Below are 72089 nucleotides of genomic sequence, written 5' to 3'. Positions count from 1 at the left end.
TAAATCAACCATCGCCTCATCGTCGACATTGGATAACAAATGGTCTAGCATCGCTTGGAAACTGTTATGTACATACTGTATGATATCGGTTCCTACGGGCGGTGCGTTGAATTGAATTTCGAGCATTCTGCCCTCAATGTTAAATCGTCTATAATGACGAGTGATTTCATTGCGAACAGTAAAACCCGATTCGGCCATGGTTAATAAAAGGAGATAACAAACAAACAGGTACGATAAAATATGTAATGGGAAAAAAGGAATTGAGCAGCTTGATTTACTACAAAAGAAAAGAAGAAAGAAAAATCTTAATCACCTGATAAACAGGAAATCATAACATTCATGATAAATTCTTAACTAAGTAATTCATGTAAAGGTCCTGAGTTTGATTCCCTGGCGATGACGTTCAGAATCTCATTATGAAAGCACACGTACTAGAAATCAAAGTTGTTTTTTTTAATAATTATGTTACTGAAATGAGTGTTTTATTGCTGTCAAACTCGAGACCATTGCATCAGCATGTAACTGACCTACCATTCTATAGTGATAAAAAGAATGCATGAATGAATGAATGTTTCAACAGTACTGAGATGTGATAAAGCACGCGTAAGCATTTTTTTCTACTCACAACGACCTTTAAATGATGCGTTTGCAAGTTGAAGAGATTCACCGAACATTAACGTAACACATACGTAATTGTCAAACAAAATCTGTATAGCGTAAATCTTTTAACCAAATATTCATGCACTCTTTTTTATTTAAGCGGTTAGCGTACATGCTTCGGATGTGGAAGGTCCTGGTTCAATCCTCGGTGGGGTTTGCTTTTCACATCGGATCGCTGTCAAGCTTTCTGAAATTTAATATTCTCACGCGTTATCATACATTCTTTTCAAAACTAAGCTAAATGGTTGACGTACACACCTCTGGCCTTGGTTCAATCCCGGGTGATTGCTCGAATACCACGTTAAGCTGAAGGGGACGCTAATGCTTTCAAAGGGAATCGAACCATATTATTCTCAGGCATAGTTTCTGAAATTTTGTAATGCATTCTTTTCAAACTAAGCGCACACATCTTTGACCATGGTTCAATTCCCGACGGGAGTTTACATTCAACATTAAGCTGAAGGGACGCTAAACCATATCATTTATCGTGCTTACTTCTAATGTGTGGAAATTCCTGATTCGTACTCCCACTTTCCCATTCCACTAATTCCTTCATAGCCTAAATATTTCGTACTAAAAGTAAAACACTGTATTCGTGATCCGCCCACAAATATAAAATAAAAATGATTTTGGAATCTTGTGTGAAAAAATAAAATCTCACTGAACTTACCTCAAATTCAATGAACAAAAAGTCGGTGCAGTAAAGCTTCTTAATGAAGACGGTTTTAAAAAACAAACCTTCTCACTCGATAGTTGAGAGCGGTGTAGGATTTGAAAAATGAAATTTAGATTTTTATTTAGGTCGCTGCGAAAACGATGTCATCATCAACCAATCAGAAACGAGGAAATTTATAAAATGACATCACAACGAACCAATCAAAACGCTCGCTGCTTTTGTCATGAATCACGAACCAAAACGATGTGTAACAATCGATCGTGACGTCATTCACGTTTCTCAATAGTTACAACATCTAGTATCGCAATTCCGATGCCAATTCCCTTCTGCCAGGATCATGTCACTACTTGTCGTAACTGTGACGACATTTCATTTTCCTCATATTCCATACGAGAATGTCAATGTTTGCTTTTTTTCATGAATCATGCTGACACGTTCGTAGTAAAACAAAAGTAATGCGATCCGCTGACGTTTGCATTTTCAATCATATGTACTTCTATGTCTACACACAAAGAAGTCTATCAGCATTTTATTTTAATCCACGAACGAAAGCGTTACACTGTCAGATTTATTTTCTTAAAGTATATGTGTATCCTTTTCAAGAACCATGGTTCGAAACCCACCAAGCACGATTAAAACCGAATTCATTCATAGCTAAACGGTTAGCATACACATCTTTGGTTTGAAAGACCTGAGTTCGATTCCTGGAGAAACATTTCTTAGGATTTTTCTAAAACTTGGTTTAAGTTTCTAGTTCGAAAATTTTAAAAGTTTAGTTCGATAAAAAGTTTGATTTGAAAATTTTTAGATGTGATTTACATCTTTAGTTCGAAACTTTTGTTTTAAAAAATGTTTTAGTTCGACAAAATTTTGTTTCAATTTTTTTTAGTTCGAAATCTTTTTTGGGTTCGAAAATTTTTTGTTTGAAACTTTTTTGTTTCAAAATTTTTAGTTCGAAAATTTTTTGTTTGAAAATTTTTGTTTAAATTTTTTTTAGTTCGAAAAAATTTTAGTTTAAAATTTCTTGGACTCTGCGGAACCGTTTCGAAAAGAATCGGAGCAGTTTAGGTAAGAAAAATCTGGCAACACTGTTTCCATTAATGAAGCGCTTACTGAGCGTTTAAAAAATCGCTTAAACTCACAACAATGTGTTATAAGAAATCTACAAGCGACACCCCTCTTTCACCATTGTTACTTCCAGAGACATAGGCTACTAATTCAAGGACAGGATCTCCATCAAGGTAAAAAAAAGCTGGTAATCATCTTATCTGTCAAAGAGAACGATAATATTTAATGTAAACTTCAGTACAATATCATGATACCAAAAAAGGGTTATTTAAGGAGGAGGTTGAACCCTTCATGGGAACTTTACGCATAACCATAAAAAGGGAACTAAATTCTAAAATACAGGTCTAGGGTGATCACCGACATATCGCTCTATATTTCACTCATGGGCTGTGGGGGGGGCTAAGATCATGTGACTTCTATCAACCAATCAAAATTGATGTACCAAAACATTCATCTTACCCATAAAAGGAAACAAATGAGTGAGGGGTATTCCCATGTAATCTGTTCACCGTGTGACGGGTCTAAAATCATGTGACCTCTATCAACCAATCAGAATCGAGATACCAAAGTATACATCAGAAAGGACACCCTAATTTCAAAAATCCTAGGACCTAAAATCACGTGATCTCTATCATCCAATCAGAATCAGGTATCAAAGGACTCATCTTACCCGTAAAAGGAAACGAATTAGTGATGGATTTCCCCGCAAGGGTAAAACATGACGTCATACCATGTAACCTGTTCACCGTGTAGCGGGTCTAAGATCATGTAACCTCTATCAGCCAATCAGTATCGTAGTACCAAAGTACTCATCAAAGAGGATACCCAAATTTCAAAATCCCAGGGTCTAAGATCATGTGACCGCTATCAACCAATCAAATTCAAGGTACCAAACCACTCATCTTACCCATAAAAAGGAAACGAATTTTAAAAAATCCCTGAGCCTAAGATCACGTGACCTCTATCAGCCAATCAGCATCGTGGTACCAAAGGATTCATCTTACCCGTAAAAGGGAACGAATTTCAAATATCGCAGGGTCTAAAATCACGTGACAGCTATCAACCAATCAGAATCACACATCTTACCCGTAAAAGGGAACAAATTTCAAAAATCCCGGTCATAAAAGAGAATGAGGGATTTCCCCGCAGGGTGACGCATGACGTCATACCACGTGACCTGAAAATTTGAATTTCCCGCGTGGGCGGGGCCTAACGTCACGTGACCTCTCTCAGCCAATCAGAATCGAGAAAATTTTTGCCGACTCGGCTGCATATAACGGGGCCCCTACTACTGCCGCAATTATAACAGCTGTTAATGCCGTACAATTACTGGAAAACAAAATTCTACTTAAAATAAAACTTAATATTTATTATTATTTCGCAACTGCAAATCTGGCTTATTGTAAACCTGATATATCATATCTCAGAAGATATGTTCCATAGATGATAAGTCTATTGCTATTACTAGTTCTTTTTAAATAATTTCTTATAATTCAAAATATACAGTATTGAAGATTTCTTATGAAACAACTTCTAAAATGCAAGGAAATTATTTAGGTAAACACGAAAATAAAATTTTTATAACTAGGTTACTCTTTATTCGCAGCAAATTATATAAATGCAATGAATTTGAAAAATGCAATGAACATCTTTTGACAATTGATATGGATTAATTTACATTTTTGTTAATAGTTGTCGTTATAAACGGTTTTCAATAATTATATAATTATTAAATTTTAAATAAAACAAATTTTACACTTTCATACAATGTTGTGATTAGGTGATTAGATGCGTAGTTTATGAAATATTCAATCGTTATATCTGTACATGCATTCTTAATATAGAGGGTGTTGCAAAGTGTAGATACACCTCTATAGAAGTCGAACGCTGTGAGGAATCATAACGTCGCTTAGTAGGGGTGTCTATAGATGAAGACGCAACTTATACGAGCTATGGCGATACCGGCGGACATTTTGAAATCCACCAGCTTGGATTTGGGTTACGTTTTCCAAATACCAAGGGGTCATGTCGCATATCATTTTACACTGTCTTTACTGAGGAATACACTTGTTCAATCAGTTTTGCGATATCTTTATTTGTATAGGAGTTATGACCTGTTACAGTTTCTGACACTTCTCGGCATTACGGCATAAGCTCAATATGACCTCTATTGTACTGGATACACAATCGGAGTCTTTTATCCCAGTCCTGTTGCACACGTCGCAGGGTCTGTTGGTTAACAGAAACACATGCCTCCTCAATACACCGGCAGAGACGAACTATATTGTTGATCTTTACCTCATACACAATTCATTTCAAATGACCCCACAGATAAAATTCAAGAGATAAGAGATCAGGGTACCGTGGTGGCCATTCCATAGGACCCCTACTACCTATTCAGTGACCTGAAAACTGTTCGTCCAGAAACTGTCTGACCTTAGTAGCATAGCGGGAAGGTACACCGTCCTGTTGGAAGAAAGTTGGGAAATTTCTCTGCGTATACAACGACGTTGGAACCACATAATCATTGAGCATCTTAAGATACTTCTCTACATTCAAAGTTCCTTCAATAAACACCGCATCCACGATTTTTGTGTCCTAAATCTCATACCAAACCATATATTTTCCACCACCAGCATCTTTATAGGGATCCAACCACAAGGGGTTTGCATCTGATCAGTAACTGTGATTCTATTTTCATCTCACCTTGCACATAAAGTTAGCTTCGTAACTGAACAACACCTGTCGTATGAAGTTTGGATTACTGTCGCACTGATCCAGAGCTCATTCTGCAAACTGTAAACGCCGATTAGGGTCATCCTCCGAGAGATTATGTCCTATAACTTTTAAACTGTCATGTGATAAATGTCACTTCTTTCAGGATGACGAGCATTGAAGTCAGCAGCAACTATTCTGGTACTTCGTACACCAGTCATTAACACAATTGCTATGCGTTCCTCTCGTGTAAGTCTCATTGTGGATCACGTGCAACGATAAAGAAAATTGATCACCTCCCTGCAATTTTAAACATAAACAGGTCAAAAGTCCTACATAAATAAAGATATCGCAAAACGAATTACACAGGTGTATTTCTCAGAAAAAGGCAGTGTAAAATGATATGCGACATGACCCCCTTCCCACTTGAAAAACGTAACATGAAGGATAAGAAACGAAAAATAAGAAAATAAAGTAGTACTTATGTTAGATAAATTAGTAGTCATACACTATTTCTACACGTGTTGATATAATTCAAAGAATGTAAAAATAATTTCTACCGCCTTTTCTTCTTTGGAAACTAGAAGGTAAAGAAGAATTGTAATCAAAATCGGGACCATAGGTGAAAACGATGACGTAGCCTTAACTTAAAGAACGTTTGTTTTGTGATATGTTTCTCATTGTGGAACGTCAATATAACTTGTTTTGGGGTTAAACGAGGAAATCTTAAGTACTTCATTGTGACATTTACATAAGCAACGTCTCCATATATAGGGATAAATCGTTCAGACTTTTTAATTTGACCAACAGAGTGCTCCTGTAAGCGTGTATGTTCGACGATAACCGTTTGGGATCAGAGGAAATGCGTTCGCCATATAATTTTATAATAAAATTACAGGCATCTCTTTACTTTAATTCATAGTTCTCCCATATTCACTTTCTAATATTCGGCGACAGTTGCCGTCAAAATTCGTACAATTATACGCATAATAATAATAATAATAATAATAATAATAATAATAATAATAATAATAATAATAATAATAATAATAATAATAATAATAATAATAGTGAAGAAGAACTAGTTCCACGTGAACAAATATATATGATAGGGCCCCCTTGGGTACGGCCACAGCCACATGGACCCTTATAATTTGTTTTATCGAATGCCTGGCTACGCTCTTCTAAAACGCCGTGAACCAATAACAATAGGACTTCATTTTGACCGGCGAAATTTAAAGGCCTATTTTAAAAAGAATGAATCCCAATGGGCAGAACTGCCATAACGTCATATTTATTAGGTATATTGAATACAGCTGTGTGAAGTTACTCAACACTGATTACTAGGCCCTGAAGAGTAGCCAGGACCCTTTCCAAATTTCCTAAGATAGAAGTTCCTTGAGATGATAATCGATTAATGGTATCTTTTGCCTGTTTTGATCAGTGGTCGCTCTTCAAATTTTGGGCCCCCAGCAAAAGATTTCTAGCCCTCTTGACAGGAACGTAATTTCAGGAAATTGAACGAAAAGCAATGAAAGGGAGTCTATAGGTGTTACACGTCCGCGGGATTAAAAGGAACAGAGACTGTGGTCGGGGTATAAACCCCCACAAACTGTCACGATCTACTACTGTCACGATGTCAGTATCGTACATTTGGCAAGAAGTTCCTTTAAAGCTCATTCTGCTTACTAGGGACTTATGGGGCAGAATTCTAAAGTAGGGCCCCAGAATCCTTACTCTGTAAGATCCGTATTTGAAGCCCTATAATCTTGCACTTGAATTGGACTTCTCAGTTTTCATGTGTTGCATACTTGGAAGAAGGAAAAATAATTAAAATTGAACCCTTCTAGTAGGTTTTGTCACTTATTTCAATGTCAATTAAACTATTTGAATACTAATGCAGTAAGCAAACGATGTTATAAGTTAGTTGATTGTGTTAAATACTTTTCTGTGTCGTCCTTTATATCAATCCCGATACGTGCGACCGAATATTAAAATCAGAAGTCAAAGAATTTAGATTTTTGTCCATGTGTACTAGCAATGAAGTCATGTGAGTTAATTACTTCTTTTACATTGTATGTAGTTATATTATTTCTTTGTAATTGCTATAATTATGAAATTGCATACGTAGTGTAGTGTGTACTATATTTAGGGCATTTATGATATTTAGGGTGTATACCACATTTAGTATATACTATATTTTGTTGCAATAAAATAATATTGTTAATTGCGTACTTTAAACCCTATGAATCTTCAGAATTCTGTCCCATGAGTCCCTAGTATGCAGAATGAAGTTTGAAGGACCTTTCTGCCAAATGTGCGATACTCTAGTAAATCTGACAGTTTCTGGGGAATTAGACCCCCGACCACAGCCTCTGTTCCTTTTAGCCCTGCAGATGGGTAACACCTCTAGACACCCATTTATTGCTTCCCCGCAATTTTCTGAAATTACATTCCTGTCAAGAAGACTAGAAATCTTTTGCTGGGCCAATATCTGAAGAGCCGTCACTGATCAAAACAGGCAAATAATGCCATTAATCGATTATTATCTCTAGAAACTTCTATCCTACGAAATTTAGGAAGAGTCCCAGTTATTTTTCAGGACCTAGTAATCAGGTGTTGGGTAGCTACATACAGTTGTATTCAATGTGCCTAATAAATATGACGTTATAGCAGTTCTACCCTTTGGGATTCATTCTTTTTAAAATAGGCCTTTAAACTGGCCGTACTCAAGGGGGCCCTATCATATACTTCTGTTCGCATGGAATTAGTTCTACTTCAGTGTTAAAGTATGCGACAATACTACTACTACTACCAATAATAATGATAATAATAATAATAATAATAATAATAATAATAATTATTATTATTATTATTATTATTATTATTATTATTATTATTATTATTATTATTATTATTACTATTATTATTATTATTGACTCACGGGGCCCAGTCGGGAATCCCCGCCTTCCTGCCCAGGCCAGTCTGCCCTTGGTCCCGAGGACTTCATTTTGGCCGCGCTCCTTTGATTCGTCACCAAGAATCCCGAAGGGACCAATACAAACTATCGCCAATCACGTGCATACGGTTATTATGTGTCCGAGAAGTCCTTCCCTGATTACAGAAATTGATAACTCAGGCTAGAAATAAGATAGAAATATGAAACTGGTGTTGAATTGTTTACAAACTATAAAAGTTTTGGTCACATCAGTACACTTCAACATGAGCACCCTTGGTAGCACGTAGCACATTTAGGCGATATTCAATTTCCATCCACACATTAGCCAACATCACTGGAGGGATCGATGCAACGACTGTGGTTATTCGTTGCTGCAGGGTTTCAAGATCTGGTACACGTGTTCGGTAGACCTCATCCTTGACATAACCCCATAAAAAGAAGTCTAATGGGGTTATGTCAGGAGAGCGTGGAGGCCAAGCTGTTGGTCCATCACGACCAATCCATCGCCCAGGAAATGTCCTATCGAGATAGGCACGGACGTCCAAACCCCAATGAGGTGGTGCACCGTCTTGCTAAAAAACGACATCGGGACGATACTGAAGCAGCTGAGGAACAGCATACAGCTGCAACATATCCAGGTACACTGCAGATGTGATGGTATCCTCAGCGAAGAAGAATGGCCCGATAATTCGATCTTGGTCGACCAGACCTCGGAAGGTCAGCAACCGACCCTGTGTTCTTGAACTTCTCATACCAGGCTTTAATGCTCTTGACATCAGGTGGAGTCCTCCCAAATGTTGTCTGGAACTGACTCTGCACCGTGGTTGGTGATCGTGTCTCATGGTACCACAGGACACACTGTGCCTTCTCCTGGTTGGTTGGCATGGCTTCTTGGGCTTCTTACTTACGTACTACAAACCTAAAACAAACAAAATTGAGACTTGGCAAAACAGAACAAACCTAACACAGACAAAAACTTTTATAGTTTGTAAACAATTCAACACCAGTTTCATATTTCTATCTTATTTCTAGCCTGAGTTATCAATTTCTGTAATCAGGGAAGGACTTCTCGCACACTTTGCCAGACGAATTGTTTCTAAAGTGATCTCCAAGGAGAAAAGGACCCCTGCCTCTACATCATGAAGTGAAAAATATTGAGATGAGTGGGTATAATTGTATTAATTTCAATGGCAACTGTCGCCGAATACTGGCGGCGAAGTCGGAAAAAGACGCGCCTTCGGATTGTAAGGTTGGTGATTCACTCCCGCGTCGGGGTCCTTTTTAAAAGTGTCTTCATAGACCCACTGTAATGTAAACAAATCACGGATATACGCGATTTAACATATTTTGGGGAGTAAATTTGTGGATCATTGGCGTTTCGTCGTGTCTCTGCCGCTGATTGAACGCTGGTGGTATAATTTTCAAAACGGAAGGGGGGGCCAGAGCGGATCGTCGCTGAGAGGTCGCTAGTTGCCCATTGCTGGTCCACGGACGCTTTCAGCAATGGATAGCTTATGTTTCAGCTTGTTTACATCATGTTTTTCTGCATTTCACAAACAAAACTTCCATTCAAAATAACGTAATAAACAGAAGCAAATATATAAAAAGTACGTTTGAGTGTTCGGGCCACACATTACTTCTTTGAGGAACAACTTTTAGAGAGTTTTGTTTCCCCAATATCGAGTAATCTAGATAAAACATTGATCTCGACAATCTGCAATGCATATTACTGGCTCGTGAAAGAATATAATTATAAATAAATACTCCAAAATATATTTTTAAACTGTAGTTTCACATAACATTAGTCTCGATGCTCAAGCAGGACGTTCAATTTCCTCATATCTAAATACTGCAACAAAATCCTGTAATACTACTTCTATCACTGATTTTCAACAATTTACTTTGACAATTTAGATTTGAATTTTCTTGACTATCATTTCTACATAACACTCTCTATTTTAATGTGACCAAAACCAGAGTTTTAGAACATTGAAATTGTAAAAGTGTGCAATTTGCTTAAGACACTTCACACCAAGTTTTACCCCTCTTAATTGATAACGATGTCCTAGAGTAGTAAGATAAGCGTTAGTTTCTCATTCCGGTGGTCCTCGGTTGGATTCCCGTAGGGTAATTAAAGGAAATGTTTATCGTTTGTAATCTTGATACTCCCAATGCAAGCTAACAGAAAATATTCCATTTCTCTCGCTCTTATTGTTGATACGACTTTCTTCAGTGCACTCGCCATAAAACAGTGGCCTACGAAATACGTCTACAAGATGACGTCAGCCGTATTAACCTTCATTCGTACTATCTATGACTGTAATGTGTTTAGAGAACAATTGATGAATACGTAAGGCATATCTTAGCATAGGTCAAAAATACGATTAATCAAATACGGCATATCGTTAATATAGGTAAAAAATACGACCGATCAAAAACAAAGATTATTATTTAACTACTTCTTCTTTTACTACTACTACTGCTGCTAGAAATATTAATGTTTTAAGCAATTCACCGTTTTAGATACATTCCATATCAACAAAAAGCTTCAAATTGAATAATCTGAGAGTTCATGCAATATAAAATATGTAGACAAGTCTCAATTTTCCAATAATAATAATAATAATAATAAAGTAATAACAATTAAAATAGCAATTACGTAAACAATACCTTCCAATTAAGAAGAAAGTAATTGCCACGATGGGATTCGAACTCGTGTCTCTGCCATACGAGTTTCATAATTTGCCAATCTACCACAAATTTCTAATACAAAGATAAGAAAATAAAGTACTAATTAAGGAAGATAAAAATAGAACATTTTTTACACGTGTTGATGCAATTCAAAGAATGCGAAAATAATGTCAGCCGGCTTTTCTTCTTTGCAAATCAGAAGTTACGGTGAGTAAGAATAGTAGTAATGTAAGTCGGGACCAGTTAAAAACGATGAGGTAGCCTCAACGTGAAGAACATTTCGTGATATTTTCCTCATTGACGAAGTTCTATATAACTTGTTTTTGAGTTAAAGAAGGAAATCTCGAGTAAGTCATTGTGACACTCATAAGGAACGTCTCCTTATACGAGCATTAGTATTTTGTAGATTAGTCTTACAAGCAACGATTTTAGATAGCTAATATTTTAGAGGAAAGATGAAGTGACACGCTAGATAAGTGGTTAGTGCATTGAACTTCTATTCGGCGGACCCGGGTTCAAATCCCGGCCAGTTCAAACATTTTCAAATGTTTCAATTTCAATACATACTCAGTGCGACAAACAAGACTTTCTCTCCTCCAGAAAAAAAAAATATGTTGGAATGAGGAGAATTGGAGAACGTCTGTCAATGGAGGCAATCATTCACAAACTTATTTCCAGCAGTTGTTCTACATTTGATATTTTCAACTACTTTCAAGCATTTACTGATTCATGCGTGGTCAGTATTTTCACTTCTCTAAACAGACACTATATAAAGAAATAATACATTACATACACAGGAATATTGAGATTAATGTATGGTGTTCTTTGGAAACACGATCCGAACCATAGAGCTTCATCTTAGAATGGAGAACTGTTTCGTTAGTCACCTACTTTATAATTTTACCTGCATAAACACCTGGATCAGGGCTACCAACTGCTGTCAGTGCAGAGAAAAGTTTAGTGTAAATTGGGTTGCATCTATCTAGGCGTTGTAACAACTGCAAATCACCTCGACTTCAAGTAATGGAATTAGAGCACTCTAGGAGGTGATACTTTGCGGTTTTGTATACAAAACAAATCAAGAATACGGTAATAGTATTGCATGTTTTCTACACAAATTATAACATTCATAACTACTTTACTTTAATATTGATCCATACATGATTAGAAATTAATTTGTACTGTTCATATTCTATAATTCACATTTCAGTACTTACAATTGAACACGTATATTATCAGAACACAATCTAACTAACTTTTGGGGCCACTAAGCATGCATGTATACCAGAAATCAGAACAGGAAGGTAATCAAATGTAATTAAAATTTATTTATGGGAATTGTTTTTGTAAGCACCAGCAAAAGACAATTTTAAATAAAATAAGTATACGTTAAACTATACTTGTTTCATTGATATTTATTTGCTGTAAAGATATGCAATAATACCAATAATACATACGCTTATTATGGAATTAGAGTTCATTAAATTGAAAAGCAAAATTTCATTTTTCATTCATCAAGATTCTTTCAATCTGTACAAAATATTAATAATTTCGGTATCTAGTAAAAGATACCGAATTTGGGAAATGCTTGGAATTACAGTCATTTTACTCTGTGAAATAAAGGACTTGAACAAAACCAGCCCCGAATCACATTCGTTGCCTTTTCCATGCTTTCAAAATTGAATTTGTGCCTAGTAAACACAATTTGAACAGTAATATTAAAACTTCCAAAACGTCATTTCTAGTTTTATGTTAATTAAAAAACTTTCAACACAAATAATGTTTCGGTTGTAATCCTGTGAAGAATATGAGATGAAAATAAATGTTAGGAAGATAAAAGCCATGGTGATCGGAACGAAGCGGTAAGTGTCAAATATAGAAACAGGATGGGAGAAAATAGAACAAGTGGCTAGTTTTTAATACCTAGGTAGTATAATTAATGATGATATGAAGTGTGAAACTTGAAATAGAAATAAGAATATGAATGGCTAAAGAAGCCTATACGAGGAAGAAAGTTGAACCTTGAATAAAGAGTTGAGGAAAAGACTCATGGAATGCTTCGTGTGGAGTATTGTGCTGTATGGGTTCAGAAACATAGACATTACGCAAAAATGATGAAAAACGACGAATGGAAGCTTTCATAATGGGGATGTGGAGAAGAATGGATTAAAGTTGCTACGTCGAGCGGAAAACGAATGAGAAGATAAAGACGTCAATGAAAGACCGTGGAGCAAGGAAGCTTCTCAGTTCCAGTAAGTAACCTGCCAATAATGGCAGAATATCTCTGATGATGATGATGATGATGTAATGCTCAAGATTTATTAATTAGTAAACAGATCAAATGAGTTAAGTCACTGTCTACTATAAATTAAGTCACTATCTGTTAACTTATCAATTGTTTTATTAGTGTATTTCTTCCAGTTGAATACTCCCTTTTGAAATTTACAGATTACTTTTAGGTAAATAAAGTATCGTACTTCTAGCAAAAGCATAATAATAATAATAATAATAATAATAATAATAATAATAATAATAATAATAATAATAATAAGCGCAGAAATTAAGTATGACTTAATTTCCTTTTTAAACCTTTGGGCATCAACGCTTAGTTTCAAGGGCACACAATCAGGGGTTCACAGGCCTGTTCTATGGCAACGTTACATTAAAATACATTGTAATGTAAACATATACAACATTATGAAAATCATCCGCCTATTTTTAATAGATATAATCATTGAATTTTCTGAATAATAATTTTGAAAATATTTATTCCAATTAAAATTTTGAATATTTAAAATACGATAATATTAAAATAATCACATAATCTAGAAGAACTGTCCTAAATATATGCGTTTCAATGGGTTAAAAAACACTTGATTATTAATATTACTGCGCCCACATATAAGGTAGTTGAATCACGACATGACTGACTAATTGACGTAAACAAAAGATTAGAAAAATTAATTAAATATTATAACCTATCTTTCATACTTCAGTTCGGTTATACTGTAGATTGCGTCAGTTCGTTAATGGGATTTGGTAGCTGTAAATACTTAACAATTTACGCACTATTCATCATATAAATAAATGCACACTACGTATACGTACTTGGTTGAGAATTGATTATATTATCAATATCTTTCATATACAAAACAGCTAATTAAATTATACGTCTCTACCTTACGTTAATCTAATTAGTTATATTCTCAATATCTAGAATAAACAAGTACTTAGTTACATTAATGTTTCCATAGTGACTGAAACTAATACTCACTCGTTGTCATAACGACAAGTAAATAACAACAATTAACATAAATACTTAAAATAATCAACGAGAAAATCAATATTAATCAGTACATTTTGATATACTTTTCTTTTTCTTTTCTTTCTGGCTTATGTATTATTTAAAAACACTTTTTGCCCTAAAGATGAATATGCACGAACATTATCGTTCCAATATTAATAACATGAAATGTGCATCAAAATATGATATAAAAATTTAATACTATAGGACAAAATTAAAAATGGCACAAAATTAAAGTTCATAAATCCATTATAATTTATATCCTAGTAATGAACGAATATGAAATACAGCAAGTGTCAGAAACAAATACAATTTATAAAAATAATAAGTATAGTAAACATCAGAAATTACAATAGACTTATTATGACAGACGAATTTATCTTTAAGAGGCTTCATCACGACCACATTAAAATACCCCTAATTTTATAGAAAATATGTGATATCTTCAAATAGATGATAGATAATCGAAAAGTGGAACAAGAGCTCGCCCTACAATATTATTTTACATGGATTTTACGTGTTATCACGACTCACTTATTTGCTTTCGATTTGCAGCCATTCAGAAAATCGTCATTTATTTTCCTGTTTCTAAATGGCTGCAAACCGAAAGCTACTAGGTGACTCCTAATAACGGTATCTTATGCAAAATAATATTGTCTAGGGCGCTCTTGTTCCACATTTTGATTATCTTTCATCTGTTTGAAGATATCGCACAATTATTGAATGATTAGTGGTATTTTAATTTTGCAGTGATTAGGCCTCTTAAATCTGAAAACAATACACAAGATACTCACAAAAGCTGCTAAATGAACATATTCATTAACGTTGCTAGTCGGATACCCTAGTAGAGTGTGCTAAGACGTTTGGCTAGAAGATTTAGAGAAAAAAAAAAGAATGAAAGAGCGCGATGATCTTTGTTGAGAAACATTCCTTCTCCTGTCCAAGACTATGTAAATTGGTGGGAGACGACACGTTTCCCGGAAGTTTTATCGATGTTACCCAGTCCCTTCCACTTTTCCATTCCATCAATTACTTTTTAATCACTCATTCGTCTCCTTTAGCCTACGAGGATATTACAACCGTTGTGTAATATTCTCCTTACATTACTGATCAACAGAATATAACAATAGTAATAGTAATGATAATTAGTCTGAAGGTGAAATAAATAATTAGAAAATATTAGGTAATTATCACTGAAAAAAACAAAGCAAAAATATATGCTAATGTTCAGAAAAGTAACGAAACTGACTTTTCACTATGAGTTTTAGGAATGTTATGAGAAATCCAAAGTCTCAGAGACGTATAAGTCAATTTTTTATTATATTTACTTTGAAATGTATTTATGTTTCTTATATACATGGTATATGAAAGTATAAAATAAAAAGAACCAAATAAACTTAAACTCTCACCAGCAACCAGGGATGCAACCATTGTGTTTTGAAATTTAGCACTGGGTCTCAGAGACCCATGTTTCCAGTGTTAAGCTAAATTTTACATATTGATCAGAAGTTACCAGAATGCATAATTGAGGATCCCAAACGTTTCAGGTATCCTCTGATCTTATTCGCCGATACAGATAGGGCATCAAGAGTCATGGCATACATATAGCACAAAGCAAACGCAAGACGCTGTCGGCCCTCGTAGCCGAGCGTGCTAGTAATGAAAGTCACTTTTAACGTGGGTTCAAACCCGACCCAAGAAAAGTTATGAAAAGTTTTCCTGTTAGTTTTTTTTTAAGTTTTCATAACATTTTTTCATTAAAATAAGCGTGCAGTTTTACTATTTGTTGTACGTAGTACTACTACTACTACAAGTAGTAGAAAAAGTATCAGTAGTAGTAGTATTAAAAGTAGCAGTAGTAGTAGTAGTAAGAGTAGTAGTAGTAGTAAAAGTAGTAGTAGTAGTAGTAAAAGTAGTAGTAGTAGCATCAAAAGTATCAGTAGTAGTAGTAGTAGTAATAAAATAGCAGTAGTAGTAGTAAAAGTAGTAGTAGTAATAGTAGTAGTAGTAGGAGGAGGAGGAGGAACGGGTTTGAAGACCCGCAAGTGTTAGTTAGGTTCTGTTCTCGACATCAAATGGGCAAATTACAGACTTGCTCAAATTTTTCTGCACATTTTACATGACCAACTTAAAACAGCTGACTAGGGTAGCGCACGAAAGTAATACAAGGTAGCGCGCGAAGACTGAAACGATTGGGTTCGGCAAAAATGCGCTCGGCTACGAAGGCCGACAGCATCTGGGGTTTACTTGGCATTTATTCCGAAGTTGGTCGTCCGCCTAATCTTTGGCTAAAAGTGTAATAATTGGTTTCTTTCTGTACCAAAGTTTAATATTTAATTCAAATTGTATTGTCGAGCGAGCGTTAGCGAGTGAAGGTGGGTTACAGCCCCGCAGGGCACGTTGTAACAGATAAATGGGAAATGGGACTTGTGTTCTAGATCCTTGTCGCCATGTTGGTTATGTTATTGTTACATTGTAAAGTATAACTTACTGCACGTTTCTATACAGTATTTGTTTACCGCATTTTGTACAATTTATTTTTAGATTTATTAGAGATGCCATGACTTTTACATACTTTTAATAGATTTTCTTGATGATCACCAGCTATATTTACAAAACAGATGCTTATTATATTCCCATAATTCTACCACGAAGTAACTTTGCGCCAAGTAGTTCCCTCCGCTTGCCGAATAGCTCCATGTTTAGAACTGTTTATATAAGAAAATAATAAGAACTATCGCTCTTCTTATACCTTATCAAGCGCACAAACAAGCAAATTATTCATTTTTCCCGGTAAAGTTTCAAAATTTTGCTAGAAACGAACGACCAACTTTGGACCTTAACCAATATTTAGGATCCAAAATTTACTCCCGTAATTTCTCAATAAATATTGATACCAAATTATTTAATCCCAAAGTTTATAAAATATTTATTTTAAAACCAATATTTCCTTACTTCATCTTTTGAATTCCGCTTGTCAATTGTTCTGTTGCTATTTTTCCGCTGCCCATACTTACAAACGACAAACAACAATTAAGAAAATCAATTATAGCCATCAACTTTATGCAATGCTCGATACCACTTCCAATATTAATAGTTTAATATTCTTACCAATTAATTTCTTTGAGTGGCAAAATAGAATAAGTCTAAAATATAAATAGTTACATATAATCAGAATGCAACATACTGCTAAGGAAATTTGACACTGTAGCTAAATTCTGATTAAAATTTTATAGATATTGGTACATAAAAATTGTCTAAACTCTGTTCAGCCTAAGCTCAAAACTACGACCGGTGTTGGGCAAAATCAATTGAAATCAATTGTAATTGATCAATCAATTGAAAGTAATTGCTCTAAAAATTAATTGTAATTGATTTCAATTTGTCCTTGGCAATTAATTTCAATTACAATTCAATTCAATCATAAAATTTGCAATTAAATTTTCGTCAATTGTTAATTGTTAATTGGTCACCAGACAATTGAAACTTGTACTTGTTAATTGTCAATCGCAAAGGGTGCAATTGAAACTGCAATTGACAATTGAAACTTGTAATTATTAATTGTAATTGTTAATTGCAATTAAAGTTAGCAATTAAAACTGAAGATAAGAAGATGTGTGTATATTGTATTCTCCACTTGTTATTGTTTTACATATTTCAAATAAGGTACTTATAAGAAATGCTGGATAACTAGCATCCCTTCGTTCCCCTGGAAAGAAAGCCGTGAAACTCAGTATTTTTTAAATATATTATGTTTATGGTTCTATTCTCCTCGCAAGAACTCTATATGCTCGTCATGCATATAATTTACACACAAAACATTGACTGTTAAAACAACGTCTGAGAAAACCAGCAACTGCCGACAAAATCAGCGATTAGAAAACAGATCTTATCATTAGAAAAGTCTCAAAATTATGGGTAATTAGGAATAATCAGCTACGGGGGGTAGAGTATTTCCAAACATTACACACATGCAACATATATCAATCTACTTGGCTTGACGAAAGGGAGCGATCGGTACCGGAATTGGTCACTTGAGGTCAAAAACTTCCAGTACACGGTACTTAATGCAGTTTCTAGGGGTTGGCGTGTTTCTAGCTTACGGATACGAGCAACGTATAGGTTTATATCCATAAACCCGTGCTGACGAAGAAAAGTGGTCGGTAACTGAGCTGCTCACTTCCAAGTAACTACTTCCGGTACACAGTACCTAACACATTTTTTGGATGTGAGGTATTTTCAAGGAATGCACACGTGCAACATAATTATTAATCACTTTACCTTGACTAAAGAAAGCGATCGGTATCGAAATTGGTTACTTCTGATCGGCCACTTCCGGTACATGGAACCTAATACAGTTTCCAAGATTGTGGTACTTCTAGCGTTTGCACATATGGAACGTATATATCAATCAACTCGTGTTGACGAGCACAATCGTTCAGTACCTGTATTACTCACTTCCGGCCAATTACTTTCGTACATAGTACCTAATATATTTTCTGGGGGTGAGGTATTTCAAACGATTGCACACATGCAATATATATATCAATCACTTTGCCTTGATGAAAGAAAACGGTGAGTATTGGAATTGGTCAATTCCAGTCTGCCAGTTCCACTACATACTACCTAATACAGGTTTCAAGGATGGGGTGTTTGAAGCGTTTGCACACGTACAGTATATATATATATATATATATATATATATATATATATATATATATATATATATATATATATATATATATATATATATGTCAACTCCTCTTGACGAACGAAGGTGGTCGGTACCGAAAGGGGTCTATTCCGGTCAACTACTTCCCGTATAGGGATGGGCACGAGCGAGTTTTCTTTAAAACTCGACTCCACTCGAGAACTCGGCTCGAAAAATTTCCCCCAAAACGACTCGAATTCGCATGGAGTTTCGAGTCAAGTCAAGCCAAAACGAGCCAATTCGAACTAAATCCTTTGTATAGTTCCAAGTACTACTCTCTTCAAGTATCCTACATATACAATATAGTTATCAATGATACTACTACTACTACAATACTTAATTATTATCATTATAACACCGTGTATAAACATGAAATATAGGCGGTTTGTATCTGACTACTAAAAATTAGTTGACTGTTGATCTCGGTCAAGAAATCCTCAGGAGATAAGGACATCGGTCACGAGGTTCTGGGTTTGAGTTCAGGAGGAGTAAGTTTCGGGCTCGAGCCAAAAATTGTTAAAAATTATAGGACTCCGGCCAAACATGTTCAAAACTGCTCGACTCAGGTTTAGGGTTGTGAACGACTAAAGCGGCTTGCTCACAGCTCATTCATTATCGAGCCAAACCGAGAAGTGAGACGAGCCAACAGCTCACCCAACCGAGCCAGCTCGAGCAGATGGCTCAACCGAGACGAACCGAACCGAGCTGGTTGTTCACCCCAACCGATCCGGTTCAAGCCATCGGCTCAGTTGAGCTGACTTGAACCCAGCTGATTGACTCATTTCAACGGAGGTGGCTCGAGCCATCGGCTCCAATTGAGCCGAGTCAACTATTCGTCCCTAACGAGCCGGCTCAAGCCATGGGCTCAATTGAGCCCAGTAGATAGGTCATCCCAACCACGCCAGCTCAAGCCGTTCGCTCAGTTGAACCAAGCTGATCCGGTTGACATCACTATCCCGGTCGGGCTTCTGCTTTGGCTAAAAAATTGGACCGTGCAGTCCTAAGCCTTGGTGGTAAGAACCACAGTATATACTTATATTGATGCTCACGGCGTCATTAACTTGTTCCGCCACCAACAAAATTCGAGGTGCTTTGATTTGCATCTTTTGTGTGTGTTTTATGCCGTTTTGTACGCCTATTCCCACGTTTTGTGCGTCACCGGAAGTGGGTCAAAACGGGAATACAAATATTGCGGAACAAATTAATGCTGTTCCGCCATCAACGAATTTCGAGATCGTTTACTCCATATCGTTTTGTGCGTGGTTTCTGCCGTTTTGTGCGTCTCAGGAAGTGGGTCAAAATGGTCCTGGAAGGTGGGACGAAAATGACCCACTGCTCCGCAACTACCGAAGTTTGAGGTCATTTCTTTCGCACCGACTAGTGCCTGTTTTGTGCCATTTCGTGCCCCTATTTCCACGTTTTTGCGCCACCGGTAGTGTGTCAAATTGTGCCTCCAAGGTGTGACGAAAATGACTCACTGTTCCACCACTATCGAAATTTTAGGTTGTTTCTTTCGCATCCTTTAGTTCTTATTTTTTAAGTTTTCTGCGCCTATTTCCTTCTGTCTTGTGCGTCACTGAAAGTGAGTTAAACGGCCCTTGAAAATGGGAGTTAAATGACCCACTGTTTCGCCACAATCGAATTTCGATGTTGTTCCTTTCTCATCGTTTAGTGCCTGTTTTGTGCCGTTTTGTGCGTCACCGGAAGTGGATCAATATGGACCTACGAATATAACGAAACAAGTTAATGCTGTTCCAACACTAGCAAATTTGGAGGACGTTTCCTCTGCATCGTTTAGTGTGTGTTTTGTACCGTTCTCTTAGCCTATTTCCACGTTTAGAGCATCACCAGAAGTGCGTCAAAATGGTCCATCTAGGTGCAAGGAAAAAGAGCCACTGCTCCGCCACTATCGAATTTGGAGGTTATTTCTTTCGCATCGTATAGTGCCTGTTTTCTACCGTGGGGCGTCAACGAAAATGGGTCAAAATGGCCTACAAGGATAGCGGAATAAGTTAATGTTGTTCGCTCTTTTTCTGGCATATTTGTTGGTCCTCTTTGACCCACTTCCGGTGGTGCACAAAACGTGAAAATATGCGCAGAAACTAGGGATGCGCACGAGACAAGATTTGAGGCTGTCTCGTCTTGAAAATGTGCTGTAAAAGTGATGTCTCGACTCGAAAAACGTATATTTTTCTATTGGAAGAGCTGTCTTGACTCGAATTTTCTCAGAAAAATTCTGTCTCGACCCGACTCGTGCGCATTCCTAGCAGAAACGGTACAAACAGGCATGAAACAATGCGAAAGAAGCGACCTCGAAATTTCATGCTGGTGAGACAGTGGGTCGTTTTTCTTCCCACATTGAATGCCCAATTTGACCCACTGCTATTGATTCACAAAACGTGGAAACAGGCTTACAAAACGGTAGAAAACACGCACAAAACGATGTGAAGGAAACGATCTCGAAATCGTTCCTGACGGTACAGCAATAACTTGTTCCGTCATATTTGTTGGATAGCATTGACCCACTTCCGGTGACGCACAAAACGTGGAAATGGGCGCACAAAACGACACAAACCAGGCACTAAACGATGCGAAAGAAATTCGAAAAGTGGCGCAAAGTGGGTCATTTTCGTCCCATTTGGAGGCCCATTTTGACCCTCTTCCAGTGACCCACAAAACGTCGAAATAGGCGCAAAAACGACAAAAAACAAGCATTAAACGATGAGAAATTAACGACCTCGAAATTCGTTAGTGGCGGAACAGTGGCTCATTTTCGTCTCACATTGGAGGCCCATTTTGACCCACTTCCAGTGACCCACAAAACGTCGAAATAGGCGCAAAAACGACAAAAAACAAGCATTAAACGATGAGAAATTAACGACCTCGAAATTCGTTAGTGGCGGAACAGTGGCTCATTTTCGTCTCACATTGGAGGCCCATTTTGACCCACATCCAGTGACGCACAAAACATAGAAATAGGCGCACAAAAACGTACAAAACAGCCATTACAAGATGTGAAATTAATGACCTCGAAATTTAATAATGGCGGAACTGTTATCATTTTCGTACCATCTTGGAAGCCCAATTTCACCCACCTCCGGTGACGCACAAAACATGGGAATAGTCGCACAAAACGGCACAAAATCATGTGAATGAATGCACCTCGAAATTTGGTGGTGGTGGAACAATGGGTCATTTTAGTCCCTCCTCGGAGGCCCTGCTACAATCCGTTTTAATGCCCTCCGGTCCCGATCTGACAGGATTGTCTTTCGACCTCTGTTATGCTTTGCAGGTGTCGTTTGCCCATGAACTGTATATGCCCTCGTGACATTGGACACAGTGCCTTTCGATACGCCCGCGATGTTCGCCATTGTTTGCACTGAAACTCCTACCAGACGGGCACCAACGATCATGCCTCTTTGGAACTCTGCCAGGTCGCCCATTTTACCGCACCACTTTCACACCACGACACTCACAGGTGAACTGGTTAGTGCTTACAAAAGAGGGAGGTCTGCATGACACACTGAAAACAAAAAACGATCGACAACCGCAACACGTGTTGTACAGTGGAGGGCCAAACTGACGTGTCCTGTATGAAGTGTTTTTAGATTATTTCTTTTGTCTACCCCAGTATATCCACTTCTTTCTATTATAATAATTGCTGAAGGTTGTGTTTAGCGTTCAGAGCACAAGGAACTCAAGCCACATAGTTGTGAGAAAACTAGGCATAAAATTTGTGCTGTAAGCTTCATTACATGGAAATTTTAAGTTTGTATGGTACGCGGTATATGGAAAATTTTATAATTATTTCCTTTACGTTGGTCTACTTTACCTTGACTTGGGGCTTTCAAATTTTATTCTTTTTTCCACTGAAAAGTATATATAATTGAACAAAGAAATAATTATCAATGATAATTATAATTATCTATATAATTGAATTCATCGTAATTTGGTTCATAACAAACACTTTACAATTTTATTTCGTAAAGGTCAAATTCACCGTTATTGTAATAGAGCGGTTCTTGAGCGATTGATAATAAACTCCGATGAGTGATAATTTTATAGCCTTGTTTTATTACAAGTTTAAACTCTTTAGTCAGTAGAGAAGAGGGCGTGACTCAAGGGTCAGAGTTGATGACAATGGGTTTGGTCGGTCTGTGGGGGAGAGTGGTTCATGGTGGGTGATAGGTCAGAGTGGGTCAACGTGGGTCGTGGGTCACGATGGGTAGTGGGTCGGTTGGTCGTGGCTAAAGTTTTCATTGGCCCACGCCCTCTGAACTACAGTTGAAAATTAATCAGTGAAAATCAATTGCAAATGTACAATCAATTGAAAGTAATTGCTATGGAAATCAATTGCAATTGAATTAATTGCCAATTAATTTCAATTGCAATTGAATGACTGAATTCAATTGTAATTACTTTTCACTGCAATTACTTTCAATCGATTGATTAATTGCAATTGATTCTTATTTACTAATGGCCAACTACAATTAACAATTGACCATTACTTCAGTTGTTAATTGCAATTAACAATTAAATTTACAGATTAATTGTTAATTGTTAATTCAATTAAAATTTGCCCAACACTGACTACGACAAAGTCACGTGAAACTAAATCTCTTTGATTTGCTATTGGGCTACCGACGCTTGTACTCCTCCACAAAATAGTTCTTATGATTTCATTATTAATTTTACCACGAAGTAAAAGTAATACTGCTATATTATTACAAATGACAAATGAACGAGCGAAGTAGCTGAGGTGGTAGAGCGTTGGCTTCGCATTCGGGAGGTCGCGGGTTCGATTCCCGCTGCCGACCATCCTGACTGGAGTTTTCCAGGGTTTCCTCAGTCCTACCAGGCAAATGCCAGGATGGTACCTACTAAACAGGCCCTGGCCGATACCATCCCAAATCCTTTCCATTGTTGTTGTTAGATATCCAGTGCAAAATGACCTCTGAGCTGTATCTGGTGATTGTTAAATAAAATAAATAAATATAATACTGATTATCTAACAATACTGCAATCGAGTATGGTTAATGAAAGTAATTGTGGCGCCAATTCAATTGTGGAGGCGTGTTCTGCTTTTAGGTCTAAAGGTGGCTGACATGAATCCCGGTCCTGCTAGTGTTGTGGTGAAACACCAGCAAGGGAAATCTTGGCTCACTAACCTACAATTGATTACCAGCAAAATTCTAATATATATATTTTTTAATCTTTCGAGTTTTTTTCTTATTTTTCTGCTACTGTTCTATCTGGACAACACAAGACAGTATTATCAAAATGCACGTGTATAATTTGCTCCTTCCCGCTTCTCTCTCCATATTTTCACTTTGTACTGCCTTACGTATATCACATCAATGGACCAGTCCCTTAATATAATCTGCGTAGGAGTTTACATGGTTGCAGACAAACGATATTTCCACCTTATTAATGATCACCTCGAAACCCCTACCCGCAATTGTATCTTTATGTTTGGGAAGGGGAAGTAATCGGATTGAACAAGATTGGATGACTATAGTGGCTGAGGCGAAGATTGGTAGCAACACATTGGCGAAAAAATTTCTGCAATCTAGTGTGACACCGTGCTGTTCCTTAGCAACAACATATTTTTCAAGAGTGAACCCTGTGTCTTTTCTTTCATAATATCCCGTAGCTTTTCCTTCAGGTTCTGGTGATTGTTGAGCATTATTGTAAATTGTCAGTCAATAAACATTTTCATGATTCCAGAACACATAAAAGCATGATCTTCAGGAATACGTGCTTTTCTTTAGGCCCTGCTCCCGCCAAGTGAACTTTGTAGTTGACAAACACCGTGTGCGTGGATTTCCTCGGGGTTCTCCCGTTTCGTCCCACTTTCTTCATTTGTCATCATCACCGTCCCCTTTAGCCTAACGAGTATAACTGTGGGACGTAAAACCCAAAAATTTCATTTATCTTTTTTTCATTTTCGGGAGGGGAAACTAGAAATGCTTCCATGTAATTACTCATTCCTACAATTTTGGGGTAAAATACATACACACAGTGAGAATTCTTAACATGTAATGTGTTTATAGAAGTATCCCTCTCTTTGAACCGTAGCTTCAATAACATTTCTGTACATTGTAGACGATGCTACTTTGAACTAGTATAAAAAATCAGGGAACATAACATCGCTACTACTTTGCCTATAGGCGTGGGAGACTCGGATTCCATTCACGGCGGGAGCTCATGTGGTTGGAATTCCACGTTTCATATAGCCTCGCTTCTGAAAGGAACGTTAAACTCAAAGTCAACTCAAAGTTAACTCAAAGTCAATTTTTCCCATATGCGGAATATCATGGAATATGATGAGAACAAACCTACCGTAAATGTTCTCTTCCTAGCTAAATTAGACGTTTACTTTCAAGCACTAGCTGAGAAAATTTTCCCGCCACACTAGGGTATGTAGTCATTGAGGAACGACCGTGTCTCCTTTCATCCTTCAGAATTTTTTTGCAATAATTTTTCTCTTCAACTATTTCATTTTCAGAAGATTAGCTTTTTAACAAACGTTTACCATCACTTCGTGTATTGTTTTTGTCGATTTTCTTTAAAGATGGAGAAACCTAATCACACACGTGTTTGATCTTGTTCAATATGGTACCTCCACATTATTTTCCGATTATAACATCGACTTAACGTGATCTGTGAAGACAGAAATTTTCACAGGCATTAGTGATGCATAGCTATCATTTTATAAATTTTGCATTACTAATACACCCCTGTCATGATGAGGGCAAGTTTTTTTTGTGGTATCCCCGGGTATGCACCTGCGGTGCTGTGGTTGTCAAACTACCTTCATGAAGCTAGTCAGTTCTTAACTCTTGTTTGGGAAATTTTATATTCAGTGTTTACACTTGAAAACCACTTTAATAATTATAGAAAAAATATTGATAATACGTATTTACAGTTATTCTTGTATTTATGATGTTTCACCTAAAACGTGCTCTACGAATAAATCGAAAACGAAAGGTACAACTGATGCGTAGTCTGCATAGATGTCAATAGTGTAGTACAAATTATAATATTTCTACTACATTACAAAATAATGAGTCGAAAGGGGAATTGTAAAATAAAGAAATAAAGAATGTAGATATTTTCAAAAATGTAATAATGACTTGTAATGTTATGTATAAAAAGTACAAATAATGAGAATGCGAATGAGGTATTCTCCACACACTTAGTTCAAATGCATCAAGAGTTATTTGTCGAAAACAAAAATAGAATTTGGTTTAAGTTTAGAGTCCGAAACGAACAAGACAATATAATGATGAATAAAACAAGGTTCTAATGTACCTAATACAATACACATATTCGCATATTATGTGCAAAATTTGTGTCCATTAGTTATACAACGATCCCTAATCTAGCATGTAAACATTTCTGTAAAGTCTGTCGTATTTAATTCAAAATAGTAGAGATGGCCACGTTAATACTGTTTTCATGTCTTCAGGAGTCGTCGATAAGTATATATTTGTTAATACAGATCATGGTGAGTCATGCACTATGGATGATTGGACTAGTTGGATCAGTTGTGCTGGAACCACATATCCCTTCTGGTCTCCAGTGATTTTAACATCAGTACAAGATTGTTCCTAACTAAGTAAACAGTTTCGGAAATTTAGTACAACTTTAATTAAACAATGGCGTTGTTAGTGTTAGCACATTATTCCCATCACATATTTACACTCCATGGATGCTGTCGTTTTATCTGACACAGTAAATATTGATTGTCGGCAGACGAGTAACGCATATTTTGGAGTTTCACCTAACAATAATTAATAAATTTTGCTCCGACAGGAAACAATATGTAAGACTAATCAGGCATATTGTTGCTTAATATCCATTGACAAAATGATTGATAAAGATGAAAGTTGTTTCATATTGCAGCTCTTTGTTGAGCGCACATGATATGATTGTACTTCTGACGATGGGAAATTGGAACACCTGCCTTGCAGAACATATCATCTTAGCCTGAAACGTGGGTAACATCCTACCTGACTGAGATCTATTACGACAGCACCTGAAACATAATCTCTTTCGCCATTTAAATGCATCTCATTCGCCGTCACTAGTTCGTTTTTCATATGATGACTTGGTATTATATTTCCATCTTCCCGTACTTGGTTAAAGAAATTTAAGAAAAGTTGTCGGCTCTGTTTACGTCTGTTAGGCATATTTTGGCATACATCAAAAACAACAGAATAGCAATAGTAGTATATTCGCCATATAATTATGCATTGCCACTTTTCCAACGATCAAATACAAAAGATTTCCTTACGCTAAACTATCACAACTAACGTAGAGGATGTTACAATGTACACCTACACACCCAAAACCAGACAATGGATAAACTCGTTTCGGTCATGATACCTATGCCGTACTTTTAGTGCATTTTTATAAAACCCCATCGGATGTTTATAGTAATAGACTACAAATATCAGACTTTTTGTACACTTGATGTCTGTAAAAGAAAGTGCCCATTGTATCTTCCATATTCGAGTTATTCCCGGCGTTGGTTTCAAGTGAATCTTGCGGTATACCTTATATTCTTATTCACTAGGTAATCTGACAATTACTAAATAATGTGTTGGTACATGCAAACATCTTCAACAAATAATAAAAACATTGTCATTACGATTCCTCTATTTTCTTATAAATGGCACAACGTAGTTTCTGCCCAATAACGTCAAATTATGTCGGGTGTTAATAAACCTACTCTTATTCACTAAGAGTGTCCAACTAATTAATTTGAGCCACTTTATGCACCCATAACATGAATACTATATAACAGAGCACTATTCCAGAAAAAAGTATATTACAGAACGTAAGTATGAATGAAAAGTTTTGTCTTTCTCAAAATCTACAAAAATAAATAAATAAAAACATAGAAATTCTTACTCATCACGTTGTAAGCAGGATTTTGTGTTCCGACTAAAATTGTTGAGGAAATTGCGAAATAAATATGGAACAGTACATTTTTCCAAAGTTTATGTGTATTCTTATACTAGATAAATAAATAAATATTAACGTTTTTTACATGAAAACTGAAATGTTGACTACTTTCTTTTCTTTCAGAAAGCAATCCAGAATGAAAAGTCCATGTTTAATGCGTTTAGTACAAACTATGTTTCTTATCAACGGACTCGCCTATTCACATATTCCTTTCCACACTACATCGTCACTTTCGCCATTGAGGAAATGCATCTCAGATGTCATTACCAACTATTTTCATCATAATTACTTTGTTTATCTCATTTTAACCAGAACACAATATTTTAATGAAATGTACTTCTATCCTGTGCCATATGAAATGCCCATATCCTTAATTACTACGATTTCAGGATTCCCTACAAACTATCAGCAGGGAAGAAGTGTTATGTTTATGTATATATCAGTTGAACGTTTCCAAACGACGCTTACCTACATATTACAAGTAACGTTACGAAATCCTGATTTCCATTTTATCCTTTTGACGCATGAAGATATAGGGAAAGATAACATAGAAATAATTTTCAGGAGAATGGTAGAACACAAAGCAACGTCTGTTTCACTTGGGGTCGAGTCTGCAATTAAAAATGAAGTACTATTATACTCATACGTTTTGCATTCTTTCCGAAAGTGTGGATATGCACATAAGGTCAGTGTGGTAGGAAAATGTAACGAACTTAATCATTTAAATAAAGCTGTTTTGTTTCCAAAAAGAGGAGTTAATCTTCAGCAATGTCCTATAAGACTAAGTACAGTGAATTTCCTGCCATACATAACCATTTCATCAACAGGTGCACATGAATTGGAAGGTATAGAAGGACGTATGATCACAACTATTTCTAAGGAAATGAACTTCACATTAATTGTAGGAGATGCTACAGATGGAATGAAATGGGGATTTAAGTATGAAAATAATACAGTTTGTGGAATATTTGGAGATGTTGTGTATGGAAAAGCAGACATTGCTGCATCTAGTTTACAACCTAACCTGGACAGGTATATTTTGACTACAATAGTTACAACTTATTCATGCCGGCAATATGTATGGGTTGTTCCAAAAGCCTTAGAACTTCCAAAATGGAGAAGTATTCTGTTACCTTTTACACTTTCTACTTGGGTGCTTCTGTTTTTCTCTCTATTATGTTTCTCTCTTTTGCTTCAAATTTTGAGGAATCTATTCTACGATACATTCATTCGAAATTCGAGCTTGTATATTTTATCAGTGTCACTGGGTATTTCCATTTCACGCCAACCTAAAAATGCATTTTTGAGATTTGTTTATATGATGTGGGTGTTGTATTCTCTTATAATGTGTACAGCGTACCAAAGCGCTCTTATTAGTTTTCTAACTAGTACGATTTACGAGGCTAATATTAACACATTGAAAGAACTCGCAGAATCAGGTTTAAAACTACGTACTTATCCCACTATCATAGAATATTTCAAAGATTCAAGTAACTATGTTTCGAAATACCTGTATGAGAAATCTACTATAAGTTTAAATATTTTGCAGGAAACTAATCGGGCAGTTTATGAAAGAAATATAGCTCTCAGTGCTGAAAAGGTATTTATTTTGTATACATATAGAAACAATAGAGATGAGTTATCAGTACATATTGTGGATGAAATAATAGCAACGTTCTATTCAGTATTTTTGTTGCAGAAAGGATCATTCCTCCATCATAGAATATCAGAACTATTGTTTCAATTTTTTGAATCAGGTTTGAGTTACAAATGGGAAAGTGATATTATGAATTCACACACTCATATGTCTGGAAATATCACAAAACTTTCGTTACATCACTTGACAGGTGCGTTCTGCCTTTTAATATTTGGTTTGACTGTAAGTAGTTTTTGTGTCATATTTGAAATTAGCTTTACTTTATTTTATAGAAGTCATAAAAAAAGAAGGAAATAGGTTTTAAATTTCCACAACCTAGTAGTGCACTGAGATGTTATAACCTAGTATTGGCACTCTGAAATGCTGTAAATCAAGTAAAGTGATGACTGAAACTATGAGATATTTATAGTACAGAAGTGCTTTCAGATAGTATGGTAAATGGTTGTACTTTTATTGCAAATTATTAACTACAGCATACGCAAAACTCATCTAATGACAGTAAATGGCGCTATAATACAACAGACAACATTACGTAAATATAAGCCAATGACAAGAAGAAAGGCTTTTAGGAATGAATAATGAAAAGTGAATGTTGAGAAGAAAGACCTTTAGGAATACTACTGATACGACGGAATTATTCTGGACTTTTTGCTAAATAATAAAATGTACAAGTATAGTATTTACAATGAAATCATGTAAGAAGGTAAGGACATCCATAAAGATTAATATGATTTTACATTTAAGTAAATGCAATTTACCGCAGTATATTTCTACACCATTGCAAAAATAATGTCTTAATTATAAAACCAATCACATATATTAATTAATGTTAATGTACAAATTAAGAGTATGCCTCTTCTTTCTGTCTTTTCCTCTTATACAAATCATAAAATAAAATATTCAGGTTAAGAACAAGTTATTATTATCAAATGACTTGTCACTAAAATCATACAGATAAAATAATAGTTATAATTTTGGACAATAATGAATAATGAAAAGTACTAATTATCTAAATATGACTAAATATGAATATGACTATATTTTAAACATTCGATTTCTGAATTTGTTGACAATACCAAGTAGAGTTCGGATTTAATTTATTGTGTAAAAAACTGTAATATAATCCTTATTGAACTATGAAGGAATGTAATTATTATTTATTAAACCATGAAATATGATTGCTTTTCCTGCCGTAGAGCTAAAAGTAAGGTGTAATACCAGTTTTCTACTATATTTGATTTCACGAGCTGAAGAAATTACCATACTAGAAGAAAAAAATAAATATTTTGTATAAAAAATTGCTGCATTTTTTATTGACAACCCTACAAACCATCGTCAGCTGACTTACTATATAAGTATGTGGTTATATACTGCCAGCATATGGAAAGTTATTATTATTATTATTATTATTATTATTATTATTATTATTATTATTATTATTATTATTATTATTATTGTGCTACCTAACGACCTAATGTCCTCCAGGATATATGCAACGATCTCAGCGTTGTTTTCAATTTTGGAAACACTCCTGAAAGTTCGTACGGTGAAGGATGTTCAGTACTCGTTGCAATTCCACTTGGATGTCTTCAATGGAGTCAAAACACCGCCCGTTCAACGCGGGTCTCATCTTCGGAAACAAGCAGAATTAACACGCGGTTAGGTCATGGGAGTAGGGAGGGTGGAGGAACGTTGCCATGTTGTTTTTGGCCAGGAATTCCTTCACAACAAGCGAGGTGTGCGTGGACACGTTGTCATGGTGCTGCAACCATTCTTTCGTTTGCCTCAGCTTTGTCTGTTTGCAACGAACATCTTCCCTCAGTCTCTTCAAAACCTTCCAGTTGACATTCTAACCAAGTTGAAGAAACTCTTTATGCACAATTCCTCGAATGCAAAAAAAAATAGCATCGACTTGATGTTGCTGCAAACTTGTCGAGCTTTTTTCGGCCTTGGAAAGGATGGCGTCTTCCATTGTGATGATTGCTGCTTTGTTCCCCTGCCATAACCATAGTTCCAAGTTCCATCACCTGTAATGATTGTGGATAAGAAGTTTTGACACTCTTGAACTCCTTGCTGCAGCCCAGTGCACGTCAGAATCCTGTTTTTTTTTTTTTTTCAGTCGTTGCTGAGAAGGCGAAGGACAAACTTCCTTGCAATTCGTCTCATGCTTAGTTGAAAAGAAAAATGAAATCTTTGAGTTTTACGTCTCATAGTTATGCCGGTGAGGCTAAAGGAGACGGTGAAGATGAGAATGAATGAAATGGTGGAATGAAGAAAGTGGGAGGAAACGGGAAAACCCCGAGAAAACCCACGAGAACGGTGTTTGTCAACTACAAAGTCCACACGGCGCGAGCTGGAATCGATCCAGGGACAGCCCAAGCACCAGAGGGGAACGCTCTACTACTGAGCCACCGCAACCCCTCAGTCCAAAGGATAGAATTCGTTGACGTACTGTACGACAGTCGAAGTTTGTTATTAACATAGTAAATTGTCTTCGCGAATCACATCACGCACTTTCATGATCACTACCGGTGTTGTGCAAGTTGACGATCGACAAGAATGTTTGTCATCTGCCACAAATTCGCGGGCTTCTTTGAAACATTTGAACTACTCAAATGTTCTTGTTTGACTCAGTGCAATCTGACCAAATGGCTCTCTCAGCACTCAGTGGGTTTCGGCTGCAGTTTCCTTCAATTTGACACAGAAATTGATGCAAATCCGTTGAACGTCAGCCATTTGACAAGTCTCAAAAGCGCTGAAACACGTCCTCACTCGCGCATCTACTACTCACTACTGAATTTGCCAAACATGACGCAGCTTTATGGTGCAGTATCTGATACATGTACCTGGAGACATCTAGCGGCGATTTGTCGTACTGCTTCTGATTTGCCTCATAAAAAAATCCTGTATATTTTAAGTAGCACCTCGTTTATTCTTATTATTATTATTATTAGTAGTAGTAGTAGTAGTAGTAGTAGTAGTAGTAGTAGTAATAGTAGTAGTAGTAGTAGAAGTAGTAGTAGTAGTAGTAGTAGTATCTAATTACTTCTTACCAAAATAAGCTTTTATAATGCATCAGCCAAGAGATTGGAAGATTATAACCGAAGCAAAATATTCGTTTTCAATAACAATATTTCCGAGGAAGATTTCCAAACGAATTCCAAAATTATTTTGGGCCTTGTTTTTTAAATTTACTGTGTTTCTTTATGTATAAGATAAATATATTTTTGTAGTGTTAAATTTCTAGGCCATAAGAAAATTACGAGAATTTGTTCAGGATTTTGTATGATATGATATGATATGCATAAGGTTACAATTTTAGTAGAAAATATTACGAAGGAGCCCAGGAGGTCTAGAGGTCTATGGAGAGTCGTGAGTAGGGAGTCTATGGATTATATAGGTACTAAATGGAAGCCATGCAAACAGGAAATTATTTTCGAGGATCACTTTGTGAAGTCCATATCACAGGTACAGCATAAAGAGGGGACTGCGTTACAACAAAGACGTAAGATCAGCCTACAGACAATTTAGTTCTTGTATAGCGAAATTGGTGCTCCTGAATGGAATACCATCACAACAATGAATACGCGTACGAAATGAATGTAGTAAATGATGCAACATGCAGAGAAAATCGTTTGGCACAAGCAACACGTTGATCCGTGCAATGTTGCCAAATTATGAGATCCTAAAAATGTTATTCGAACGGCAACCACTTTATCAAATGTTAATTAGATTTTACAATAACGGTATGGACGTGGACAACCAGCCTGCATAAGTCGTGTGCTGTACACATAGGTTTGCACTGGAAGTAATCATGCGTTTGCGTCAAGATCCATTGATACATTACAACTAACTCTTTACTTTACGAAAGCATTGGGAACACAGTTATAGTATAACAGCGATTTTCTCACACTTGCACCAAACTGACGGTCGCATATACCAGAGATGATATTCTAGTAATCCAATTTGCCAGTGTGTATTATTGACCGTCGTAGGAGTCAAGAGGCAGATAATAATGATACTCGAAACCTAGGGTATAGTACGTGATCTTGATTACTCTGAATTAAGAGTATCCTCCCTACCTATATCTACATCATGCAAGTTCTACAAATCTATCGCACATCGTTCATTCAGAGTGATATTTGGGCATTGCCAAGCTCGACGACATTTATTCCTCAGTATACAAATACTTCTTCAAATAATAGTACCACTTTTCCCTTATCTAAGTTTGTCTCACATAACGCTACTCAGACATGTTCAGAAGCGCTGTGTGAGCCTTACGTTCGTCTTGGTTCTATAAAGGACAACCAGACAAAGTTGGTTTCTCTGGAAATCTCACGGAAGCAGCATTAGAGGGATTTTTTAGGGAAACATGCCACACTCAATTAGTTTGATGTGACGACGTATAAATTATGATTATAGGACGTTGATATTTATCAAATTTATGAAATCTAGAGGCAGCGTGCATTTCTGTTATTATAATGATTTCTGTATAGTTATAAGTTCGGATACAATTTTCCTCTAATCACATGTGCCTCCCTTAGTATTTTAATTTTCTTAGTGTTGTAAGTTTCGTGGCATTCATACGATATTACTAGTATTATATTTTGTATCTAACTAATTTTAAAATCCCTCAAGCCAACACCGATTTTTGAACTTTTTTAATATATAGCAGTTATTGTTACAAAGCGAAACTGTCAGCAATAACACAGCCATAAAGACAATAATAAATCTAACAATTTAAAACAGAATTTCATACTGAGTTATTCCAGGCTGAATCAAATATATTAAAATATGCATTTCCAGTGTGTTTCTTTTATTAATATTAAGTTATATACCAGTACATAAACACTTACTAGTTATAACTTCATTGTTACCAAAGATCTAAGAAGATAGACTTCTGAAACATTCGAACAAGATATTCAAGCTTTAACTTAATTTATTAGACTTTGATTTTATTTGAGTTTCATATATGAAATGTGAATATGATTCATCGAAAGTAATATGGTCTTTAACTAGTAAGTAACCTTGTCTTATTTTTTTGTAAAACGCATGTGTATATATTGACTTTCTCAACTTAATTCACCATTACAATGAAAGTTACTTACTTCGGTAATTACGAAATGTAACTCTTACCTCAGTAGTTCGTTCCTGCAGAAGACGATCAGTTATGTTGAACTTATTATTTTTACTTTAACATCCCATGTATATACTCCGAGGCAAAGGAAGATGGCAAAAACAAGATAGATGATAACAATGGTATTGAGGAAGTGGAGGAAACGGGAGAACCCGAGAAAATTTACGCAAACGGTGTTTCTCTTGGCAACTTGGTATAGGTTGGGATCTACCACGGATCTCCCGCACAAGAGGTGAATGCTCTACCACTGCCAATTTTTTGAAATCATTAAATATTTTTGAGAGCTACATATTGTGGATAAATGAATTATATACCCAATTCATTATTCTAATTTAAAATTTTGTGGTATTCAATTTTAACAAAGGATTTAGACTGTAATATTTTGAAGGCTTTTAAGGGATGTCTACCTATCATCATAGGCTTCAGAATCTCCATAAAGTAACATGTAAAATTTAATTCATTAATATCTTACAAAATACTGCACTTAGAAACTTACAATTTTCTATCCGAATACCATAGAGCAATACAAAGCAAATGGTTATTTCAATTTTAAACTTAATTACTTAGATTATGGAATCGTGTTTTTGTCGTTATTAAAACTTTATAAACATAGCCGTAACGCGCAAATTAGTTTTTGCCTTTTCTTGAGAGTTTACACGTCCCTTTCTTTAATGCATTTATTCCAGCTTTGCTACAACAAATCGCGATTTCATCTGTACTTACGTTTTTGTTTCAAACCAAAGCTGGGAATAACGGTAGACAAAACATAGGGGATACGGACAAAATCTCGCGGCCGAAACATCGCCGCCCAAAATCTCGCGTGGCCAAAACCTCGCCGCCCAAAATCTCGCGCGGCCAAAACCTCGCGGGACAAAATCTCGCCGGGCCAAAACCTCGCGTGGCCAAAACCTCGCCGCCCAAAACCTCGCGTGGGCAAAACCTCGCCACCCAAAACATCGCGTGGTCAAAACCTCGTGGGTCCTGAGATCAAGCCAACGCTCAAGAATTGTCCAAACTTCAACACTCCCTAACGAGGAGCATTTTGCAACATACCTTCTTATGGTCCAAGGAGAAAATTTGTACCAAAACGTGAAGGTCCTATGCTTAGTAGTTTTTTAGATCTGGAGAACGGCAAAATTCATTCAAGGCCTTCCATTCAATTCCTCCTTATGGCATTCATTTCGCAAAATATTTTCTTATCTGGAGCTTGTGCCCTTGTGGAGCAAGAAGATTTATACAAAATGTCAAGTTTCAAAACCTAATAAATTCTGTAAATCTGACGATAGAACATTCTACATTGAAGAAATCGTCGTGAAGAGGTTTTATCCTGACGACATTTCTTCCCAGGCGACACTACGTTCCGCTTAATTTAGACCAGGCGAGATTCTGTGTCGCGAGATCATTACAACGAGGTGTTGGTTAGGCGAGATTTTCGGTATGGCGATATTTTGGGGCGTGAGGCTTTGGTAAGGCGAGATTTTGGCCTGCGAGATTTTGGGTGGTGAGGTTTTGGCCTGGCGAGAATTTGTCCCGCGAGGTTTTGGGCGGCGAGGTTTTGGCCAGGCGAGGTTTCGGCCCGGCGAGATTTTGGGCCGTGAGGTTTTGGGGGGCGAGGTTATGGCCAGACGAGGTTTTGGTCCGCGACGTTGTCGCCGCGAGGTTCTGGCCGCAAGGTTTTGTACCCAAACTAAAACACAGATACCGTAAAAATTGAAAATATGTGTAGATGATTAGGTGAAGCACAGATATTAACAAATAAAAATTATTTTACGATGCAAATCATAAAAACCTGGTTAAACTATGCAAAAATTGTAATACTACTGAATGTAAGTCATACAAATTAAAAGAACATTAAAAGATTTACAAATAAAGATACAACTTTTATTTGATATCTGTTGCGGCCGTTTTAACCTCTTTTATTTATTTTTTAAATAAAGGTGGCTGCGTAGCACAAATGATAAATTAAAATTTCACTTACTCATAATAATTTTCGACCGGTCAGTTGGTTCGCTGCTGCTGCCACTTGGGTCTTGGCTTTGAATTTAACCTGGATGTAAACGAGTTCCACAGAAAAGTTTCTGGACTGGAGCCGGAACAGTTTTTAGGAGTGCGTTGATTAATTTTAAGAATCCGTTATAATTTTCTACTGGTAATGCTCGGCAATTGTTCACGCTGGCGTAATTCTTTTTATGGTTTAACAACCTGGAACTCACTTGTTACGTAAGACTAGGAGTTTTAATTTACTGGTAATGTAACACTCAACTACGACTCACTTTTGTATAGATACGGAATTACTTTTAATGCTCAACCTAAAAAAAGAAAAAGGGGAGTCGAATTTTGATAATGCAAGCGCGCGAATTAACTTAAGTAGCACACCCAGCTTACATTTAAAGGTGGCGGACTCGCTGGGGTCGTGCGTCCTTACAACTGACACGACTGGAGTTTTTCTTGTTGAAACATAGCTTATATATTACTAGTGTTTCTTCAGGAGCAAACTCATTGACTAATTAGCATTTATCGACCACAGTGCGTGGGTGAAGGGAGAAAATCCTGAAAGTTAGATATAAAGAAACAATCACCAGAAATGCAGCAACTACGTGCTCAGGGCCGTAAAATCGAAGTGAGGCTTACCAACACAAATGTACAAAATATCAAACTGATGAAGAAGGCTTCGAGATTGTTCTTTTATATACGAAGCTTGGTTAATAAAGTTTGAAATTAACACTATTTTTTTTTTAATTTTTTTTTTAAATTCGAAAAAATGAGCTTCAGGTCGGTGATAGTTAATTGTAATAATTACTTCCGTAATGAGGTAATCACTAGTGCAGGTAAAGGATCAAAAGACCACTTTCATACCTCATAAATTACTACGCGTTACATTCTTTGAAGAACAATGCTAGGGAGGGATGCATTGTGGCAATTTGAGAAGCGAAATTCATGTCTACCACCTCCATTTTCATAATCATTTACGCCTTTATCAGTTTCCTTTCCCACCTCCGCCCTCACTTCCCTACTGAGCTCCTACAACTTTACGACGGCAACTATCTGAATTTGCCTTTCCGGTGGAAGCTGGTGTGACTCACGTGTCAACAAAATACTTGGTAGAACAAAGTTAATGATCTTGGAAACCTCAGTATCGAACATAGAGTACGTTTCCGATTGCTTTTCTACATCTTTTGTTGCTTGAAACTCACGGATTGTTCTTCCAAGCAGTAGCTTTCACCTCTGCCGCTCACAACTATACAACCAACAAAAGTCTAAATGTTTCTTATTTACCTATCTTTTGTTTTCTGAAAGCATAGGTTTCATTTCATTTTATATTATTTATCATAGAAAACAGACAGTGCGATGTTTCTGTGGTTAGAGCGGATTAATTGTATGTAGGGGTGGCAAAACCAAGTTTTCCTTGTTTGGTTTTTAAATAACTAAAATTTGGTTTACCTGTTCCTTTATATATTTACCATGTGAGCACTTGTGTGAAAAAAGAAAGAAGAAGTAAAAAAAGTAAAGAACTGCTTAATGGATCATCACCAAATTTGGTTAAAATATAGTCAGAGTTAATAATTGAATTTGTCATAAAACCACCTACTCAATCCGGAAGTGGTTTAAATAAACCATTTCTGGTTTAACCTTTGATCACCATAGATCGAAAATGGTAATATGTAGTGTGATCCGGATTTCTGCTTCGTAAGAGCATATTTAATCTCTATTATTAACTCTACTAAATCGAAAATGGTTCAAATCAACTATAATTTCTGCTTCCATTTAATATTGATCTACATATAGCAGAAACGGTAAAAAAAAAAAAAGGTGAAAGTAGTTTCTTACAATCGAGCAGCTCTCAAGCGTCTCAAGTATACCTTTAATATCCTCTTGTGATCATCAATTGAAGCCTTCGTTTCAATAGTGATATCTATAAAACAAAAATGATAAAAGCGAGAAGCAGTTTTTTTGATTTCTATTCAGCGTTCAAAAAATAACTACTATCTTCTGTCTTAAGCCTCTATTCGTACCAAAAGAGGTGGAAATCAACTACTTCCGGTTTTAACGTAGATGGTTATAGAGTAAAAACTGTAATAGATAACAACAAGCGGTTTCCTGCAATTAGTTCGGCATCCCAAGAATATATTTCGTCTCTCGTCTAATCTCTCGACTAAAATCGGAAGTGGTAGAAACAATTTACAGTTTCAATATTAATTGTGAAAATATCGTACCACAAACACCAAACTCGTTTGCATGGTGTACACCTTTTTTGTTTTTGAACCAATTTCTTTATTTTCTGGATAATCGTGGCCTCTATTTTTTAAATAATAGAATAAGTCAAACTTGAGGCCATATGTAAAACTAGTTTTACAAATGATTTACTAGTAGAGCACAATTATTTACTAGTCTGCCCATTCAGCAATATTCAAGCTTGAATAAGCCAAACCGTGTAGCGCGTCTGAACAAGGAATTGAATTAGGGAAGCTAATATATATATATATATATATATATATATATATATATATATATATATATATAAGATTATTTGCATGAATTAAACCTACTTTAGATACGTAATAAGGGATAAGAGATCTTAAACATCTGCGAGGTTATTTGGTTCACACAGTTACAGTTTATAAACTGATAAGAGAATAAGATATATTGGATTAAAGTCTAAGTTATGATAAAGCGGGAAGTTTAAAACCTTCCATCATGCTAATTTGGGATAGCCAATTAGGTTACATAATCTAATAAAATTCGTAAGTGCATACACATTTTTGTAATGAAAGTCTTGATTCCGAGCGAAAAGAGCTAGTTGACCTTTGACCTCGAGTTAGACAGGTTTGCGGTCACTTCTTGAGATTGAGACCGAGTGTAACGGTCAACTCATGTCGATTTTATTTAATTTTAGATTCATTTAGTTTAATTATATATGTGATTAAGAACAACTCTAGTTAATATTATTTAAAATTTTTGTGTGTAACAAAAAAGGCAAGTGAACACAATACACTATTCTTTATTCTCCTTTTTCTTCAAGTATTAAAAGCTTTTTCATTTTTGTACCTTTCCTTTCATAAATGGAAACGTTAACTTTTGTTATCTTGAGGGACAAAAATCTACCTGCCCGAACTGCCATGTGCACTTTTCTCAGATGCCCACACACACACAAATGACAGTTGAAAAAAAGTGTTACGAAGCTTTTAACATCATGGTATTAGAAATAAGATTCTGCAGAAATTGAATAAACGTTGTATGGAAGATAATTCCTGAAAATTTTGCTAGGACGATGTTTCAGACGGTTCGTCTCCAAACCAAGATGAGATAAACTTTTTACACATCTCTGAAAGTTTAAAGTAGGCACATACAGAACCAGAACGTCACCGATTCTAGACTCCACAAGATTTTAGAACCATATTGTAAAATGCAAAAAAAAAAAAAAAAAAAAAAAATACACGTACCTCGAAAAACAGAAGCTATGTTACCGTAAAGAGGCTCGAACGACAAGTAAAACTGAGATAACACAACAAACCGTTTAGCATATCAGAGAAGAGGAGGAATTTGGAAAATAGTTCAGAGGTGTGTCCATACAATCAAAAAATTTGTGACTTGAAATTTTAGGGAAGTCGAAGAAAACGCACGCACTTGTGCAGTCGTCTGCCATCAACAATTCCGCGAACATACACAGCTTAATTTTACACACACTTCTACTCATTATAGTGCCAACTACAGTTATTTCTTTATAGCTAGTACAAATCTTAGCTATATGGAAGGCTGGGGATACGGACAAAATCTCGCGGCCGAAACATCGCCGCCCAAAATCTCGCATGCCACAACCTTGCGTGGGCAAAACCTCGCCGCCCAAAATCTCGCGTGGCCAAAACCTCGTCGACCAAAACCTCGCGGGACAAAATCTCGCTGTGCCAAAACCTCGCGTGGCCAAAACCTCGTCGCCCAAAACCTCGCGGGACAAAATCTCGCCGGGCCAAAACCTCGCGTTGCCAAAACCTCGCCACCCAAAACATCGCTTGGCCAAAACCTCGCCGCGAATGAAACGAGTTTCTTAATATGCAATTCCACATTACAAATAATAATAATAATAATAATAAGAAGAAGAAGAAGAAGAAGATACAAAACATCGTGTGCGTGGGCTTTCTCGGGTTATTGCCGTTTCCTCCCACTTTCTTTATTCGATCATTTCCTTCATCCTGGTCATCTACGTCTCCTTTAACCTACAGGACATAATCAAGGGACGTCGTAAAAACTCATATATTATTTCATACTTTCATAAATATTATTAGATTTTTGTTAAAATTTTACGTATATATTATTTGAAGGTTGGCACAGTTCTCACAGCTTTGATTAAAATCAGTCAGGAATAAACAATGAATTTAGCCTCCAACTAAGGGCGAATTAATCCCCCTTTTCCCCGATTTAAAAATTTCAAATATACAGTAATTTTCATTTAAATATATAGTTTTACATATTGACGCAATATGACGCTTCTTTTCAGTTGTTTTCAATAACTGGGGACTCGATATTTTGAGTATGGTGATATTTTAGGGCGCGAGGTTTTGGAAGACGATGTTTTGGCAAGGCGAGGTTTTGGCTCGCGAGGTTTTGGCCAGGCGAGGTTTTGGTCAGGCGAGGTTTTGACCCCGCGAGATTTTGGCGCGCGACGTTTTGGGCGGCGAGGTTTTGGTCAGGCGGGGTTTTGGCCAGGCGAGATTTTGTCCCGCGAGGTTTTGGGCGGCAAGGTTTTGGGCAGGCGAGGTTTTAGCCCGGCGAGATTTTGGGCCACGAGGTTTTGGGAGGCGAGGTTTTAGCCAGGCGAGGTTTTGGTCCGCGAGGTTGTCGCCGCGAGGTTCTGGCCGCGAGGTTTTGTACCCAAACCGGAAGGCTGAAGGCACTAAAAGCCACAGTGACTTTCTGTAGTAGAAACTGAACGTATAGACGGTCTTACATAAAAGTTTCTTTGTCCATGACATAATATATATATATAAAGTTATATCTATATACATAAATAGGTATAGAAAGATATTTTTTATGTGCCATCTATTGGTGCGTCAATCAGTATTAACAGACTGAGCTGTCATAATCACTACGGTAGTTCCATACATACTAAGTTATCCGAGCGCTTATTCCTGAAAATTATTGTCATTTTCGAAATTAGATACATGTACACTCATGTCCAAAATAATTGTCGCAGATCTATAACTGTCTTCTTATAAGAATATAATTTGATAATGATTGTGCATTGCACTTTTAATACTGATACTATGTGTATAATCTGAAAATGTATATTTGTGGTAAATTTCATAGGAAAAGAATTATAAATACGGAAATTAGAATGAGTAAAACAAAATGTTGCTAAATGAGGAAGAAAGTTTTATTTTCGTCTTATTTTTCTTATTTACTGCTCTTTTGACATGAAATTTGCCATATACATGTCTTTGCCGATTGTACACATATTAACATTATAAGAAATACCGGGCGAATTCGATATCAAATTATATTCCTACAACAACATATTTATAGACATGCGACAATAATTTTGAACATGAGTGTACTTCAACACCGCAGCACACAGTGAATAAACTTCTTCATTACATGGACACTTTTTAATAATAAAAAAAAACAGTTCACTCACACATATACATTCGGTTACACCAGTGTCTTTGTGAAGTGTGGTGTCAGCAATGTTTAGTGTGAACATGTGTCGTGAGGAGATCAAACGCCATGTCCCATCCGCCAATGAGGAACAACAGTCCATGGTTCGTTGCAGGCAAGAAAGGTCCGACAAGTATTGTCAGAGGAAACTCAACCACAGAGAATGTCGCCGTGGCAACACAAGCGAAGGAAACGCAACGAAGTCCATGTGTGTGTGCGTGTGGTGTCATGAGAGCTAGAGAGGCAGCGATGAGGTAGGATCAGACTAATCTATCTTTAAGAAAAAAAAATAAAAAATAGAAATAATGCAAGACGTTTGCTGTGAAGCTATTACTAGAGGCATTCGTAAATTGCTTATCGATGCAGTTAGACTGTTCATTAATCGCACATTTGGATAAAATAATTCGTTTAGAACGATTGGACAGTAAGAATTAGCATCCCTATTTTAAAAATTTACTATTCTTTTTTTTTAATTCCAGAAATATTTAGTAACTTATTACATATATACGTACTTTTGTTTTAACCTAGGATTTTTCTGTGAATTTTTCATACAAGATCTGTTTCACCATGGCCTATAGGGTCGAACTGAATATGGAAATAAAAGTAATATTGATACGTTTGGTGACTTTAATTGTATAATTTAATCAGGAGAGTTCTGATTTCTCTCAAATTTGAACATGCATGCATTCGTATCCATTATGTACATTTTTGAAGTATCGCAAAACATGTCATTGATATGTACTTTTTGTATCTCAGTTGAGATGAAACTTCTATGTATTTATTTGTCATTGGCAAGTTTCTATAATATGTTTTGTATTATTGTGCATCAATTATTAAATATATTTATGCAGGTGTTCGTTAAATCCAAATTAGACCCAAATAATCTGTTTATACGAGTCAATAGGCGATTAACACCGATGTCCCTATATTCACGAATATAACGCTAGGTATTTAAAAAAAGATGTTTTGCAGAAGAATACTATCTGATTGGTTGTTATTGCTGTTCATACAGAACCAAGTGCCAAGGTAAATCGAGCATGATATTACATTCGAATAAATATATAGATAGATAACTAAGATAAGCAAAGCTAGGTATCTTAAAAAAAATATATTTTGCAGAAGAATATATTCTGATTGGTCGTTATTGCTATCCATACAGAACCAAGTGCCAAGGTAAATCGAGCATGATATTACATTCGAATAAATATATGGTTAGATAACATTGGAAATAAGCTAAGCAAAGCCACAGATTAACTGATCATCTTGATCTTTCTGACCAATGGAGAGATCAAGGTTCATGCGCATGGACAATCACCCCAATACCACAACATGGAAAAACACGGAAAACTATCATATGTATAAAGTAACTAGCAAACTAAACTAAATCAGAAGTCATTGCATTATTTATTGTGTCTAAGTAGTAATAATATCATTTGTGTGCATGTCTATTATCTACACATATATTTGTCTATTTTCTTTAATTGATATACTTGGTAAATGTATAATATGATGATAATTTTGCTCGTATTTGCATATATAATGATTTTGTTCGTATTTAGTTACATGTATGTGTCCTGCACTTATATTGCTTTATTTTACATGCTAGTCTATTCAACAAGCTTAAATATGTATTCAGTAATAGCTGAAAGTAACTAGAAGCCAAAAGCTGGTTCAATTTCATTTTTTATTAGGCTATCCAACTTTCTAAATTTCTCGGTAACCTTTCGTTCAAAGTCACGACTTATTTAACATTTTTCATTTAATTTGCTCATTCTAATAGTCACTAATTAAAGTCAAAATCCTATGTGACCACGAAAATTAAAATAAAGTTAAAAAAGAGCACTTAATCAAAATTTATTATCTTTCGAGTACGACGAATTATTCAAATAGTTATTAGTCCATGCAAAATTTGTTAATTAATTATCTATCCGTACTTTGGAGCAGGAAATTCTGATATATATATATATATATATATATATATATATATATATATATATATATATATATATATATTAGGGTTGCAACGAAAATTCACTTTTGCATCTTTAATGGTCTCAGGATCAAATTGTATTTCCTTTTATCTCAAATGTTTACTACAAAAATTTTGAAGGAATTACACAATATTTAGTGGTCGCTCAACGCATCAATAAATTCGAATAAAACCACTAAAATGTGAAAATTCACATATAAAGACTATGAAATTCAAAAAAATATGTTTGGAACCATCCTTTAGTATTATTTATGTTTTACGAATGTATATTTTTTCAGTATTTAAGTTTGCGATAATATATTCAACACAGCAAACAAAAATACTATGAGAATGAATTTACTTGGGGCGAGGAAATTTCCTTCTATGCTACTCTACAACTTTGAGAATAAATTAGGTCTGATCTTCCTTATTGGTCAGTTTTCCATGGAAGTTTTGAATCAATGCAATTCTTCGTTCTGACAGATTATTTACAATATGCAGGGTTTTCTCACGCTCTCGAGTTTGATGGAAAGTATAGTTCGTTTCCCATGTTTCAGGGTTTTCTAATAAAAGAATCCGTAGATATCTCCAGTGCTCCAAACAGCTTTCTGGTGTTTCTGGAAAGGTAGTCGCTAAAGGCTTTTTATCTTCGTGGTCTCCTCATATCTTAAGCGTACGAGTTCTTCTTCACTTCCATCCCTAAATAGCGCTGTAACCATGTCTTTCTTCAGTGCTGCGTGGACTTCAGGTTCAAAGAAACTGAGACCAGTAAGTGGTTTGCTCAAATACCACAGATGTCGTGAGAAACTATGCATTGCTGCTTCTGCAAGTTTTGCATTAACATTATTGTAGAAATATAAGCGATTCAGGTCATTCTTCGAGCTGAAAACACAAAAGGAGAATACCATGCCTTTAAATACAATGTGACAACAAATATGTCGAAGTCCCGAAGCCTGTTCAACTGACAAGATATAAGGTGAAACTGACCGGAAAAGATATGTCTTTAGGTAATAAATCAATTTTGCCATCCATCATGCATGATGGTAGGCTCCAGGAACATAGAATGTGACACCTCCTGGAAGACTTTCGCCAAGAAATATGGGAGCAAGTTGTAAAAGTTCTCTGTAATCATCTCTGAGTTGATATAGCATCAGTTGCTGCTTGAAGATATCAGTTCATACTTTACTGGGGTCAAAACCTCTGCGACAACTTCGTCTGGATTGCAGTGTCGAACTTCAGCTTGCCAATTAAGTTCCATGTCTTAGAGAAAACGTTGAAAGAGTTTTATGTGTGGATCCATTGAAGCACCGAAAATCAAGTCGAACACTCTTGCCACAATTAGTTTCATTATGTGAAGCCTGCAAGGTAACCTGATCAGATCCTTCAGCATTTTCTGTTCCAGCAGTGTATAAGCTCCATTTTGTGACCCCGTGTTATATGCTATTGTACCAAAGCACATGAAATGCACACGTATGGTTAAGTCCCAATCCTCCAGCAATTTAAAAACAGCTTCCGACTGGAAGGTACCACTTCCATTTGGAATAACAGGTACTCCCAATAATTTCGTATCACCATTCCCAGAAACGAGAACCGCTATACGATTAAGTGATTCCTTAGAAGTGAGAGCAGGTAACAACCTCTCATCTCAATACAATGTAAGTGGACCACCAGATGGAAAAGACGAACAAATTTTATTATAGATTTCCTTGCGGTTCCTTTTGCGTGCTCATCTAATAGATTCCTTATTAACACAGATTTCTCGTCAGCTATGGCCCAAAACTTCCGCTGCAGCAGCTAGAACATGAGGCATTTCTGTTGCTGATTTTTGCACGATCCAGTGCTGAAGACAGCTCTGGTGTAATGATGTTGGTTGGCTGACTCAACCTTGGCTTCTTTGTCTAGGTCGTTTCCTTCACATTTTTTGTGCGTGATTTGTGTCGCTTCGTGCATCAGTGGAAGTGGGTCAAAATGGACCTTGAAAGTGGGATGAAAATTCTTTTTCTGGCAAATTTGTAGGTCCTCTTTGACTCACTTCCAGTGGCGCCCAAAACGTAAAAATATGCGCAGAAACGATACAAACAGGCATTAAACAATGCGAAAGAAGCGACCTCGAAATTCCATACTGGTGGGACAGTGGGTCGTTTTTCTTCCCATATTGAATGCTCATTTTGACCCACTACCATTGATTCAGAAAATGTGAAAACAGGCTTACAAAACGGTAGAAAACATGCACAAAACGATGTGAAGGAAACGATCTCGAAATCGTTCCTGACGGAACAGCATTAACTTGTTCCGCCGTATTTGTTGGATAACATTGACCCGCTTCCGGTGATGCACAAAACGAGGAAACGGACTCATAAAACGACACAAAACAGGCACTAAACGATGCGAAAGAAACGACTTAGAAATTCGAACAGTGGCGCAAAGTGGGTCATTTTCGTCCCATTTGGAGGCCCATTTTGACCAACTTCCAGTGACGCACAAAACATGGAAATAGGAGCACAAAAATGTACAAAACAGCCATTAAACGATGTGAAATTGACGACCTCGAAATTTAATAGTGGCGGAACTGTTATCATTTTCGTCCCATCTTGGAAGTCCATTTTCACCTACTTCCAGTGACGCACAAAATGTGGGAATAGTCGCACAAAACGGCACAAAACGATGCGAATGAATGCACCTCGAAATTCGTTGGTGGTGGAACAGTGGGTCATTTTCGTCCCTCCTTGGAGGCCCTTTTTGACTCACGTCCGATGACGCACAAAACATCGAGATGGGCGCACAAAACAGGCACTAAAGAATGCGAAAGAAACGACCTGGAGATTCGATAGTGGCGGAACTGTTGGTCATTTTCGTCCCATCTTGGAAGCCCATTTTGACCCACTTCCAGTGACGCACAAAACGTGGAAGTACGCACACAAAACGGCACTAAACAGGCACTAAACTATGTAAAAGAAACGACCTCGAAATTTGATAGTGGCGGAACAGTATGTCATTTTTGTCTTATTTTAGAAGCCCATATTTACCCACTTACGGTGACAGACAAAACGTTGACATAGGCGCACAAAACTGTACAAAACATGTATTAAACGATGTGAAATTAACGATTTCGAAATTCGATAGTCGCGGAACTGTTGGTCATTTTCGTCCCATCTTGGAAGCCCATGTTGACCCACTACCGATGACGCACAAAATGTGTAAATAAGCGCACAAAACCGTACAAAACAGGCACTAAACGATGCGAAGGAAACGACCTCGAAATTCGATAGTGGCGGAACAATGGTTTTTTCGTCCAATATTGGAGGCCCATTTTGACCCACTTCCTGTGGCACACAAAAACTTGAAAATGGGCGCTTATATCAGGCAATAAGTGATGCAAAAGAAACCACCTCGAAATTCCATAGTGCTGGAACAGTGGGTCATTTCTGTCACACCTCGGAGGATCACTTTGACCCACTTCCGGTGACGCACGAAACGTAGAAATAGGCGCACGAAACGGCACAAAACGATGCAAGAAAAAAAACATCTTGAAATTCGTTGGTGGCGAAAAAAGTTAATGACGCCGTTGCTCAAGGTTTTTGACGCTGTCTCGTTATAAAAATCTATCGTCGTGTCGCTATCGAGATGAGACGAGACACACTAAAAGTACTCCTCGAAATGCACGAAAAGTACGAGACAAAATGCACCAAAGTCGAGAGCACCACTAAAAGCATTCCGCATGACTGCTTACATTACTCATGGCTTTCGCTCTCTAGTATAATCAGATCATAATTTTAAAACGAGTTAAAACGAGCTGAACGAGGGAACTATTTATCAAACTCGGCTGGACACGAAACTCGACTTCAATTTAGGGAGCTGAAAGAAAACAGAACGTGTCGTAGCATTTTTAAAAAATCTCTTTTATGGGGGGCCTTAATACGTTTGGAAAATTGGTAGTGGGTAGATTTGTAAAAATAATCGAAAATGATCGCCATTAGTTGAGAAAAAAATTGAGAAACAGAAAGTTCAGTGCTTCCCATTGTACAGAGGTCGACAAAAATATCTAAAACGTTTGCAAAAGTGTGAAAATCATACCTAGTATGGTGTGGGGCCTCCTTTTGCGTTCAAAACAGATTGGATCCGACTCGAAATGGACGTATACAGCTCCTGAAATTTTCTGAAATTTTGTGCCATTGTTCCTCCAAAACATGCTCCAGTTCATTAAGGGATGCTGGTGGAGGGTAATGAGACCGAACAAGCCTTTCTAACTCAGATCACAATGGCTCAATGATGTTCACATCTGGTGATTGTGGGACCCAGGGAAGGTGTGATAGTTCACGGTCATGCTCCTCAAACCATGCTTTCGTCGTTTTTTCAGCGTGACAGGGTGCCAAATCATTTAGGTAGATGCCATCAGCATCAGGGAAAATATTTGGGCCATGGGTAGTACCTGGTCCCCTAAAATGATCTCACACGCCTTAGCATTCATCATTCCATGCAGGGCTATGATGGGACCTGCAGAAAACCACGATTAGTGATGTGAGGTGGAAAATTTTCCGCTATATTTTTCAGGAAAATTTTCCGTTCTAAAAAAAAATATTAGTAATCAAGTAACAATTCCTCAGAAATCATAAAATTGGTTGAATTCATGTATAGAAATGTAAAAAAGTGAAAGATCGTTTAAAGAATCTGAAAATTTTAATGGCTTAGACAATTTTCAGTAGAATGTAGGAACAAGTTAAACAATTTTTCATGAATCGAAATATTTTCTGTCTTATATTGAAAAATTGAAGAACTTTTCATGAGTTGGAAAATTTTCATCATTTTGAAGCAAAAAGTAAAATGACTTTTTGTGAATCGGAAAGTTCTATTTATCTGTAGAAACAAGTGAAAGGAATTTTCATAGATCGGAAAATTTTCATCACGGTGTAGAAACAAGTGGAAAAAACTTTTCATAAACCGGACAATTTTGGATATTATGTATAGTGATGTTAGGTGGAAAATTTTCCCCTATATTTAACTGCACACTCAGCTACAAAATTGAATTTCTGTAGAGAAACGTTAGTCAGCAACAAATTATAATTTTCCAATTAGCTTTCGGGAACCAGAAAATTTTCTAATATTTCAAGTTGGGAAGTAAACTTTCCCACAGTGTTTTTTTCTCTCTCTCTCTCTCTTCATCTGCGAGCTCCTTCGTTGCTAAGCGGTTAGCATACACGTCTTTGGCATTGAGAACCTGGCTTCGATTCCCAGCGGGAGCTCATGTAGTTCGGATTTCACGTTAATCAGTTGGTCCCGTCTTATATAGTCTCGCTGCTGAAAGGGACGTTAAACTCAAAATCAACTCAATTCAACTCCTCCCTCTCTCTCTCCGTGTGTGTGTGTGTGTATGCAAAGTGCAGATAACATGAGTTCGTACAGTACAAATATCCCATTCTATTATTTAAACTTTCAATTTATTAAAAGTCATGAATGTTTTCCGATTCATAAAATCATACTCCACTTATTCCTACATCGTTGTTTAGCCGTAAAATTTATTGATAATAAATATTGTCTTAAAAAGTTTCATGAAGTGAAAATCTAACGATTCTTAATTTCAAGAATGTTTCAAAAACTTCAATGCATTCTTCCCTTAGAATCCACTTTGATCTTAGAATATTAGATTTCGTCAGTTTAATATGCATAAGACGATTTTCTCACAGCTTTACTACTTTTATAGATTTACATTCTGCAACATTTATAAATAAGTAGATATAAGAGAGTTTATACGGTTTACCCAACATTGTTAGGGTCGTCAAGTCTAGGAGGCTTAGGTGGGCAGGTCATGTAGCTAGAATGGAAGAAAGTAGAAACGCTTTCAAAGCCTTGACTGGAAGACCCATAGGAAAACGACCATTAGGAAGACCTAGGCGCAGATGGGAGGATAATATTAAGATGGATCTCGCAGAGATAGGAATACAAAGTAGAAACTGGATGCAATTAGCTAAGGATAGAAGTCAGTGGAGAGCTTTTGTGAACGCGGCACTGAACCTGCGGGTTCCATAGGCCATAGAGTTAGTTAGTTAGTTAAATATAAGAGAGAGAGAGAGAGAGAGAGAGAGAGAGAAACACTATGTAAATTTTTACTTTCCAACTTGAAATATTAGAAAATTTTCTGGTTCCCGAAATCTAATTGGAAAATTATAATTTGTTGCTGTCTAATTTTCCACTACAAGAATTGTATATCTCAATGTGCAATTAAATATAGTGGAAAATTTTACACCTAACATCACTATACATAATAGCCAAAACTGTCCGGATTATGAAAAGTGTTTTCACTTGTTTCTACATCGTGATGAAAATTTTCCGATTCCTGAAAATTCCTTACATTTGTTTCTACAGAGCAATAACATTTTCCGATTCACAAAAAGTTGTTTTACTTTTTGCTTCAAAATGATGAAAATTTTCCGACTCATAAAAAGTTCTTCAAATTTTCCATATAAGACAAAAAATATTTCGATTTATGAAACATTGTTCCACTTGTTCCTACATAGTACTGAAAATTGTGTGAGCCATGAAAATTTTCAAATTCTTTAAACGATCTTTGAATTTTTAACATTTCTATACATAAATTCAATCAATTTTATGAATACTGAGAAACTGTTACTTGGTCACTGATATTTATTAAGAACGGAAAATTTTCCGGGAAAATATAGAAGAAAATTTTCCACCTCACATCACGGCTATACAACGATGTAGGAATAAGTGGAGTATGTTTTTATGAATCGGAAAATTTTCCAGAACATTTTCATCACTGACCACGATTCACTGCCCATACTGTAACAGAACCACCCCATGCTTTACAGTTGGGAGCAGGCAGTCTGTATCATAGGCCTGCGATGGTGTTCTCCATACGTAAACACGACCGGTTGTTGGAAACAAGGTGAAGGTCGATTCATCGGACCACATTGCGTGTTTCCACTGCTCATGAGTCCACGCCTTGTGGTCCTTGCACCACTGGACACGTCTCTTCGCATTTGCTGCTATGACCAGGGGTCTGGTGATCGCGGCCCTGCCATAAATTTTTATTTCATGAAGTCCCATCGCACTGTTTTCGATGAAACCGGGTTCTGTAGGCCAAAAGTGAGTTCAGACGTAATTTTGTTTGCAGCGGTCTTCTTTTTAGCTGCTACAATCCGTTTAAATGCTCTCCGGTCCCTATCTGACAGGATTCTCTTTCGACCACTGTTGCAGACGTCGTTTGCCCATGAATTGTATATGCCCTCGTGACATTGGACACAGTGCCTTTCGATACCCCCACAATATTCGCCACTGTTGCCACTGAAGCTCCAACCAGACGAGCACCAACGATCATGCCTCTTTGGAAGTCTGCCAGGTCGCCCATTTTACCGCACCACTTTCACACCACGACACTCACAGGTGAACTGGTTACTGCTGACGGAAGAGGAAGGTCCACATGACACATTGAAAACAAAAAAATGATCAGCAACCGCAACACGTATTGTACAGTGGAGGGTCAAAGTTACGTGTCCTGTACGAAGTGTTTTTAGATTTTTTTTTTTTTTTTGTCTACCCCAGTATATTCACTTCTCTCTATTATAATAATTGCTGAAGGTTGTGTTTAGCGTTCAGAGCACAAGGAAATCAAGCCACATAGTGGGTGACAAAACTAGGCATAAAATTTGTACTGTAAGCTTAATTACATGGAAATTTTAAGTTTGTACGGTACGCGGTATATGGAAAATTTTATAATTATTTCCTTTACGTTGGTCTGCTTTACCTTGACTTGGGGCTTTCAAATTTTATTCTTTTTTCCACTGAAAAGTATCTATAATTCAACAAAGAAATAATTATCAATGATAATTATAATTATCTATATAATTGAATTCATCGTAATTTGTTTCATGACAAACACTTTACAATTTTATTTCGTAAATGTCAAATCCACCGTTATTGTAATAGAGCGGTGCTTGAGCGATTGATAATAAATTCCAATTAATGATAATTTTATAGCCTTGTTTTATTGAAAGTTTAAACTCTTTAGTCAGTAGAGAAGAGGGCGTGAATCATGGGTCAGAGTTGATTACAAAGGGTTTTGGTCGGTCTGTGGGTGAGAGTGGTTCATGGTGGGTGGTAGGTCAGAGTGGGTCACGGCGGGTCGTGAATCAGAGTAGGTCACGATGGGTAGTGGGTCGTTTGGTCGTGGGCTAAAGTTTTCATTGGCCCACGCACTCTCTGAACTACAGGTGAAAATTCATCAGTGAAAATAAATTGCAATCTATTGAAAGTAATTGCTGTGGAAATCAATTGCAATTGAATTAATTGCCAACTAATTTTAATTGCAATTGAATGATTGAATTCAATTGCAATTACCTTCCACTACAATTACTTTCAATCGATACATTATTTGCAATTGAAACTCATTTATTAATGGCCAACTGCAATTAACAATTCACCATTACTTACTTCAACTGTTAATTGCAATTAACAATTCACCATTACTTACTTCAATTGTTAATTGCAATTAACAATTAAATTTACAGATTAATTGCTAATTCAATTGAAATTTGCCCAACACTGACTACGACCAACAAAGCCACGTGAAACTAAATCTCGTTGATTTGCTATTGCCCTACCGACGCTTGTACTCCTCCGCAAAATAGTTCATATGATTTGATTATTAATTTTGCTACGAAGTAAAAGTAATACTGCTACATTATTACAAATGACAAAAATATAATACGAATTATCTAATAATACTGCAATCGAGTATGATTAATGAAACTATGGAAATAAACACTAAGCATGCGAAGTAATTGTGGCGTTAATTCAACTGTGGAGGCGTGTTCTGCTTTTAGGACTAAGGGTTCCGGTTCTGCAAGTGTTGTGATGAAACACCAGCAAGGGAAATCTTGGCTCACTAAGCAACAATTGATTACAAGCAAAATTCAAATATATATATTAGTTTTCGAGTTTTTTCTTTCTTTTATGCTGCTGTTCTATCTGGACAACCCGAGACAGTATTATCAAAATGCACGTGTATAATCCGCTCCTTCCCGCGGGGAGTGGGAGTGATACATCACTAGTTAATCGTATTTGTGACAAGCAGAAGCATAAAAATACTTTGTTTATCGGAGTTTAGAGCTTACGCTGAACAGGAGATAGTCTTGCGTAGTCCTTGATAAGCAATATATCCTATATAATTTTAATTTACCTTCAATTTCCCTTATTTATACGTCAAATTGTCTACGATCTCATTATTTACAAACTGTCACTTGCGTGCATAGCTGTCAATCTGTAGCAGTAAGTACATCAATAGAAGACATCGTATTAACTCGCTTACAAGGCTTAACTGAGAAATACAAGTCAATGAAACATACGAAGTACGTTGTACAGTTTTAAAATACAGATGTACGGTATGAAATAATAATAAATTCTGGAAACATATTCAGACAAACGCAAATCGTCCTTATATTAACTTCATGTAATATTAAACAATGCAAAATGTTCATGACTGGAAGAATCAATGTCAGGCAATCAGAATGATCCGTTATAATAAATATTGAATGTAAAACTCTAAAATTTATTTTTCATCTACATTTGAAGGAATAGTTTGAACAATGGTTTTATGTTCAAAGTATTTTCTGCATTTTTGTTTAAATATTTCCCTTTTGTTCTTGTTAACTGTTCTAAGATTTTAATCTGCATATTCAACTTGAATTGATTGCCAAGGATCAAGCATTATTGTTTTGCATGGAGTGAAAGTTTCATTTATAGAGACATTAACGGAGTTATACAATATATAAATATGTATTTTGACGTGTCAACATGTTGCAGGTTAGTTTCTATATACACTCAATTCTAGGGTTACTTGATCATTTATTCAATTCAAAATGATTGAATTTTGAATAAGCTATGTATTCCTTTTAAATTTCTACTAATTCATTCATAAGCAGTTAATGAGCAATCTGGCCAACTCCCTTCCACTTTCTTCTACATTACTAGTGTTTTTTAAATAACACCAATCTACTTGTAGATTGATATATACAGGATGTATCAGGTCACCCGTCCCACGTATTTTTCTCGGCTCGTAGTGCACGTAGACATTTCAAACAAAAAATTGAAGCACCAAATCGTATGTGAAGAATCAAATGGTGATACTTCCATATCCTGGGACGTAGCGGGAATGCTACAAGGGAGGTCTACTCAAAATTTCAAATGGAAAGTGGTATCAATTTCGATTTCTTTGGAAGTGCTATTGAAAAAGAAACAACTTTTACAGGAAACATTTTCGTTAAATTCTACGGTTTGGCATCGACGTGTGTTACTTGTTCTTGAATTGCAGCTACAGAACAACAGTTTTATAGTTGGCAATCACTTCAAAGGAACACCAAATAACACATGCTCTATCAAATAGTACCGTTGAAAACTCTTTACGGCATTCAGTATTAAATGTTACGACATATCTCGTGCACGTATCAACAAACGAGAGCATTAATGCAGGACAATACATAGTTTAAATTCTGGGATCAGAACCAATTTAAAACAGAAAAATAGAGAAAAAGCTACGTATGAAAATATTTTGGATATAAAGTTCCCGCAAAAAGCATCCAAAGAAAACAAAAATTTTCAAACTCATTGCACAAATAATTGTTCAAGAAGAGTATAAATAAATAAATTGAAAATAATAAATAAAATAAATAACGTGAACGGCAAGTTTTGAACATTCTTATCAATATATCGCACTTGGACCTAAAGAAATCTCTCAATAAATATTCAAAGGAAGGTCCAGCACCTGCGATACACGTGTGAATGCGTACAGAATCATTTTTAACTGCTCTTAACACTTCATTTGTACTTAAATGAAATGAAATGAAAGTTTTGGGTTTTACGTCCAAGGGTTATGCCGGCTAGGCTAAAGGAGACGGTGATGATGAGTAATGAATGAAATGGTGGAATAAAAAATGGGTAGGAAACGGGAGAACCCCGAGGAAACACACGCACACGGTGTTTTTCCACAGAATGTTTACTTAGCGGGAGCAGGGTTTGAACCCAGGACCCCAAGCACCAGAGGTGAACGCTCTACCACTGAGCCATCGCGGCCCTTTCTTCATTTAGTCCATGCACATATTACGGTTCTTCTCTATCATGTCGCCCCTTGTAGTAGGACGCCCTTGGCAAAGCAGCTCCTTGACACGTCCCCAAAAGAAAAAATCGAGCGGAGTTAAGTCGGAAGAACGAGCTGGCCATGAAACCGGTCTCCTCTTCCGATCCATCTGTTTGGGAATAAACGAGCAACAGTTCGTCTTGCAATTCTCGCAAAATGAGCAGGGCAACCGTCTTGTTGTAGCCATATCATTTCACGAGTTGTTAGTGGGACATCTTCCAAGAGCTCACGAAAAAGTTGCGTACCCTACCCCTGTTATGAACTTTCGAAGAAATGGGACCAATATTATTAGGCCTCTTACTATACCACACCAGACATTTAGACTCCAGATATGTTGATTGTCAACTTCACGTACCCAGTGAGGATTTTTCGCTGGACCAGTAGTGAGCGTTTTGTATGTTGATATGTCCATTACTCTTCAATTTCGCCTCATCCGTCCATAGAATATTCTGGTGAGAAAATGGATTATTGGAGCTCATCCACTGACAAAACCCCATACGGTTATAGAAATCTTGTTCTCGAAGTTCTTGATGCAGGTGACCATGATAAAGATGGAACGCATTATTGTGCAGAATTCTCCAAACAGTCATGTGGCTAATAGCAGCATCCCTGGCTAATCGTCTTGTCGAGATTTGTTGATTCATATGGACTGCGACAAGGATGTCGGCAGACAGTTTATCCTAAACACGGCACCCGATCTGTTGGCAATTGCCCTGGTGAGGAGGGACGTACCCAGTCCTCTGCACACGAAGTACCAAGAACCGAAATACTTTTCTCGACTGCCAAGCACGATCGGGAACTGTTCACCATACAGCCGCGCGCCTTGCTATGATTCTGCTGACATTCACCCAACACCATTAACATATCAAAAGCTTCGATATTCGAAAATATCGTATTGGTTCCCTCAAATACAGGCAATAGGGGGTTCGGGGGGTCTGGACCCACCTTCGAGACAAGAAATGATAAAAATTAAGGACAGATGAAAGAAAATAAAATGAGAAAAAGGGTGATCAGCGTTAAAAATAAAAATAATACAGGAAGCTTTTGGTCACTGTTTCTTATGAGGAGATTTGTATTATTTGAAATACATGGTGGCGAGGTGAGTGAGATATCCTGGAAGAGTCAGGGAATTTGAAATTTCTTGAAAAGTTACGGAATTCTCAGAATTTCTGCTGCTAGTCAGGGAGATTTCAAGCGTCCGAAAGCATAGTGCCGTCATGTAACAGCGTGGACATTTTTTTTTTTATCATAATACTTCGTCATCGCATCCTTGCAGTATTAAACATGTTATTTCAAAAACAATTTTGTACTGCTCCTTTTATTAACATTATTATTTAGTTTTAATAACTGTATGTTAAAACTATTTTGTTTATTACAAACTAAATACAACTATTATTTAAAAGGTAGTTCACAGGAAACCAAAACAATATGATACGTAACCAAATGCATTTGAGTTTTTTCCTCTACTCGCTGCCTTAACTTAAATTTTAGGGAAATTGTTTTTCTGGCAACACTGTAATTTCTATGGATGGCAACACTGAACATCTTCAGGTTCATATTTTCTGTTGTAGAATAGCATTATCTATGATTGTGGTGACTTGCATTTCATTATCTCCTTTCACTGATGAATAAACAAGCAAAAGAAAAATGGTAAATTTTGTATTATTTTTAGTAAGGTTGGCTCTTATGTAAAATCTGCATTGAATTAAAGTTTTGTTCACCTTCTACATTCGTAATTGCTTCTATGTCATCTAATGCTTGTTATAATCCAGTAAGGATGAAGGTCTTGTCTTCCATTTGAATGTCTTCATCAGATAATTCATTGATTCTTCTTTTGTACCTATTCGTGTGCTTCTTTTGGACAATACTGTGCAAAGGGATTATATTCGTTGCAATTCCTACATTGCGCACTCCTGGCTGGACATTGAAATCTAAAATGTTGTTTTCCGCATGTAACACAACCACATTGATAACGTCCATATTTCACCTGTGACATTGTTTTTGAACGGAACCTATTGATTTCATGTAGTTTGTCGTATCTTTTGTTGATCTGTTGCAGCATTCACTTGTAGCGAGGAGAAAAATGCTTTTGTAGACTGATTTAACAATGCACATCGCGTACATATAGGAAATCAGGTAGAATTGATAGAAAAAGAAGTAACCATATTTTATAAATTGGATTCAAGAGTGGAACAAGTAAATGCTGCAGCTCTGACCGCATTATTGACCTTTATTCGGACCTAATTATCGGTTCCATACTAGCTGCCTGTGGTGAACGAACACAAACGTTTTGAAAACATGGCCAGGCCTGCATCAGGAATCATACAACTCATAGTGGCGTAACAAGACGGAAGGGGGATTACGGGGGCATTCCCTCCCCTAATTTCAGGTGGGGAATTTAATGTCGCCCAACCTTTATTTTGCACAAATTAGTACTTGACTAAAGAGTCCAAAGTATTTTCCGATAATAAATCTAGCAAGTTAAACATGCGAATATTAGTTCACATTCTTAGGAGAAAAGTGTGAGGGGAAGGGGATCCCGGACATTTTAACACATTGAGCAGCATCTTGGTATTAAGATGTAAAATTGTTCTAAAATAAGTCTGAAATATTTATTTGGAGTGTAAACTTTATTAACAAATCGAAGATATCGACATAAATGCAAAAATAATGAAATAAACAAGTGACAATACAAATCGCTACATTTCACATATTTCGAATATTGGCGGGTACCACCGGACACGTAAGATAAGGTAACTGCAGGTATGTACGCTAGTGCATTTAAATACGACAAATGTTCAGTGCTGGGACCTTTCCGACGAAATCCGCTAGAATGCACCTCCAATATGTGCCACGGTTTTGTACAGCGGGGGACACTTCTAAATGGTACAGCCATATGGAGATTTACGGCAAGAGTGCTCCACCAGTTGAGTCCAAAGTATTTGCTGGAAGTATTGCAACCGAATTAACTTTAAAAGAAGGCGGGTGGCATAATCGCCAGGCAATGAAAATTCCCGTACACTTGGGTGAAATTCCCACTACCGTCTACAGCATCATTTCTCCAAAATAAAATGAATCTTATACGTGTAGTTCTTATGCCAAATATACTATTTGTTATTCGTCCTATTCGTGAAGATAAAGTGCAACAACAAATAAAAGCCCAATCCTGTTGCTGTTGGAATGAACTCTCTTTAAGTCGTTTGATCTGAAATGACTTTACAGAACCTAAATAAATATTCTGTCACTTCAGGGGGGGGGGTAGGAAGAGCAAAAGCTCCCCTCCTACAGTATGAAAACATATACTTTTAATCAAATGCTTAGCGAGAGTGAACCCATTGGTATAGCGCTTTTATGATTTGAAATCTTGCTCCCAAACCATCTTTTGTCATAACTGACAACATAGGAGAACGGGAGATGCAAATATGATGAAGGAGAAATACACTCACATGTGCAAATTCAGAATTGGAGACAAAATGATCGGATAGCATCCATATTTTGTCGAAAATTTTGATTTTGTAAGTAGACATGTAAAAGCTCACCCGAACTTGAGAGCATCCCATTACCAATTGCTGAATTCAAGTGGAGAACTCAGTTGAGAGCATCAGATGATTACGGAGGGAGAGAAACATCTTAAGATATGGGGAACGAACAATGGAAAAAAATACCAACTTGCCTCGACCGGACTCGAACCCTAAACCCCATAATTACGAAGCCACGCCTTTGCTCACTCATCCACAGAGCCACACAGAGTGCCACGGTCATACGTCAGGAAAAGCGTTCGTTACGACCAGTGATTTGTTTGTAGGGGGAAGCTAGGGAAATTCCCCGTCTCTAGTTTTTCTTTCCTTGGCACTAACTTAATTACTGTTGTCCCAGCCTGAGAAGAATATTTTCCACCACTCTAGAAAATTTCCTAACAATTTGCATACATTTTAAGCAACATAAAACATTTATTCATCGCTGTTCTGCATAATTATAATTACACAAAGGAATTATTTCCAATTCTATGAATTCCCGTACCAGGTAAACAGAAGTACTGAGTATGAAATTCTATATCTCGCGAATAGTTTTGCAGAAAATACCTAAGCTAAATTTTCTATTGGGAACAGGGAGAAGCACACACGCGGGGCTTAGGAAGCAGATTGCGCCCATAAGATTTGTTTTGGTCAGTAAGGGACATAAATTTACATTCAAATGGCAAAATCACACGTTTAATTATGCTATAATTTTACTTTTAAGAACTCCAAATGCGTAGAACGAAGGCATTCTTTTTTGCTTGGAAGAATAAAATTATGGCTGAAGGTACTACACATTCCTTGCTACCGTATCGCGATTTAATTAAATGTTTTAAAAGTTTTTAAAGCTCAATCCCTAACCAAATTGATAACTACATGATCTATCTCTTTGCAGTTCACTTAAAACACTATAGAAATATCGTAAAACTTAATAAAAGGAAAAAAAGTTATTTCACAGCGTGAAGCTTACGATTAGTACCATATACTTATAGCGTAGATTGTTCGTATATCTTCTTTCATAGCTCATTGGATCCGTATAGAATTCCCATTCCTGCGACCCGTGTTCGAATCTCCGCGTCGCTGTTTTTTATTTTTATTTTATTATTGATCAGGTAGGACTCCAGTAGAAAGAAACATATGGTTACAGTTCAAGGTGTGATTCGATATTCTGCAAGTATTTATTTATTTTTTTCTTGTCAAGCGAAAAATTGAACTAGAATTTTACATGCGTAAAACTTCTAAATTTGACTGTTAATAAGAACTATGAATAAGATTACAGCTCAAAATAAATTGAATTCACTTCAATTGTAGTCCATAATTAGCTATGGTCAAGGAAATGGATTTAAACTGTTTTGTGTATGATCAGCACATTGACTTCGATCATCCCTATTTCTGGAACTAAATATCACTAATTTTTTTTTCGTTTATATATATATAAAATTCTCACCCTTTAGTCCTTAACAAAACAGAGATTATTGTTCAAACTGTCACTATGGGATTACATTTCATTATATAAAGAAATTAAACTAATTATATATATATATATATATATATATATATATATATATATATATATATATATATATATATATATATATATATATATCTTATATATATTTAAAGATATCGAAATATATATTTAAAGATATATATATTTAAAAATATCGAAAATAATATGACAAATATTATGAACAATTTTTAAATCAACCAATCTAAAGCCGGATCTTTATTCAAAAAGTATTTTCTCCTTTACATATATTTCAGGGAGAACATTTAACGTCAACTTTTTATTAGCAAATGTAGCAACTGATCCAATTGAATAATGCTAAAAATAGCCTACTTCGCTTGCTAGAACTTATCTTTGGTAGAAGTTCATACATCAAATCTTTTTTTTTTGTGTTTCTTGTTTTTTTTGGGGGGGGGGTTCTTAGGTTTCTGAATACTTCGGAAGATTTTAACAGAATCCTTGTAATTATACATTTATGTTTGCTCTGTTTGATATGAAAAAAATATTTCTTATGAAGAAAATGGTCTGCAGAGCTCTTTGTAGAATGTCTGTTATTAGTTGTAGTAGTTGGTTTTACTTTAGCGTCCCATTCAGCAGCGAGGCTATATGAGACATGGACTTACAGCTTAACGTGGGATCCGAAACCATAGGCTTCTACTGAGAATCGAGCTCTTTTTAGGGAAAATATCTAACCACAGTCAGTTCCTACCCGTTGGGGTTAGAACATACCCTATTATTATACTGGTATTTGGAAGCAGTGATAATTGGTTACGGATTTCGTGACCTGGAACAGACCTGGATACAACGACACGTCGTGATACGCACGATGAAATTGTATGATACTGTTAAATATTAAAGTTAATGCATCATTTTTATATCAATAAATAACTTAAATAAAAAAGACAGTAACAATACTATTAACGTATATCTACATAGTATATACATTAAAAATACGTTGTCTATTATAGCGAAAAATGGCTGAACCGTTTGAAATGAATTTTATTGACATAGTTAACCTCTAGCTTGGACTAGGTTGTTGAGATCTTGCTCGGGAGAGTACTCCCGGTAGTAGTAACTAAATACACGATTCTGATTGGTTGGCGTTATCCGTATCTTGCTAAATAGCCTATATAACAGAAATCATACGGTTGTTGCTATCGGTCCTCGTGGCCGTGTGCGCTAGCGTTGTAGGCTGGTAACAAGAATTGCTTTTGGCGTGAGTTCAAACCCGGCCGAAGGAAATTTATATATTTTTTTAAATCGTTCATAACACTTTTTTCAATAAAATATGATGAAAAAGTACTCAAAAAGGAGATTTGCTTACTTTTGGGGAGATAAGTAGTAGTGGTAGTAGTAGTACAGCAGAAGCGAAGATATATATATAACTTTCCATGAAATCATGAAAATAAAAAAATGACTTCCAACTCTATTCAGAAAGTAGGTATATTGGCACGTGTCGAACCGAGTTGTTTGCTACGCGACGTTATACCTTCAGGCAAACTTCTGGCTATCGACTAGGTAAGTCTTAAGGGCCACTATGAAGAAAGAAAGAAAGAAAGAAAGAAAGAAAGAAAGAAAAAGGTATGCTTATTTCATGGGGAGAACAAAATATAATAGTCTATCTGCTCCTTGACATTAAGTGTTTGAAACCAATGCTGTTATGAATATCCATTTTTCTAATTTCCTTAGGAGACTAAAGAGAAACGTTAATTCTCCTTTATATGAAAGAAAAATATATATCTCATATATCACACAGATAACGAAATAAAATAGCATATTTATCTACGCCTTGGTGTTAAGTGCTTTAAAATTGTTCAGAATATTTTCCTTATTCCCATAATAAAAAGAAAAAATGAGAATTGTTAATTCCCATAGAAGAAGAAAGAAAAATATAATTATATTTATTAAACAAAAAGAATAAAATAAAATATATTTAAAATATATTAAAATAAAATATAACTAAACTACGTAAAACATTTACTCCGAATAGTCTCTAAGTAATTTGTAGAAAATTGTCAGAAATAATGAGCATAAACTATCAGGTCTAGTTCTAAAAGTGTAGCAAGTGATTGTTCTAAACTCAAGTAGAATATTCACTCTGCTTCATTTAAATAATAGTCATTTTACAAAAATAATGATCTTTTGGCTGTATCGTAAATATTTTAGTGAATAAATAAATAAAATACATATGTATAATTTAATAATCGCAACTGGATAGCTGATTCTGTGGGTGAAGATAATGAATATTACTACAAACTGTTACAAAGGTGGGGGCCGCAGTGGCCCAGTGGAAGCCGGTGGGTGTAGCTAAGCAGCCTGTAGTGTTGTCAACGGCTCGGCTCACGACTCAGTCACCTCAACATACCGAGCCGGTTCGAGATCCATAAAAGTGATTAGATGCTAATACAATACGAAGTATATGTTCTATAAGCCTTTCCCACAATTCTACTGCTTGGGGCTGAAATCAGTCAATACTGAGGAAGTTAATTATTCGTCCCTGATTGAAAACTGTTCCGCGAAGACATCTTTAAACAAATCCCATTTTTATGGAACATAGTGAAATTGATCAAAGACAAGCGCTACAATTCGACTCAACTGACATTTGTGTGTATGTGCGACCGTTTGCCTGTTTCACAACTATCTTTTATTGTTTTGGTTTCATTTTAATGAAAATTGGCTTATGGTTTCAACTAATAATCCTATTGTTTTGGATTTAACTCTATCAAGAATAAGGGGTGAAAGCTAAAACACTCACCCTTTGCACATTCACATATATAACAATTTTGTGTTATAGGCAAAACAACTGAAGATCATTTGATTAGACCAAACATAGGCTATTTTTACTTTAGGCCATCCGCATCATTCGAATTTGTTGCGGGTGAAATTGGCAATGGATAAGCGCGTAAAAGAGACCAAGTTCCTCTGAACTTCGAAACTTGGTTATTTAAATATTATAATAAAATATGTTTAAAAATAACTTCCACCATATTGAGTCAATTTGATTCAAGATGGCGTATATTTTCTTTGGAGCTTCTCGATCATCCCTATTAAACGAAGTCAATTGGGGTCAAGAGAAAAATGAAATTAATTTGTTATTGGGAAACAGTAATGAAACTAGATAAGAATTTCATTACCTGGATCCGGTATGACCTAACAAACCTGAAGATGATGGAAATGAAAGTGTCTAGGACACAGTTAAAGAAGCCCTAACCGTTCCTGTTGATCTAGTGGGTAGCGTGTGCGCCTGTGGTTCGTGTAGTCTGGGATTTGATTTTCGTTAGGGGGTCATTAAAACTTTACTTCAAGAAACATTAGTTTCGTTGATGATCCGTCTCCTTTAGCCTAAAGGACTTTATCGTGGAACGTGAAACTAATTTTTCATTAATGTTCATTTTTAAGTTTTAAATGGAATTATAACAACACGATTCTGCTTTCTCTTCTTACTAAATTTATATTTGCCTTTCTTGTTTGATGAGTGCGTCTGTGTGTGTCAAAACATTGCACTGAAAGATAACTGCAAGGTCTGTAAGAGTATAAGCGCTTGAGAATAACAGAAAAGATAAGTTATTTGATTTTAAGGGATTGTCAAAATTCAATCAAGCGAGCCAGTAAAATTTGTCTTGTAGAATGTACGGGGTGGGGAACGGGGGTTATTGCTACACGATCCTAATTAAATGGTCAAAGCAAGGAAGTAATTTAACTGTTTACAATGAATTTTGAACATGCGTAGTTAACACGTGGATTGACTGGAATAGCTTTTATCATTCGCTGTTTTTCTGGGAGAGGAAAGGGGCTTAAATATTTCCCAAATAACATTTTCGTACACTTATTCTTCTCGTATGGAGAATGGAAATTGTAATTAGTTGGTTGATAATTTTTAAACTGATGTGAACAGTGAAAACGTGCTTTGAATATCCAGACGAATGCAACTATGTGTCTAATTATTTTTACATATTTATTTTTAAACTCTGGGTTTACAGTTATACTCAGTCAATAATTTTAAATTAATTGTTGATTCTATTTCATGAGTTTTAGAATATATTTAACTATTAGAGATGCGCACGAGACAAGATTTGAAGCTGTCTCGTCTCGAAAATGTGCTGTAAAAGTGATGTCTCGACTCGAAAAACGTATATTTTTCTATTGGAAGAGCTGTGTCTCGACTCTAATTTTCTCAGGAAAATTCTGTCTCGACTCGACTCGTGCGCATCACTATTAACTACTTAGCCAAGCTTATATTAGGGACCCATAGGCCCAATTTTTAGAAGCTAAAAATCTGAAATTTAATTTTAAGTCACGATGCTTCAGTGAGAAATCAACTTTTATATCCAGCATTGTGATTCTCATTGTGGCTTTTTTAATTGCAACGCATCACGGATCACACCAATCACTTTCTCATAATACTATGAGCTCTAAGACTGATGGGTTGAATGGTTAGAATTTTAACTTAATTTGCAGCACCGAGACTATATGATACATGGGCTTACAGCCTAACGTGTTGTCCCAAACCAGATAAACTCACACTGGAAATCGAACCCAGGTCTTCCGCACCGAACACTAAGACAGAGCGTACTTCCATTTTTTCATTTATCGTTGCATAATCATAAAATGTTACATTTCCTCTGGATCTGACACGAACTTTTCCAGGTATAATACAAGGTTCCAGGACACATACGGCCTTTAATGATAATAACGCTAGTTTATTAACCATATTTTGGTTAAATACAGGACATGGTTTATTTTTCCAACATGCTTAAAGATCTAATAGACTGACGCGGATAGCTCATATTTTTTTCTTTCCTCTCTCTGTTTTCACAAACAGACCAATATTTCATTGACATAATGTGTCAGAACTTAGTAGAAGAAGCAAAATGCTTCACTTCACAGGTAAACCAAAGACAAGACACGCATTTCAAACGACCTTCAGGCGATATTGCTTTGTCTTTCTTTGCCTCTAGCGTTTATTGATGATTCATTGAATAAGTAGTTGCTTACTACTGAAGTAAATTTCAATGGGTGAACAGCAGGGTGGATTGATTTAAATCAGTCTGATTTAAATCACGAATTTAATCAAGATTTAAATCACTTGATTTTTTTAATAAAAGTCGTTGGTTTAAATCAAAATCCGAAATAAATTAAAGTGAAAATAAGTAAAATCCCGTTTCTGTTCTGTTATTTCGATTATGAAAGATAATAAGAAAATACAATGAGACTCAAATTATGTAAGCACAATATGAAAACGAGTATCATGCAGAGGATGATTAGAGAAAATCCCGTTTTGAATGGGTAACGGGTAAATCCTGCTTTCTTCTCTTTGTAACATAGGGTTTTTAAATCGTTAAAACTATTCCAACGGAGAAATCATCATGAAAATTTAAGACGAAAGTTCTTTTGTGCCCACGTCTATTTGTTTGTTTTCAGGTAATAGGGTCGTATTTAGGAAAGCTCGATCCCCTCTGCGAAAAAAAAAAATAAATAAAAAATAATAGTTTAAAACTTCAGGGGAAATTTATGTACTAAATACATAGAAGTTATTCGGGATCGTAATACGGCAAATTTTGGATGCGTTAAAAAAATAATAATTCTTTTGATAAAGTGAATACTTTCAAATATCTAAGATCAATATTAACAGACGAAAACGATATTCACGAAGAAATTAAATGTCGACTAAAAGCAAGGAATTCGTGTTATTATTTAGTTCAAAATCTCTTGTCGTCGCAAATTCTGTCGAGAAATTTGAAGCTTAAAATATATAAAACGATAATCATGCCTGTTGCTCTGTATGGTTGCGAAACATGGTCGCTTGCTATGAGGGAAGAGCATAGACTGAAAGTATTGGAGAACAAGATCCTCAGACGAATATTCGGACCTAAAAGGAACGGGAATGGGGAATGGTGGAAACTTCATAACGAGGAACTACATAATTTGTACGGTTTATCAAACATTGTTAGGGTCATCAAGTCTAGGAGACTCAGGTGGGCAGGTCATGTAACCAGGATGGAAAAAAGTAGGAACGCTTTCAAAGTCTTAACTGGAAGACCAATCAGAAAACGACCATTAGGAAGACCTAGGCGCAGATGGAAGGACAACTTTTAGATGGATTTCGCAGATATAGGAATACAAAGTAGAAAATGGATCCAGTTGGCTAAGGATAGAAGTCAGGGAAAGCTTTTGTGAACGTGGAATTGATCCTGTGGGTTCCATATGCCAGAGAGTTAGTTAATTTTAGGCGAAATTTATGGACTTTATATGTATTTCGTGCGGCTAGCTAGTTTCGATTTTTTTTTTAATATGGCCCTGCCAAACATCAGTAACTTTCGCGAAAAGAAAAGTGTCATATTGATAAACGTTGCTGTAAGCTTTTTTCCTTAATGCTTGAGACACATTGTTTGGGATTGAAATAGGTAAACGATTGGGGATTAATTCAAAATTAAATCCCAATACTTCCACCTAAATGACATAATTAACATTTAATCCTAATTTCTAATGTCTTTTCTGCAGTTCGCGACTTGTATTATACGAGGAGAAAGTTTTGATATAAATAAAAAAATCGATTTAAATTTTAAAAAATCAAAAATGATATATTTTTTAAAAATCATGATTTTTTTTCACCCTGGTCAACAGTCTCACACCCAAAAACAAATAAAAAGATCCACACTCGTCATATTATTTTCTCAAAAATAGAAAAAGAGTTTAGTTAGAGTTATATTTATATTTGCGGGTAGTAACTTGTTTCTTTACAAAAATAAAATTAATAATACCCACAATGAACATGCATCAATAAATAAATCAACCCATAATATTACTCTGATCCTTATTACATGCCTTCACATTCATACATCCTGTGGATTATTTCGTTTGTGATTCCAGTATCAGCAAAAGTGCCTAGAACTAAAGTAGTGTCTGTGTTGAGAGACAAAGCTGTTGAACTAGGATGTTCACATAAGACAGTAAGGCAACGGTTTACTGCGGCTGGACTCCATCACGCACAACCAGCTATGAGAACTATTTTGACAGATTACCACAAGGAAAGGCGTTCAGAATGGGCTAAGAAGAACGTGAGTCTTTCACAAGCCTATTGGGATCTCGTCATCTGGTCTGATGAGAAGGTGTTCCTCTCTGATCTGCAACCGAGAATGATATTATACAGGCCACGCGGGACACGATACTTCCACAACATGTCATTCGCACCGAACATTCAAGACGAGTTTCAGCTCATTTTTGGGGCTATATGACAGCTGAAGGTCCGCGCGAGATTATTCCTGTTCCTGGACGAATGACTAGTGCGACTTATATCCAAGTACTGGAGGATACACTGCTTCCGTCTCTACACGAAAAATTTCCAGAACAAGAGGAATTCGTGTTTATGGAAGACAACAGCGGTGTTCATACCTCGACGCAAACTCAAGCATGGTTGGAAGATCATCCAGAGCTAATATGTATAGAATGGCTTCCTCGATCGCCAGACCTTAACCCCATAGAACATCTTTGGGCCTTAATGGTTCAAGAATGGAAAGAACGTCAACAAGACCGTAACAAAGGAATTCTTGAGGCACATGTAATAGAACTCTGGAATAATATCCAACAACATCCAACTATATTCTCGAATCTTGTAGCTAGTATACCTAATCGTTTGGGTGACGTTATAGAAGCAGAAGGTGACTAGACAAAATACTAGAATTCTTTCATTTCCAAATATTTGCCTTTTATTGATCTTTTCTTCTTTTGTTCAATGGTAAAGAACTTATACATTTCATTTTTGTTCTCAATTAACCTAAAAGACATTTGAAGCTGGATTAAATGTCTTAGGTTTTCTTCATCAAATTCAACTTTGATTTTATTTTTATCCCAATTAATGTTCAAGAGACCTTTGGAGCTAAAGTTAAATATTTTATTTCGTTTTTAGAAAAATTAGTTTTAATTTTATTTTTTTCCTAATTAACCCATTAGTGCCCAGAATTTCCCACTGGTATTTTGAAAAGTTTTTTTCGCATTTTGGTCTTAATAGTACTCTAAAATAGATATTAGAATATTTTTGAAAAATATTTATTTTTTCTTGTTTTTTTAGCCCGGCAACTTAACTTGCCAACAGGCATATACATATTAAAAAAGGGAAAATTTTCAAAAGTTACAATTTTTAAGGAGAAAATACACTGGAAAATCATACCTATTAAAATCAAATCAATCCTTCCTTTACAGACCTTCAATCCTTCCTTCTGTAGTATTTCAAATCAATCCAGTTGAGTCTTTCTCTTCAAAACACATTGTACCCAAAAAACAGTGCTAACCTCGCATTAATATATTATACAAAGAAAATGCAAGAATGCTATAACGAAACAGACTCCAAAATTATTTTACGGTTAAAACCAGCAATGCCAATAAATGAGTTTTTGCGCTATGACGAAAAATTGCCGTGGCAACTTAAGTTGCCAAGGGGCAGCAATGGGTTAATGCCCAAAAAACATTTGGGGCTAGAATTATATATTTTATTTCTTCTTTACAAAATAACGTTTTTTCACACTACTTGTGCTGTGTGTTAAAGAAGCGAGCGGATTTCGTTTCAACTTTTACATTTACATTATCTTTCTCTTCATCAGTTTCAGTCCCTACCAACAATAGTAGTTCTTACACTTTCAAAAAAAAAAAAAAAAAAAAAAAAAGTTGCTTCATGAAATCAGGTTTAACAAAAGCACAGAAGTTATCGTAAAATGTAATCTTGAAATTGGCTTAATTTTCCCAACTCTCATGCATAACAGCATAAACAATAGACCTAACTACAGCCTGAAAGAAAACATACCTACTATTTCATGAAAAATGGGAACTTTGGAGAAAAAATGCTAACAGTTTCTCGAAATGAAATTAATTCACCTTTTTTTCCCTCCAACTTCAACTCAAAACAATAACTTTATGCCTCTAATTTCAAACAAAACACATTATGTTTCACAAAACTAATTTACACGAAATATTTCGTGTTACATGACAAGAGGAATGAAATTTACTCCTTTATTATTGGCCAAATATAATTCCAAACAGCGGAGTTAATTGGGAACCTACAAAACAATATTTGGAATTTTGTAAAGGAACATGATTGGGAGGGGGCGATTGGTCATTCTTGACTGATTTTACCCCTAAAAGTGTGGCTAGTTCATAAACTCCAAATTACATTTGCACTATATTCTTTAAAAATTAAACACTTTTTACAGAAGTTATACTGGATCTTTTTTAAACGGCAGGGTAAAGTAATTCAACCTCTAATTCTCGATAGCCGGCGTACTTACGTCTCCTCCCACATTATCATTCCATCAAGTCTACCATCATAATTCACATCCCTCAATCATCGTCCCCCTTAGTCTACAGGGCATAATCTTTGGACGCTTGACAAGAAAAAAATAAATAAATTCTTGCAGAATATCGAATCACACCTTGAACTGTAACCATATGTTTCTTTCTACTGGAGTCCTACCTGATCAATAATAAAATAAAAATAAAAAACAGCGACGCGGAGATTCGAACACGGGTCGCAGGAATGGGAATTCTATACGGATCCAATGAGCTATGAAAGAAGATATACGAACAATCTACGCTATAAGTATATGGTACTAATCGTAAGCTTCACGCTGTGAAATAACTTTTTTTCCTTTTATTAAGTTTTACGATATTTCTATAGTGTTTTAAGTGAACTGCAAAGAGATAGATCATGTAGTTATCAATTTGGTTAGGGATTGAGCTTTAAAAACTTTTAAAACATTTAATTAAATCGCGATACGGTAGCAAGGAATGTGTAGTACCTTCAGCCATAATTTTATTCTTCCAAGCAAAAAAGAATGCCTTCGTTCTACGCATTTGGAGTTCTTAAAAGTAAAATTATAGCATAATTAAACGTGTGATTTTGCCATTTGAATGTAAATTTATGTCCCTTACTGACCAAAACAAATCTTATGGGCGCAATCTGCTTCCTAAGCCCCGCGTGTGTGCTTCTCCCTGTTCCCAATAGAAAATTTAGCTTAGGTATTTTCTGCAAAACTATTCGCGAGATATAGAATTTCATACTCAGTACTTCTGTTTACCTGGTACGGGAATTCATAGAATTGGAAATAATTCCTTTGTGTAATTATAATTATGCAGAACAGCGATGAATAAATGTTTTATGTTGCTTAAAATGTATGCAAATTGTTAGGAAATTTTCTAGAGTGGTGGAAAATATTCTTCTCAGGCTGGGACAACAGTAATTAAGTTAGTGCCAAGGAAAGAAAAACTAGAGACGGGGAATTTCCCTAGCTTCCCCCTACAAACAAATCACTGGTCGTAACGAACGCTTTTCCTGACGTATGACCGTGGCACTCTGTGTGGCTCTGTGGATGAGTGAGCAAAGGCGTGGCTTCGTAATTATGGGGTTTAGGGTTCGAGTCCGGTCGAGGCAAGTTGGTATTTTTTTCCATTGTTCGTTCCCCATATCTTAAGATGTTTCTCTCCCTCCGTAATCATCTGATGCTCTCAACTGAGTTCTCCACTTGAATTCAGCAATTGGTAATGGGATGCTCTCAAGTTCGGGTGAGCTTTTACATGTCTACTTACAAAATCAAAATTTTCGACAAAATATGGATGCTATCCGATCATTTTGTCTCCAATTCTGAATTTGCACATGTGAGTGTATTTCTCCTTCATCATATTTGCATTTCCCGTTCTCCTATGTTGTCAGTTATGACAAAAGATGGTTTGGGAGCAAGATTTCAAATCATAAAAGCGCTATACCAATGGGTTCACTCTCGCTAAGCATTTGATTAAAAGTATATGTTTTCATACTGTAGGAGGGGAGCTTTTGCTCTTCCTACCCCCCCCCCTGAAGTGACAGAATATTTATTTAGGTTCTGTAAAGTCATTTCAGATCAAACGACTTAAAGAGAGTTCATTCCAACAGCAACAGGATTGGGCTTTTATTTGTTGTTGCACTTTATCTTCACGAATAGGACGAATAACAAATAGTATATTTGGCATAAGAACTACACGTATAAGATTCATTTTATTTTGGAGAAATGATGCTGTAGACGGTAGTGGGAATTTCACCCAAGTGTACGGGAATTTTCATTGCCTGGCGATTATGCCACCCGCCTTCTTTTAAAGTTAATTCGGTTGCAATACTTCCAGCAAATACTTTGGACTCAACTGGTGGTGCACTCTTGCCGTAAACCTCCATATGGCTGTACCATTTAGAAGTGTCCCCCGCTGTACAAGTCCGATTTAACGAATACTCTGTGAGACAGCGCTGAGACCACCACGATCCGACGTGCAGTGTGTTTGCTTCGGGAAGGCTCTGTGGAAGGACGTTATTATTTCACTAGAGGTAATAATCCGTTATTAGTACCGTGCTAGCTCAGAACATTGTCGATTGTTTACAGCAATGTACACCTTATTTCATGTCCGTCTAGGAACACTTTGTTTTGTAAGTGTAATTTCAGTATTTGTGACTCCATGGCTACTAAATCAATACCAAGCATGGTGCAGGGAAATACGCCAGGGCTTGTGCAGGACTGAGTGCAGAACAGAAAGATGTTTTCATTTGTCTCACATGTTCCATGTAATACCTATGCAGTTTTTTTTTTAATTCATAGTACAGTAACACTGTTTGTTTATCTTCTTATGGACTAAAACTTTTCAGTTTGGAACTTCACTTCAAGTTTGGAGATTATAGTTTATACATTTTATCTTTTTATCTTCATCCTGCACTTTGCTTAGAGTTGCCATTCGTCCCGG

This window comes from Thermobia domestica, chromosome 7 (assembly GCF_964235325.1).
Source record: "Thermobia domestica chromosome 7, izTheDome1.hap1.1, whole genome shotgun sequence".
Taxonomy (NCBI): Eukaryota; Metazoa; Arthropoda; class Insecta; order Zygentoma; family Lepismatidae; genus Thermobia; species Thermobia domestica.
This window is presented reverse-complemented; position numbering follows the sequence as displayed.